The 67,365-nt window shown below is 53.7% G+C and overlaps 6 protein-coding genes and 1 pseudogene across 11 annotated transcripts in view; 2 read left to right on the forward strand and 5 right to left on the reverse strand.

The window, feature by feature from the left end:
• Positions 1-7,215, forward strand: part of EPS8L3 (EPS8 like 3) — a 12,289-nt gene extending 5,074 nt beyond the window's left edge. For 2 of the 4 annotated variants that reach the window (XM_057310390.1, XM_026484611.4), the window contains exons 7-19: positions 1-42; positions 130-245; positions 460-580; positions 671-732; positions 961-1,035; positions 1,377-1,525; positions 4,245-4,326; positions 4,582-4,616; positions 5,108-5,294; positions 5,513-5,641; positions 5,938-6,011; positions 6,511-6,643; positions 6,898-7,215. The exon at positions 1-42 is cut by the window's left edge. In XM_057310390.1, the coding sequence (XP_057166373.1) occupies positions 1-42; positions 130-245; positions 460-580; positions 671-732; positions 961-1,035; positions 1,377-1,525; positions 4,245-4,326; positions 4,582-4,616; positions 5,108-5,294; positions 5,513-5,641; positions 5,938-6,011; positions 6,511-6,643; positions 6,898-6,909 (1,217 nt within the window). In that variant the 3' untranslated portion in view covers positions 6,910-7,215. The other 2 variants (XM_057310388.1, XM_057310389.1) reach the window with 1 other exon arrangement.
• A 2,785-nt stretch (positions 7,216-10,000) lies between these two features.
• GSTM3 (glutathione S-transferase mu 3) lies at positions 10,001-13,076 on the forward strand. 2 transcript variants are annotated; one of them, XM_026484612.4, is made up of 8 exons: positions 10,001-10,089; positions 10,470-10,545; positions 10,915-10,979; positions 11,688-11,769; positions 11,865-11,965; positions 12,280-12,375; positions 12,462-12,572; positions 12,883-13,076. In XM_026484612.4, exons 1-8 carry the CDS (start codon positions 10,039-10,041, stop codon positions 12,979-12,981), a joined length of 681 nt encoding a protein of 226 aa, XP_026340397.1. In that variant the 5' UTR covers positions 10,001-10,038; the 3' UTR covers positions 12,982-13,076. The 2 variants fall into 2 exon arrangements, with proteins under 2 accessions (XP_026340397.1, XP_057166374.1); XM_057310391.1 differs by having other exon boundaries at positions 12,462-13,076.
• A 9,301-nt stretch (positions 13,077-22,377) lies between these two features.
• Positions 22,378-28,078, reverse strand: LOC113244886 (glutathione S-transferase Mu 1). Of its 2 annotated transcripts, none has more exons than XM_048220341.2 (8): positions 28,052-28,078; positions 27,043-27,118; positions 26,540-26,604; positions 26,177-26,258; positions 25,978-26,078; positions 25,071-25,166; positions 24,876-24,986; positions 22,378-22,853 (listed from the first exon to the last, which is right to left on the reverse strand). In XM_048220341.2, the coding sequence occupies exons 1-8, from the start codon at positions 28,061-28,063 to the stop codon at positions 22,764-22,766; spliced, it is 633 nt and encodes a 210-aa protein (XP_048076298.2). In that variant the 5' UTR covers positions 28,064-28,078; the 3' UTR covers positions 22,378-22,763. The 2 variants fall into 2 exon arrangements, with proteins under 2 accessions (XP_048076298.2, XP_048076299.2); XM_048220342.2 differs by lacking the exon at positions 28,052-28,078 and adding an exon at positions 27,420-27,538.
• A 1,951-nt stretch (positions 28,079-30,029) lies between these two features.
• On the reverse strand, positions 30,030-35,455 carry LOC130543419 (glutathione S-transferase Mu 1-like; annotated as a pseudogene).
• Positions 35,456-41,126: 5,671 nt separating this feature from the next.
• LOC125282883 (glutathione S-transferase Mu 1-like) lies at positions 41,127-46,525 on the reverse strand. The gene is made up of 8 exons (XM_048220339.2): positions 46,419-46,525; positions 46,036-46,111; positions 45,523-45,587; positions 45,160-45,241; positions 44,962-45,062; positions 44,070-44,165; positions 43,875-43,985; positions 41,127-41,648 (listed from the first exon to the last, which is right to left on the reverse strand). The coding sequence occupies exons 1-8, from the start codon at positions 46,452-46,454 to the stop codon at positions 41,559-41,561; spliced, it is 657 nt and encodes a 218-aa protein (XP_048076296.2). The 5' UTR covers positions 46,455-46,525; the 3' UTR covers positions 41,127-41,558.
• A 5,674-nt stretch (positions 46,526-52,199) lies between these two features.
• Positions 52,200-57,564, reverse strand: LOC130543420 (glutathione S-transferase Mu 1-like). Its single transcript, XM_057310393.1, has 8 exons — positions 57,491-57,564; positions 57,114-57,189; positions 56,601-56,665; positions 56,239-56,320; positions 56,041-56,141; positions 55,149-55,244; positions 54,953-55,063; positions 52,200-52,722 (listed from the first exon to the last, which is right to left on the reverse strand). The coding sequence occupies exons 1-8, from the start codon at positions 57,524-57,526 to the stop codon at positions 52,633-52,635; spliced, it is 657 nt and encodes a 218-aa protein (XP_057166376.1). The 5' UTR covers positions 57,527-57,564; the 3' UTR covers positions 52,200-52,632.
• A 5,683-nt stretch (positions 57,565-63,247) lies between these two features.
• Positions 63,248-67,365, reverse strand: part of LOC130543421 (glutathione S-transferase Mu 1-like) — a 5,436-nt gene continuing 1,318 nt past the window's right edge. The window contains exons 4-8 of the mRNA XM_057310394.1: positions 67,280-67,361; positions 67,082-67,182; positions 66,190-66,285; positions 65,994-66,104; positions 63,248-63,769 (exon numbers count right to left, since the gene is read on the reverse strand). Of these exons, the coding sequence (XP_057166377.1) occupies positions 63,680-63,769; positions 65,994-66,104; positions 66,190-66,285; positions 67,082-67,182; positions 67,280-67,361 (480 nt within the window). The 3' untranslated portion in view covers positions 63,248-63,679. The remainder of the gene's footprint in view (positions 63,770-65,993; positions 66,105-66,189; positions 66,286-67,081; positions 67,183-67,279; positions 67,362-67,365) is intronic.

Consider the following 67,365-nt stretch of genomic DNA (forward strand, 5'->3'; position numbering starts at 1 on the left):
GGCCCCCTCCAGAACAGCCCTACTGGATGAGCCCAGAGCACAGTAAGTGTGGGGCATGAGGGCAGGTGGAAAGGAAGGTTTGGATCAAAGATCAAAAAGGCTCTGGGCCATGGTCCCCTTCCACTGCAGGCACACCACCATCCCCAAGGCCCCTGCCACACAACTCCAGTTTCCGAGAACCAAGCACCTTCCCTCTGCCTCCTGCCAGGCGGCCCCCATCCCCAGAGAACCCAGAGAGGGATGAGGTAACTGTAGATTGTCTTGAGCTGGCTGGGGCTCTCAGCTTGGCCAGAGGATGGCCAAGGCTGGCCCGGGACTGAGGAGGGCCGGGGAGGCGAGATCAGACCCTGCACTGGGCCTGAGGCTCTGGTTGGAGGTGGGGAAGGGTCGGGGGCAGGGTTGGGAGTTCCAGGCTGGGCCCAACTGCCCACTCAAGGCCACGGGTTGTTTGGGGTCCAGGAGATACTAAGCCACGTCCTTAGGGACATCGAGCTGTTTGCGGGAAAGCTGAAGGAGGCCCAGGCAAGGACCAGTCATAAGAAGAAGAGACTGGGGAAGAAAAAGGGCAAGGATAAGTGGGGTGAGTGCTGAGGGCTGCAGGGGAGGAGCGAGAGGTGAGGGCGTGGTCTTGGGATGATCTACGACTCAACACCCTCCCCCTCCCCTGCAGAGCTGACCCAGGCCCAGTACGTTGATTGCCTGCAGAAGATCAAGTACAGCTTCAACCTTCTAGTATGTGACTCCTCACAAGGTCCTCAGCCCTCCCCTCCTCCCACCCCACCAACCACCCCAAGTCCTTCCCTTCTCTAGCTTCTCCCCCTGGAATCTCCCCTCCTCCTCTTGGGACTTTTGGAGAGTGCCAGGCTCCCAACCACGGCCCTGAACAATTATAGGGTCCTGGGGTCCTGGTGAAGGTGGGATGGATGAAGGGTGGCGGCACATAACGTGCTGTACCCCCAGGGGAAGCTGGCCCTCTGGCTGCAGGAGAAGAACGCCCCTGAGTTCGTGCACATCCTCTTCCAACTTCTAGACTCCGTGAGTTCGGGGACAATCGGGTGATGAAGAGGGGCAGGCTGAAGTTAAGATGGAGCCGAGGCGAGGGTGGAAGGCAGGGGGCAGAGGGAGGCTGCGGGGTCCGCACCTCGCTCACCACAATACAACCTCCTCTTTGACTCCGAGACACCATCCCTGCTGGGTCAGAACCCCTCAACAGGCGAGAGGGGCTGGGGTCGGTCGGAGGACACCAGGGATCCAGGGAGACAGGAAGGAGCAGCAGGCCTGAGGCAATGTGGCATCCAGGAATTCCGGGCCCCTTCCAGCTCCTGTTTGGCCCTCAGAGAGCCTAGGCTTCCTGACACCTTCCATTCCTCTCCTAGATCCTGGCCCACTGCCCTGAGCCTGGCCTAGCAACCCAAGTGATCTCACCCCTCCTCACCCCCAAAGCCATCGACCTGCTGCAGTCCTGCCTCAGCCCGGCTGAGACTGACTTCTGGAAGAGGCTGGGTGCGGCCTGGACCACCAGCCGGTGAGTGAGGACAACGCCGGAACCGAACTGGGGCAAGGGGCACGGGGGCATCGGGCAGGACATTGGAGACGGCAGGCTCTACGTTGTCACAAACCAGAAATAACTCAAAACAAATTCGGGGGCACTCTACATGGAGTTCCCAACTTTTTATTAGACTAAGTACAAACAATTAAAAAACAAAACAAAACACCACAAACCGGCCACTCACCATCACCCACACCACGGAAGGCAAAAAGAACAACTCTTAAATATTTTCTCATTTTGGTCAAGGACAAAGTGAAAACTTTGTCTCAATCCAGCCAGAATTTAGGGATTGCTGACGTAAGAGATGCCAGTGTAACATCAGTAAGACTTGGCAACCAACCGGCCAAGGGGTGGAGAGAGAAAGAGATATTCCACGGGTGTAGCCGCGGGATGGGCCTCAGCACAATCAGGCCTCGCTGACCGGGCTGCGGGGAGCAGGCGGGAGGTCGAGCCAGCTAGGGGTGCCCCGAGCTGGGGCGTCAGTGAAACATTCCCCAGATACAGACGGCCCGGAACTCAGGAGACAGGTCCCAGCTGGCCTGTGGGTTTGAGAACGGTCAGCACAGAAGTGCCATCTGGAGCCACCTAGAGGCAAACGCTCCAGAGGGAGCCCCAGGAACTCTCTTACACCAGCGAGGCCGGCTCCAGGCCCCTGGGAGAGGAAGGGACACTTCACATGTAGGTGGCAAAGGGGGGAAAGGGTCAAGGAGGCCAAGAGAAATTCCAGAGACTTAAAAGGAGAAACAAAAAAGGAGAGGCATGAAAACCAGGAGAGAAGAGGGTTTTGGAAAGAGACAGAGAGAGGAGTCGACCAGGAAATCAGCCAGTTGTGCTAGTGAGTCTCCTGCCTAATGGGCAGCCCTTCCCTGTGCGGCCTCGTTAAAAGAGATTTTGTCCAATCCATCTAAAGGGATGAATTACGATCCAATGTAATCTATTGATTTCATTGTGGTAGAACAGACGTAAGATAAGATTTACCAACTTAAAGCGTATAATTCGATAGTGTCAGGTACGTCCTCAGTGTTGTGCAACCGTCTCCACTATCTGTTTCCAGAACTTTTTAAATCATGCCAAACTGAAACCGTGTACCCATTAAACAATTAAACAGAACTCTGTACCCATTCCTCCCTCTCCCCAGTCCCTGGTAATTTCTCTTCTCTCTTCTGTCCCTGTTTATTATTTCAAATATAAAAGGAAGCCAAATGTGCCCTAAAATGTTTTCCGATTTCTTAAAATAACCAAAACTCAGTGGATGAATGAATTGAAAGACAAAACAGAAAAGAGACTAACCAAAAAAATGTAAAAACCCTCAAAAGAGTTGAGTCTTGGCAAATTCTATTCAGGTGACTTGCTTTTGGGCAAACTGACCAGAAGTTATAAAGAGCACTAAATGCTGTGGTAATCCAGAAGCATTTAGACCGTACAAGGCCATTGTATTTGGCAACCGGGAGATTATCAGGACTTTTGAAGAACAACTTTCTTTTTTTGTTTGTTTCTTTTTTAAAGATTTTATTTATTTGAAAGAGAGAGCATGAGAGACAGAGGGAGCACAAGAAGCGGGGAGGGGCAGAGGGAGAGGGAGAAGCAGACTCCCCGCTGGGCAGGGAGCCTGACATGGGACTCTGCGGGATTCGATCCCAGGACCCTGGGATCATGACCTGAGCCGACGGTAGACGCTTAACCGACTGAGCCACCCAGGCGCGCCAAGAACAAGTTTCAATAGAGTAATAGCAGAGGTAAAAATCAGGCTGCAAAAAATAAGGAAAGACCCGGAGGTAAGAAAAGGTAGGCAGAGCATTCTCAGAAAGGAGAAGGTCCTAAAATGACCGCCTAAAAGGAGTATTAACAGGGTCAAGGGAAGACTTGCGCATGTTTTTAGGGTAAAGAAAGGGAACTTATTAAAAAGATTCAGAAGACGGAATGATGTACTCGTTCCCGTTGCGTAGATACTACCTGCCTCCAGTGTACCAGCCACGGTACTCAGGACGCGCTCAAGGGGCTCCCTAGAGTAAGAAACGCAGACGCGGGGGGAGCATATGGGATACAGTGGGAGAGGAGCAGGAATCTGGGCTGTTCCAAGAGGAAATCCTCACCTCTGCCCTGGTGAGGAAGGGAGGGGACTTCCTCAAGGTGAGTGGGGATTCCCTGGGGACAGGCACGTGGAGAAGACTCCTGGCAGAACGAGCCTGGACGCCACAAACAGCACCGCCCTTCCTGCAGGGGGGGTGCAGTGGGGTGGGACTGGGAAGCAAGTAGCAGCCCCCACCCTGGACCGCAAGGTGGAGTTCCACCCACTCGTTAGCTAACGAGAAACAGAGCCGCCGCCATGAAACGAAAAACAGGTCAGAGAGGCCCTGCCTGAGCCCCCAAGGGGGTCTTCCAGGCCCGACGCTCTGTGGTTCCACCCCTTTGATCCAAACCCCCAGTCTGCGCGATAAAGTGCCAGCCTATTCGTACGGAGTTGATGTCTCTGCACTTCATGGGCAGAGGGGAGACCGGGCTGCAGGTGCCCACTTGGCGGGAGCCATGCGTGCTTCACCGTGAGGCCCTGTGTGGGTGTCTGGGGCCTTTCACCTGTGTTCACGGACCATGTCCTCCCTTCCCTGGAAGATCCTGAGGCTAGGCCCTGCCATCTCCTCCCTCTCGACTTCCAACAGCCTGGCACGGAGTGAACTCAGCTTTGTTCTCTCCCCAGGGCCGACTGGACAGGCATTGAGCCCCCGCCCTACCAACCCACATTCTATGATGGCTGGCAGCTTCCAGAGCCCTCCAACCAGGTAAGGGGAGTTTCGCAAAGAGCCCTGCTCAAAACCCTGGTTTCTGGCGGCTTCTGCCCTCTCAGGCCAAACCACAGTCACGTGACCACTAAGTGGTAGGTGGGTTCACGGAGGGACCCGGATCTGTGTGGTGGCCAGGCAGGGGAGGAGATATAAGGCCGTGTGTGCAAGTAGATCTGTGGTCTGATACCGCAGCTCCCCACCACCATGCTGGCTGACTCCCTGCTCTTGCTCTTTCTGTGTTTTTCCCTTCAGGCACCCTCAGGATACCAGAGCGCTCCCTCCCTCCGGTAAGCCCTGGGCTCAGTCGGGACTGTATGATTCTGGGGAGGGAGAGGAGGGACTGACCCTGCGGATCTGCGGATTCTACAACTCAGAGACCCTCTGGGCTCACTTTTAGCCAGTCACGTGCTCCCCTACCTTGGGTGAAAAAGCAGTGTTTTATCTTCCCAGACTCCAATCCTTCGTGTTATACGACCTGCACGTGTCTCTGATTTCCCAGAGGTCAGATATAAAGCACTCAGAGGAGAGCTCAGACATAGAAACGTCCACTGCTAGCAGAGTCTTCAGAAATCAGTGACATTTCAGGCCCCTCCTGACTGCAGGAGCCCCCACCCCAAGCCCCGCCTTACACTGACCTGACATTAAACTCTGTGGCAGCCAAACAGTCACCACCAGACTCCAGGCAGGAGACAGCTGGGTCTCTGGGGCTGGGACAGGGACTCAGTCTCTGAGGCTCCATTCTCCAGCCATCCTGACTCTGTGTGTGGTTGGGGGGAAGCCCTGGGTCAGGGAGCACCTCCTACTTTGCTCAAGAGGAGACACGCCGTGGCCCTCAGCCTGGGGACCCCAACCACGTGCCCTCCAGCCCCAGATCTGTCAAGCCAGCTCTGAAAATGCAAGTCCTATATGAGTTTGAGGCCAGGAACCCACAGGAACTGACTGTGGCCCAGGGAGAGGTGCTGGAGGTGAGACACGGGCTTGAGCCTAGAAAAGGAGGTGGTGGTTGGTGGGAGCAATAGGCAGCCTGGCGTTGGTGGTCTGGGTATGGGGCTGCTGGGAAGGATGGCCTAGATAGGGAGAAGAAGGCGGGTGGGAGAGCAGGAAGGAAGAAAGCCTTGTTGGCGGGGAGGGGCTGCCGGGTGTGGACAGAGGCTCGGGTGACTGTGGTAGTGACTCTTGGCAGGTCCTGGACCAGAGCAAGCGGTGGTGGCTGGTGCAGAATGAGAAGGGACAGAGCGGCTACATTCCCAGCAACATCCTAGAGCCCCTACAGTCGGGGGCCTCCAGGAGCCAGAGCCAGTCGCCTTCTCGGGTACCACTCAGCCTAGACTATCCAGAAGCTATAAGTCGGGGGTGGGAGCAGGAAGGATTCAATGACAAGTGGAGGAGACAGTCCTGGTTCAAGTTCATCGGTATGATCACGGGCTTACTGTGCGCCAAGTTTATCCTGGGGCCAGAGCAGAGAACAAGCCTTGTCCCCACCAGATAAGCAAACCATGCAGTGAGAGAAGAGATTTGACGGGAGCCCAGAGCGGAGGCCTGGATGAAGGGGGCTGTGGGTAGAAATGAGATGAGATGGCCTCTTACTCTCAGCTCCCCTGACTCTAGGCTCCAATGCTTCGACTTAGCTCGACGCCTGAGGAGGTCACAGCCTGGCTGCAGGCCGAGAACTTCTCCACCATGTAAGTGCCTACCCACAGAGGACATGTCTGGAGAACCTCTTTGAAGGACTCAGATAATAGCCAAGGAAAGCCAGAGACCCAGAACATACGGGGTACAGAAGAGACCCGCACCCCCTTCTGCTGAGTTAGAAAGAGCAGAAGAACGGGTGTGTCCATGCCCCTGCTGGAGCACTGAATGAGGAGCCTCTGCCTTGGGGAAGAGAACAGGCTCCCCGGGAACCTGGGAGGAACTTCAGCTGCCAGCCACCCCTTCCCACCACAAACTTCTCTTCCAGGGCATTTCTCTATTCAAACCCAGGAGTCCTGAAATTGGTTTACGCCAACATGCATATCTTACTCCTTCACCGCCAGAGCCCCTATTCCCTGAATTCTCCTGTAACCCCAGCCCCCAAGCCCCAACAACTCCTCATCCAATACTCCAGAATATACCAAGGCCCAGAGAGGCAGGCGCAAGTCCTTCCGCTCTCCCGCTGACCGCACCTGCTGTTTCCGTTCCCAGCACGGTGAAGAGCCTCAGATTCCTCACAGGGAGCCAGCTGCTTCACATGAGACCCGCGGAGCTACAGATGCTGTGTCCACAGGAGGCCCCACGGGTCCTGGCACGGTTAGAAGCCGTCAGAAGGATGCTGGGGGTGAGGACACCCTGGGGCCCTGACCCCCACAGGAAATGCAGGATGCTCCCCGGGTGGGAGGGAGAATGCCAGGTGGACAAGCCCGCAGGCCCAGCCCTGGGCTAGAACGGAGTGCGGCAGGTACAGGAGAGTCCCCCCAGAGGCTCGACTTCACGTGCTCGGGCAGGCCTGGAGGCTCCAAACAGACTGGTGGCACGAGCCCCGGGGATCCCTCGCCGGGCACCTGCCTCACCTCAATCCTTTTCTTCCCTCAGATGAGCCATTAGGCACCCACCCAGACACCTCTGAGACCAAGACCCTGTCACAACAAGCAAGATGGCAGATCTGATACTTTTGGGAGCCCTGAAAAATCCGCTCTTGTGTCCCCAGTTTGCAGCGAACCCCACACCCCAGCTCGCACAGCAAAGAGGATGAGCAAGCCCAGAGGTTGAGAGCCCTCCCGAGTTATCACCTATTTATTGTATCTCTTTCCTAAGCCTGGAGCACTTAGGCTAGATCTGTCAGGACTCCGTCCAGTCCCTCTCTTCCCGTCCAGTCCCTCTCTTCCCCAATAAAAGCAGCTTCGAGCTTGGTATGTGCCTCTTTGCAGCTTCTTCCAGGCCTGATGGGGGCCAAAGGCAGGGAGGCAGGAAGAGGGGGGGCCCTGGTCATGGAACAGCAGCCCCCCCCCCCCCGCCCACCCGTGGGCCAGGCTCTTGGAAAGTGAGCAGGGATTCCCACAGCAAAGCTGGAGCTGAGAGAATTAGAGAACTGAGGCCCAAGCTCTCCCTACTCTCTTAACAAACTCCCAAATGAGGCTCTGCCCGCCGTCTTTCTCCTTCTGGGCACACTGCTCCCGGTATGTCCCAAGGCACCCAGGACGGCTGAGGTACAAGTCTTCACGAGGAAAAGAGTACTCGGGCTGACAGCGGTTGGTTTGGATCACCCTGGCCGAGGAGCCAGAGAAGCACGAACAAACACGTCAGCTGCTCCAGGCTCGACTTGGCAACTTGCCTCTTCTACTACGACAGTGGTCCTCTCCTGTCGGGTGAGCCAACCCTGAGCTCCCTCCTCCCCCCAGCTTGTCTCTTTAGTGGCGGCGCATAGGGAACATTGGACTGCAAGTTGAAAGTCTACCAATCGGCTGTTTGAACTGTAGTAAAGTCACTTCACACTCTGGGTCCCTATTTTCCCAAAGTTAGTTAAGGGAAGACTTTGGACTGTTTGTGGCTTCTAATATTTAGTATACACAGTCTTTTTAAGTCTCATAACTGTCATGGACTCTCCTCCCTACAGAACAGAGGTTATACTTTTATTGATTTCAGCTACAGAGAAGGCTTGATGTGCCTGTGATCAATGCCCCCCCCCCAAGTGTTCTTAAGATGTTCCCCTAAGTCTCTCTTTTGTCTAGCTCCAGAATATCCTATTTTTGGACTGCCTGTGCCATTCCCTCAGATGCCTGGCTTCTGAAAATCCCCTCTCTTAGTTGGTCATACTGAATAGGAAAGCCAAAGCTTTCCTTCCCAAAAGAGAAAAAAGGTAAGACTCTTAGAGTCTGACCGTCAAGGGGCAAAGTTAACCCAGAAAAGTTAATTTCTTGGGATGAGGACAGGAGATATTAAGCCATCACCTTTTGGGGCTTCATAGAGCTGAAGGAATCCTAGACACAGGGAAAGACTTCAGGACCCGGAAAAAAAAAAAAGTGTTTTAGCACAGGGCTCCCCAGATTTTCCAGCAAAGACTGAAACGAGATGAGGGGCTGCCAGGACATCTGAGCTCAGTGGAACTGGCAGAGGTTATGCTATTAGACAGACCTAGATTTGAATCCCAGGCCACCCATGAGAACTGAAGCTTAGAAAAGCAACGTAACCTCTCCAGGCATCGCTTATCTTCACAAAATGGGCATAAAACCTATTTCACAAAATTGTTGTGAAGCTCGAGTTGAAATGTCAGCCAACCTATATGAAATCCTTAGGTTGTTGCTCGACCTAGCGTAGGTGTTCAAAACATATTCATCTTTGGGGGCGCCTGGGTGGCTCAGTCGGTTAAGTGTCTGACTTCAGCTCAGGTCATGATCCTGGAGGTCCTGGGATGGAGCCCCAAGTGGGCTCCCTGCTCAGAGGGGAGTCTGCCTCTCCCGTTCCCTCTGCCCCTCCCCCTGCTCGTGCTCTCTCCCTCCCCTTCTAAGTAAATAAAAATCTTAAAAAAAACAAAACATGTTCATCTTTTACCTCAGGTTAATTTGTGACTGGCTTTTTGTTATCTTGGAAGAGAAATCCAGGCATCTGAAGTCATACGGCCCTATGCGTTTGCACTTTTTTCCTTCTTCGTTTTAGTGAGGTGTCCTTGTAAAAAGTCCCAACCTGGCTTCAGCAAGCTAAGGGGGAAATGCGATTGCCCACACGCGGGCTAGGGGCTGGAGGCTCAGTGCCCTGAGTGGCCATGCCATGCCGTGGAGGCCAAGCGAAAACTCCTGAGCAGCTGCCTTCCCACCACCCTCGACAACAGCAATTTCCCGGTGGTCGAGAGTCCCAGCCCCTCTATCCACAGCAAAATGAACAAACCTTTCCGAACTGCAAAAGAAAAAAAAAAAGGAAGAGAGTTTTATTCGAGCCCAAGTGAGGACAGCTGCCGGGATACACAATCTTCACAAAGAAGCAAGTCCTCCCGAGAAGGAATGTTCACTACAGGGTTATATACGGGTTTTTGTTGCATCAAGAGTTAAAAATCATCATGATGAAGGACATTTCAGAAAAATCACAGACTTTAGCTTATGCTTTTAATATGTGCAAGGGTACAGGCTTCAGAGCTATGAGAACAGAACTTAGGGAGACGTTTACTCTTATCTTTAGTTTGAAATGTTTCTTTTAGGTTATTTGCTAACAGACGAACAATGTGTGCTCGGGGCAGAAATAGAGCCCATGCTCTGAAGTTCGGGAAGTCATTCTGACCTTGGTAACAGTAGAGCTTCTCTGGGAGCCCAGGAGCAGGGCCCACAAACATTGAAAGTTGAAATTTTCCTTTATCACCTGTTGGTGCTTGCCCATCTCCCCACCCCGCCCCCAACATAGTTACGACAGGAATCTCACCCTCCAGGGATTCACCAGGGCCCTCACTGCCTGGGTTGTTGGTGCTCCTCTTACCCTGACTGGCACTATTAACCACCAGAGCGCTGCTCCACCACTGGGGAGCGCAAAGCCCTAAACCAAGCGGCCTCTGCCGCCGCCCAGCCTCCAAGCCCGGAGGCTGCAGAAACTGCCCGGCGCCATTCCTGCGGACTCACGGAGGGAGAGGACGAAGATGGGTGGGGGCGGAGTCAGAGCGCTCGCGTTGGCCCCGCCTACTTACGTCGGGTATAAAGCCCCGCCCGTTCGCGGTTTATCCCCAGTGCTCGAAGGCACGGAAGCAGCATCATCATGTCGTTGTCCAAGTCGACCATGGTTCTGGGTTACTGGGATATTCGCGGGGTGAGTGCCGTCTCGACCGCCGAGCCGCAGGGTCAGGGAGACGGTCGCGGAGGCGACCGGGGGTTCAGGGTCAGCAGTCCCTGAGAACAGAGGCGATACTCCAGAGCCCGCCGTCCCTCGTCACGCCGCAGTCCGCCCCAGCCAAGCTCCCCAACCGCGGAGACCGACGCCGCCTGGCCTCTGGGATCCCCGCCGGGCCCGGGAGAGGGCCGAGGACAGCAAGCCACCGGGGCCGATCACGGGGGGAGGGGGGGCCGCTTAACGACCGCCTTGGCAGGATGCACGGTCTTGGCAGCCCCGGGCAGGGGGACGTTGGCGGGCGGGGGTTGGGGGCCGGTGGACGCTGCGCAGGCGCTGACGGCGGGTCTTTCCTCCCCCAGCTGGCGCACGCCATCCGCATGCTCCTAGAGTTCACGGATACATCCTATGAGGAGAAACAGTACACGTGCGGGGAAGGTAATGCGTCCCGTGTCCGTGATCCCATGTCCAGTGCTAAGCCCCCCGGCCCTCCAACTGTCCCTGTGGTCTTCTGCCCGAGGGAGGCATCACGCCTAAATCGGGTGGGACGTCTGCCCCAATCACCCGGGAGCTCCGTCCTGTGTCCCGTGTGGGGAGAGATGAATACATCCTTTATCTAGCTGGGGATCCTCCCTCTGCCTCCGTCCAACCACGTGTGAACCCTTTACTAAATAGGCCTGGAGAGTAAATGGTTAACCTTGGGGTCCTGGGAATGTGAGGTATTAGGATCTGGTTATTTCTTTAGATCTTTCCACTCTTCTCAGGCAGGATGTTAAGGAGGTTGGGTCCCACTTCATTCTGTTACAGCTCCGGACTATGATAGAAGCCAGTGGCTGGATGTGAAATTCACGCTTGACCTGGACTTTCCTAACGTAGGTGGCTGTAGGAGAAGAGGGGGCAGAAGGGAAGGCCATCAAGAATATCCGTGCTGCTTTCCTCTCTGGTCTAGGGGGACCTAGAATGTGGGCTCTTAACCTGGATAAAATAAAATTGAAGGGTGCCCGAACTTGAACAGAGTAAAAAAGTTATTCTCATTTCCACTAACGAAAAGTGAATGATTCCGTCCTTGTGATTATAGGTAATAAGTGACATTGGTTATTAGCCATGCCTGTGACCTTGTCACTAGTAGAAATTGGGTATTTTCATATTATATTACATGCGTGGCAGACCTTGTACATAAATATTAGTTAACGTGCATCATACTTCGATATTATGATAGTTGTTACACCTGCTTGTTATTTAACTCATTAATAGGCACCTATTACTCTATGATAATTTTGTTTCTTTAATGCTTTATAAATTGTGAAAATATATGTGATTTGCTTTATGCATTTAAAAATCTTATTCTGACAAAGGGTCCATAGCATGCACATACACATACACACACACAGAGACTAAGAACCCTGGTCTAGAACCAGGTGAGGACCCAGTCGCTCCTTTCTACTAATTTTCTTCTTCCTCCTAACACAGCATCTTCTCTCTACTGTTCACTTCCCTGCAAGTCTCAAATTCCCCAGGAGAGAGAGGCAGGGAGGCAAGAGAGAGCTGGTTGTTCATCTGACCTGTCCTTTTCCTTCCAGCTGCCCTACCTCATGGATGGTAAGAACAAGATCACCCAGAGCAATGCTATCTTGCGCTACATCGCCCGCAAGCACAATATGTGTGAGTGGGGCAGGGCCAGCGAGGGAGGCCAGGCTGGCCGTTCTCCGCAGGAGGTGGATAATTCCAAGGGTGATTTCTCATCCTTCGGCCTATAGGTGGCGAGACTGAAGAAGAAAAGATTCGAGTGGACATCATGGAGAACCAAATCATGGATTTCCGCATGCAGCTGATACGACTGTGCTACAGCCCTGACCTTGTGAGTCTCCTTAGCAGGCGGGCATCGAGGAGAAGGCACGTTTAGAAACCCCGGGGTTCATTCTGCTCCATTCTGCTACTTCTGCTTTCCCACCAACCCAGTCTGTCAGAAATGGGGGGGGGGGGTCCATTTGTCCTATAACTCTGGTGTTGGCCCCTCTTCCTTTCTGTCCTGCCACCCCTACTAAAGGCAGTAAGAGGGAGGCACATGGAGAAGGGGACCCCTAAGCATCCCTCACTGGCCCATGCCCTGACTAGCTCTGAAGATGGCGACAGCTGTTCTCTCTCTCCCTCTCTTTTTCCCCTCTCTCCCAGGAAAAACTGAAGCCTGAGTACTTGGAACAGCTACCTGGACAGCTGAAACAGTTCTCCTTGTTCCTGGGGAAATTCTCATGGTTTGCAGGAGAAAAGGTAGGAAGAAAGGAAAGGGGGAAGATGCCTTTCTGTCTCCCAGTATTCCTGAACTCTGCAGACCTGACCGTCTTATTGTTCCCTAGCTCACCTTTGTGGATTTCCTCACCTATGATGTCTTAGATCAGAACCGTATGTTTGAGCCCAAGTGCCTGGATGAATTTCCAAATCTGAAGGCTTTCATGTGCCGTTTTGAGGTGATGCTGCCTGCCCCTTTCCCTTACAGAAACACTCACAGGCTCCCCTGGTCCCCAAGGGACCCCACTGTGGTAGATTCTTTCTCAACACCAGCATTTGCATAAAGGGATCCATGGTTGGACACTTCTAAACCTTCAAGTCTTGGGAAGGTTCTGGCTTCTACACCCTAAAGGCACTGTCTACGTGAAACGATGGCCGGGGGAGGGAGGGATCGTATAGAGACAGGCAGCACGTCAATGTCCCCGGTTTGGGATGGGTCTGGTGGACTGAGTTAGAGTCTTTATCAGGTGTGGTGTGCTTGTCCTTCAGGCGTTGGAGAAGATCGCTAACTACATGCAGTCCGACCGCTTCCTAAAGATGCCCGTCAACAACAAGATGGCCCAGTGGGGCAACAAGAGAATCTGCTGAGCGGGAGGTGGACTCGCCCTGCTTGTTTTATTCCATCCTGTCCCTAGGGGGCGCGGACTCTCCTCTGCTCTTTTCAATAAACAGCATTCAGGCTACTGGGGTCCAGCTGCATTTATCTGTTTCACCCACCCGCCACCTTCCTTCTGGCAACCACCAGTTCTCTGTATTTAAGTCTGGTTGGGGGTTGTTTCATTTCTTTTGTTTTGGTTTTTAGATTCCACAAAATGTAAAATCTTTCTCTGTCTGACTTATCTCACCTAGTATAATACCCTCGAGGCCCATCCATGTTGTCACAAACGGCAAAATCTCTTCTTTTACGTGGATATATCATATTATGTATATTATATATTATATCCTATGCATTGTATATACATACCACATCTTCCTTATCCATTAATCTGTTGATGGACACTTGGGTTGCTTCCACATTTTATTGTAAATAATGCTGCTAGAAACAGGGGTGCATGTATCTTTTCAAATTAGTGGTTTTGTTTTCTTCTGGAAAATACCCAATAGTGGAATTATTGGATCATATGCATTTCTATTTTTTTAACTTTTCGAGGAAACTCCATACTGTTTTCCACAGTGGCTGCACCAGTTGACATTCCCACCAAGGGTGTGCAAAGATCCCCTTTTCTCCACATCCTCACCAACACTTGTTATTTCTTGTCTTTTTGAGTCTAGCCATTCTGACAAGTGTGAGGCATTTCCCTGATGATGAGTGATGTCAAGCACCTTTTCATGTGTCTTTCGGCCATCAGGATGTCTATTTTTTTTTTTTTTAGAGACGGAGGGGAGTGTATTCATATATTACTGTGTAAGAGAAACCAAGGAGAAGCGAACTCCTCTGGAGACTTAATGGGCACCATGCTCCATCTGCAAAGTCTCTAAGTAGTTTCCCGCCTTAGACAGTGAGCCGAGGGCCAGATTGCTGTCCCTGGTGGACCAGAAGACAAAAATCTCTCTCTGGAGGGAAAGAGGGCCTGAATGGCCAGGGGATGTCAGAAGGGCAGCCTCAGGAGGTGTGAGACACACAGTATTAAGTAGGTGGTTTCAACCCCTGCTGGCAGTAGTTAGGTATCTAGGGCCGTATCTTGGGTATGGAGAGCCATTGGCCAGGAGAGGTACAAAGGTGGAGTTTTCTCTGTGACCCATGAACTACTGATATGAATTTCTATAGTGTGAGTGGGTGAAGTGTGCCCTAAGGGAAGGGAAGACTTCGTGGATTTAGGAAAGGCCAGAGGAGTTGAGAATGCCTCTGTCACTAGATAGAGGATCTGACCAGAAGTCAGAAAGGGAATGAATGATTTATTGCTGTGTAACAATATTACCACCAATTTAGCGGCTGAAAACACACTATCTCACGGTTTCTGTGGGTGAGGAGTCCGGGCACATCTCTACAGGGTCCTCTGCTTCAAGGGGCTCATCTGAAAGCCGCAGTCGGTGTGTCAGCTGGGGCTATGACCCCCTCTCAAGGCTCAGCTGGAGGAGGATCTGCTTCTGAGACACGAGATCGCTGACAGAATTTGATTCCTTATGACGTGTTGGACAGAGAGAGGGCTTCGGGTTGTTGCTGACCGTCAGCTGCGGGCCACCCTCAGTTTCTCAGAAAGAGGCCTTCTTGCTTCATCCACACCAGTAAAAGGGAAAGTCTCCTGGGAAGACAATGCTACAGCCCTGTGTAATGTAATCATGGAAGCCACATCCCCTCCCCTTTGGGGTCCTCTAGTAGAAGCAGATCTCCGGTCCCACCCACAGGGTGGGGATTTCTCACAAGGGCGTGGGTACCAAAGGGTGGGATTATGGGGGACCGTCTGTTCACCACAGGGAAGAAGGCAAGAAAACAGGAAATTGGCCTTGCGGTCCTCTGAGAGGAGACTCCCGGGAAAGGTGACCGAAGACAGTGACAAGGCAGCGAGAAGGGCGAAGTTTAAAAAGCATAGGTCTGCGAGGAAACGGATTTCACGTGAATTCCAGGTAGATAATGGATGATTCACTGTTCCAACGGTGTTCCAACTTTCCCTAGTTATTATGTTTGTTAGTGAAAATCCACTCAACAGTTATGCAAAACCAGTGACCTTACTGGCCCAGAAAGCTGGGAAGGCCACTGAGAGGAAGAGATCCGTTCTAGGGTGTGTGGTTCCCACAGGCTCCAACCCACCACCAAGACTGACTCTAACACAGGCCAGGAAGAGACTACTGTCACCATGGTGGCCTCCAAGCCAGGAAGGGAAGTGGATGCCCTCTCAGCCCAGAGGCACAGAGTCCACACACACGTTGAGAAATTAGTCTGCCAGCGATGGGGTTGGGCAGGGAACCTTCATAAGAGCTTTCAAACAAAAACAAAAACTTGTGATGGGTGCCTTAAATGTGGTGGGGCAGTTCTCCCAAAGGAATTTGGGAAATTCATTTGCATTCATTGATGAAGGCTGAGCAACTGGCCTAAGGCACTCCCACTTCAGACAGAAATAGCTTATACGATTCAAGAAAAATGAGTTGTAGAGTTATTTCATTAATGGGATGAGTAGCCTAGGGGACACTGATGTGTGTGGATGGCTCTGGCTTGACAGCCAGCTCGAGGGCCTGTGAGAATGTCTGCACTTTTGCACAGAAATTACACATTCCTTGTCCTTCATCTGCAGGACAAGGTGGGTCATTGAGCCACACCAGCAAAAGGGATTTAGGGAGTTCAGATGGATGGTAGCGAGGAGAGAAGGAATGGACCGTTAGTGGTGATTTCTCTAATGTGCAAAGGTGCTCATGTCCCTCCCCTGCTTTAATTATCCTTCATAATCTGACCTCTGTTTCCTTTCCAGCTACGTCTCTGGGCTTGTTCCTGTCCCTGCCCCTGAGCACTGGGTGCCAGCCTTGCTGAATTCCCTAGGGAGAAGCAAGCCTCTAGAGTCTGGAGGCTGCCAGTTTAGAGATCCTGGCTCTGCCCCAGTAAACTCCGGCCTCCTGTGCCTCAGTGCTTTCTCCCATAAATGAACCCTCCCTCACTGGGTTGTTAGGAGAATGAAGCTGATATTTCTAGAGCACTCAGAACAGACCAATGTTTTATACTTTATGAATATAAAGTATATATAAAATATAATTTATATTTATGAATATGAATTATCCAAAAGTACCATGTTCTCTTTTATCTCCGCGCTTTTGTACTTGCAGTTCCCTCTGCCTAGAAGGCTTTTGCTCCAGCCCTGCCTGCCTAATGCCCATTCATTCATCTTCTACGGTAAGCTTAGAAGTCACTGCCTCTGGAGGCCACATCCGACATGAAGCATGAGTAAGAAATAAACATATATTAAACCCCTGATGGAGTGCTGGGTGGCTCAGTTGGTTAAGCATCTGCCTTCAGCTGAGGTCATGATCCTGGAGTCCTGGAATCGAGTCCCGCAGCAGGCTCCCTGCTCAGCAGGGAGTCTGCTTCTCCTTCTGCCCATTCCCCTGCTTGTGCGCTCACTCTCAAATATATACAATTTAAAAATCTTTAAAAAACAAAAACAAAAAACACTGAGGTTTGGTTGAAGACTGACAGTTGTCCACCTCCCCCAGGCAAATTTAAATGCACTTATTTTATTTCATTTTTTTTTAAAGATTTTATTTATTTATTCGACAGAGATAGAGACAGCCAGCGAGAGAGGGAACACAAGCAGGGGGAGTGGGAAAGGAAGAAGCAGGCTCATAGCAGAGGAGCCTGATGTGGGGCTCGATCCCATAACGCCGGGATCACGCCCTGAGCCAAAGGCAGACACTTAACCGCTGTGCCACCCAGGCGCCCCCTAAATGCACTTATTTTAAATATCTCTTCCCTTAGGATTTGATGTTTTCTTCCATCAACTTACCACACTGAACTCTAATTGCTTGTTCAAATGTCTGTCTCTGCCTCTAAACGATAAGTTGCCCGAGAGCAGGGACTGTGTCTTAAGCAAATTTTTATATTTAGGGCTTGTATGGAGCCCAACACAAAGCAGGCGCTCACAATGCCTTCATTCCACTCTGTCTTAATGAGAATCGGAAGGAGAAAGGGAGTTTGTTTCAAGTAAGTGCTTAATGCTCTCAAAAAACTTTTTCACATTCTCTTCTCTTCTGGAAACACGGAACGGCCTGTTCGTAAAAAAAGGGAGATAATGTCTGGGTAGAAGTGCTTAAAGTCAGGACAAAAGTTCAGGTTCAAGGAGATCCCAAGGATCAGCAAAGAGCTCCAAGCATGGAGAGTGGGTTTTATGATTTCAGAGTCCAGCTTGTTCCTTGCTTAGGCCAAATTGGAACGGAACAATTCTTTCTTTCTTTTTTTTTTTTTAAGATTTTTATTTATTTGTTTGAGAGAGAGAGAGAGAGCTCACAAGCGGCAGGGGGAGGGAGAAGCAGGCTCCCTGCTGTGGAGCTTAATACAGGGCTCCATCCCAAGACCCTGGGCTCGCGATCTGAGCCAAAAGCGGACGCTCAACCAACGGAGCCACCCGGGCATGCGTGGAATGGAACATTTCTGAAAGCCAGCAGGGATAGGCTGTCAGTGTTCTTTCGGCATTTTCAATGGAAATAATTACAGGTGGCGCATGTGGGATTTAATCCAGAAGAAAAGATTAAATGGATATGTGTATATTTGAATTTCAAGTAAATAAGGCAGAGGGAGAAGCACGCTCCCCGCTGAGCAAGGGGCCCAATGTGGGGCTCGATCTCAGGACCCTGGGACCATAACCTGAGCCGAAGGCAGACGCATAACCGAGTGAGCCACCCAGGAGCCCCTGTCTTCTGTATCTTTGAAACGTCCTTCCTACAGGTGGGGAATTTCTCATGTTTTAAGTCCCATCTCCTCACGGTAGAAGACTGCCAATTGACTCTTGAGATCCGTCTCCCCAGCTTCTGTTCTCAGACCCTCCATTTCTGCCGGCACATTACTTCTTAGGCGAAAGATGTCATTTCCAACCTGATGAAGTTCTGGCCAGTGAAGTATAAATGGAAGTGTTATACTTTACTTCCAGAAAGTTTCCTCAAGAGGTTGCTCAAGAGCAACCCCCATTCCTCTTCCTTCCCCCTGCTGTTTGGAATGCAGATGTGGTGGGGGCTCTAGCAGCCATTAGGGGCCATGAGGTGACATAAAGAATGGACACCCTATGCTGAGAATGATGGAGGATAAAGTTAAGCTAGGTCATCAAGGCTACGATGAAGCCAACATCACCAGTGTTCACCTGGCTACCTCCAGACCTTTTTTTTATTTTTTGCATGAGAAGTAAACCATTTAAGCCACTGTTATTATCTAGTTATATACAGCAGAACTTAATCCTAATTAATCCGATTGCTTTTCCAGCCCCTCCTTGTAGCTGTAGACCCAGGTTCTGTTAACTGCACACAGGGGTGCAGGGTTTCAGTTCTAAAGAAGCAGGTCCTGAGAATTTATTTTCTGGCAAGGATAGGCGTGGAGGGGTCAGGGTTTTAGAGGCAGCAGTGGTGAGACATTGGCCACATGTCAGGGGGTAGGAGCTCCTGTGTCTGCACCCAGCAATGGCTGTGAGGCTTTCTCTAGAACAATCTCACATGTGGTTAGGCACATTTCCCGGCTACCCAGCTTCCAAGGCCAACTCACTGGCCCTCTCAGGGAGTCAGTGAGCAACCTGATACCTCTAATAAATCATTTTCCTGTTTCAGCAACAAGGAACCCTAAGGGACATGGCACTCCCCTTAGGTTTAATCAAAAATCAAGATCTTGTGTTTCATATCTTAAACTCTATCCTACCTGTTTTAAACCACTGGCGGAAACCCAAGATTTCTCCTGGATTTGAATTTAACCTTTATCCTCACTTTTCTGGGTGTGGGAGTGACTATAGTTGGCCAACAAAATCCATTCTTCTGTCAAAATCGGGGTCTACCCTCACGACCAGGCATAGCCACGCAGCTGAAGCTCATGAGTGGAATGTGCATGGTTGTACCGCGTGCGATTTCTGCCTCCCTTGCGTAATGGGAACTTGCTTCCCTGGGTTTTCTCTTTTCCTTCCCCTGTCCATGATACAGCTACGCCACACCGTCAGGGAAGGCAGGGCCACAAAATGAAAGGTGCCTGAGTCCCTGGATAATTTCACAGAGCTGGGTTACCTCACCAGCCTGGCCCATTCCCCATGAAACGTGAAATGAGAATCAACTTCCATGTTCTAGAAGCGGCTGTCTTGGGGTCTCTACCAGCTTTATCTTTCTCTGCTGCCAAAATGATAATGGAGAAATACTAAGCAGGGAACTTGTAATTAACAGCAAGTGATTACAGATCCACGCTGAGCCACCCATGCAGGCAGCCGTGGGCTCAGAGTGTGTCTGGGTTCCCCATTCTAGAATGGGAAATGCCAAGGAATCCCAAGTCTTGGGGCCTCTGCTAGATCCTAGCCACAATAAAATAATCTTTTTTGGTTACCTCAGTTTGCAGTATATACATTCTACCACTTTAAAATGCACTGTTTTGGAGCGCCTGGGTGGCTCAGTCATTAAGCGTCTGCCTTCAGTTCAGGGCATGATCCCGGCGTTCTGGGATCGAGCCCCACATTAGGCTCCTCCACTGGGAGCCTGCTTCTTCCTCTCCCACTCCCCCTGCCTGTGTTCCCTCTCTCGCTGGCTGTCTCTCTCTGTCAAATAAATAAATAAAATCTTTAAAAAAATAAAAGAAAAAAAAAGAAAATGTACTGTTTTACCTTTTATGATTTTGACCATGTTTAGAAAATTGCTTTCATTTGCAACTCTCTTTGTTATCACATCTTCCCTCTTTTTAAAGGACTGAGTTATTCTGTTCTTTTCTTCAATAATCACCTTTTTCTTTCTTTTTCTCTTTCTTTCTTTCTTTCTTTCTCTTTTTTTTCTTTCTTTCTTTCTTTCTTTCTTTCTTTCTTTCTTTTTAAGTAAAGTCTACCCCCAAATGGGTCTTGGACTCATGACCCTGAGATCAAGAGTCACATTCTCTACCGACTGAGCCAGCCAGGTGCCCAGATAACCACCTTTTTTATTTCAAATGTTAACATTTAAGCTTTCATATAGCTATGCCCTTTTAATCTGAGTTTCTGGATCAGGAGTCGGGAAACTACAGCCACCTGTTTTTGAATTTGTGTTGGATTACATCCCTACCCATTCATTGATGTATTATCCATGGCTGCCTTCCCCCTAAGTTGGGGGTGGTCATCCAGGGGAGGTAACCGCTAGTTGACTCATGAGCTGGACCCCAGCAATCAGAAACTCCTCAGTCCCCATCCCTGGAAGGTGCCTCCCATTGCCTTCCCTGCTCCCAAAGGCTGCCCCAAGGACATAGTCTTCAGATAGTGATGTGATGTTGAGACCATCTGGATGGTACACAAGACTGAACCCAGTTAAGGCCTCTGTATCAACTTTTTTAAGGTCTGATAGCTGGGTGTGGAGATCTCCTGGTCACATGATAAGTTCCCATGCTTAGTAAATCTGCCACCTACCAAACTGGAATGACCTGCTTCTTCTGTCCGTGCTTGCCCTCCTAGTACTGGGGGCCGTCTCAAATTACATCTGGGAAGTTCCCAAGGAGCTTGCAAACTGAAAGACCACAGTGCTAGAGGTAACTGTAACCGAGACCACATGGCCCACAAAGCCAAAAACATGCATGATCTAGCCCTTTACAGAAAACGCCGGCCAACTCCTGTTCTAGGTCTGAATCTATTTTACTCTGTTTTAATAGTTTTGTTCTCTCTGCTTATCTTTTAACTTAATGTCACTCCTAATTTCTTTTTTTTTTTAAAGATTTTTTTTTTATTTATTTATTCGACAGAGAGACAGCCAGTGAGAGAGGGAACACAAGCAGGGGGAGTGGGAGAGGAAGAAGCAGGCTCATAGCGGAGGAGCCTGATGTGGGGCTCGATCCCATAACGCCGGGATCACGCCCTGAGCCGAAGGCAGACGCTTAACCGCTGTGCCACCCAGGCGCCCCATGTCACTTCTAATTTCTATTACTTCTTTCATTTTTATTCGTATCCCTTCTCATTCTATTGAGATATGTATGTTGACCAAGAGGCAGAGCTGAAATAAGACAAAAGCATGTGTTTGGGGTCTCAGAGTTTAATTGGGGGAGCACAGATGTGGGTAGCAACCCCAATTGTATTCCCCTGGGGGACAAAATTCAAAGGTTTTAAAAGACATTTGTAGGGGGGCGCCTGGATGGCTCAGTCGGTTAAGCATCGGGCTGGCTGCTGCTCAGGTCATGATCTCAGAGTGGTGAGATGGAGCCCAGTGTGGTCACGGCTGCCTCGCATGCTCAGTGGGGAGTCTGCTTCCCCTCTCCCTCCCCCTCTGCCCCTTCCCCCACTTGCACACACACACACACACACACACACACTCTCTCTCTCTCTCTCAAACGAATAAATAAATCTTTCAAAAAGAAGATATTTGTATGTGTTGTTTACAAAGAATTGTGATTGGTGTCGGTGGCAGAAAACTAATCTTGGCCGAATGTAATTGGTTTGCTAAGGCCATTACTGAGCAAGGTCTCTCTCTCTCTCTCTCTCTCAATTTCTCTCTCTTTTCCCCCCTCTGGCACCAGAGTTTAGGACTTTTAACTTGTCCCAAGTTGCTGAAGCAAAAATCATGATAAAACATTCTGCTTTCTTTTACATCCCCCAACACAAAAAAAGCAAAACCAGAACTATTTGTAGGAAAACAATGGTTTTGTACATGGGAAGAAACAACATAAATTCAAAACTTACGGATAAGGATTAGCTCTATCACTCATCTCTTTAAAAAGTTCATATATCCACTCAAAACCAGCAGGGTATCCCCCTTGAAGCGTTATCTATACGAATTTCCAAAGAAAGTTGCAGGCATTTGGGCGGGGTCCTTGGAATATTTGCAATGTGGCCCAGTTCAAAGTTCAAGGTTTCATTCATGAGGATGCACATAAGGTCCATCTCCTTAATAGCCTCCTGGCCACTTCTGAAAACCCCTTAACGTAAGCGATTCCATGTCCTTTCACCTTCCACAGTTGTGACGCGCGGAGGAAGGGTTTCCCAAGCAGGGAGAGCACCCAGGGAAGGGTGACCGTGTGTAGGCTGCCAGGACCCCACACTATCAGTGCACTGCCCAAGCCCTGAGAGCCCCCGGACCGCAGCACAGTACTTACTGCGAGCTTCCAGAAGGCACTCCAGGAATGCTGCGTTAAGGAGGGACCCAGGCACAGAAGGGCCTCTCTCTGTCTGTAGAGACCCCATGCTGAGGCACGGAAGTGTAGGAAGTAAATAGAAATAAGCAAGAATCCTTATAATCCTACGTGTCCCTTTTCTTGGCGCCATACAGACATCCTGATCCAACGAGCTGGCACAACAGACACCGGAAAAGGGAACTCCCATGTCCCCAGACACGCTCGGTCCCGAATCCAACGGACAGAAGGGAAAACACACAAGCCGGTCAGGGTAAGTAAAGGCTTTACTGGGGATCAGGCAGGGCTGCGCAGGGACCACCCTGGGGGAGCCGGGCCGGCACTCCAGGCCATATGGGGCTTCGGGGCAGCGCGGGGACGCTCGGGGCTGAGGCCGGGACTCCAGCCCAGCTCCTGCAGATAGAGCAACGACGGAGAGCAGAATGGTCCGGGTGGATTTAGGGCAGGAGGGATAACACCGGTGCTGACGACAAAGGGTCAGGATGAAGACAGGGTTGGGAGGGAGAAAGAGTGGCCCATAGGGGTTTCATGGGGACAAAGGAACGTCACAAAGGACAAAGAAGCAAGACAGCTGTTCGAGGACACACAGGAAGCCCAGCTCTGGCTCCTGGCTGGCATCTGCTCCGACACAGCCCTACTGGTTGCCCCACACGGCGATCTTTAGAAACAGAGGGCCGGGGAGGAAGCGACCGGACTTCATGTAGGCCGAGATCTTCTTCAGGCCCTGAGGGTGGGGAAAAAGATCAGATCTCCGGTCAGCTGCCCCCGGGAGGCAACCTGAGGTCTGGAGCCTTGCTTGTGAGGTCAATGTTGAGACACAGGACCGTCTCCCCGGGGTCCCCTGCTCTGGAACGTTGCCTCTTCCCGCTTCCAGTAACTAAGGGCACATCTGACTAAGATACAAAGACTACCGGTACAGGCGCTTGAGCTCCCCCAGAGATGCTCATACAGCTGGGGAACCCCACCAACCACCCTACAACACAGGCCCTACCACCACCATTCAGCAGAAGGGAAGCAGAGGCCCAACGGGCTTCAGCGGCCCCCTCAGGCTCCCAGGGCTGGCAGGTGGGAAGGGCTGGAGGGCAGCTGGCTCTCGTGCCAGGGCTGTGCTCTCCCTGCTACCCTCCCTCCTCCCACACCCTCCAGGAGGCCCGGTCCCTCCCTCTTTACAGAATCCCCCCTTTCCCAGAGGGAACATCCTAGCTTCTCAGGGTTTGCCACAGAGGGAACCCCAGCAGAACAGGGGTTCAGAATATGCCCACACAGCTAGCAGGAGAGGCCAGACCTCACCCATGACTCAGCAAGACCTGCATGAAGGGGGAGAGGCTGGGGAACATGAAAGCCAGGCCAGGCCAGACTCTAATTACTCCTCTTAAAGGAGAAGGTCCAACTGCTTGGCCTGGTACCTGAGGGCGATGTCATGGACACCAACTTCCTCCTGTCCGGTCCTGCCGCAGCCAAGGGGGCATATGGCTCTCAGGGGTATCTGAGCACCGAATTCCCAACACACGGAAAGGCCCAGTGAGTTCTAAAGACTTCAAAGATCCTGGAACTGCCTGTACCCAGCGGGCCACACACTGCAGCACACAGCTGTCCTCTGCTCTCCTGCCAGCCAGTCCCGGGAGCTCTGGCAGCAACCCCAAGGCCAGTCACCCAGACCCACCACCAGGGCTGATAAGAACCAGCTCCAAAAGCGCATCTCTTGATGACGAATGGAAAGAGACACAGACTGCAGGCTGGAATCCTGTAGCACAAGGGCCTCAAGCCCCACATCGCTCGCAAAGCTCACAGCGTGGTGCCCTCCAGCGAGGGACTGAAGGGGACCGGTGACATCAGGTGACATCCAGCCTGGGCTCCTCCAGCACCCACCTGGCCCCACCCACACCACACGGCTGGTGTTCCTCTCGCTCTCCAAGGGCTCTGAGCCCCAGGACGGCGGCTCCAGGGCCGGTCACCCTGGCATCCCCACGGTGCCCGACACAGTGCCTCACACCCGGGAGAAGATCCCTCGGCCAATAGGACTGAAAATAGATGGGCTGCCCCATCTCTGACTCAGAATCTCCAGTGATGGGAAAGAAGAAGGGCAGGGAGACAGGGAGGCAGGGAAGGAGCCCACCACAGAAGCCTCAAGACAGACTCACTCCACAGGGGCCCCACCTATGTGCTCACAGCCCAGGACCAACGACCTTCCTGGGGACCTCAGGGCGGCCCCAGATGGGAATCGGATTGCTGCCAAGCTGCCCGGGGATCCCCAGGAAATGCTGTCTGTGCTCTTCTTAGGGACTGTCATCCCTACCATGGCTCTGCTCTCCTAACGCCAGCTGCACACACATTCCTGAACCCCGCTACGTCCTTGGGGTACGGAGCTGCGTGTCCCAGACTAGTAAAGAATCTAACCTTCCTTCAGGCACAGGAAAAGGAGAGCCAAGGACTACTGCCCTCAGAAGCCATAGGCTGAATGGGAGCCCAACACACACTATATTGGCTCCGTGACCTTCAGCAAATGACTTACCCTTTCAGACTCAGTTTCCCTACCAGGAAAAATAGGTGATCATTCTTCTACCGTGTAGAAATGTTGTAAAGACTTAATTTGACACAAATATCTACGATCCACAGCACATGTCATGACATAGATGACCTCAGTCAATGCTACTTATTCTTCACTTCACGTGAATGAAAAGGAAACATCAAGCAAAAGGAGGGAACACAAAAGAGATACAAACAGTAAGGAGTAGGAGGAAATCACCTCAAAGCGGGCCATGAACTCCTTCAGGTTTGGGAAGGCCTCCAGGCACCTGGGCTCGAATATATGCAGTAGGTCAAGGAGGTCATAGGCCAGGAAATCCACGTAGGTCAGCTAAGGAGAGACAACAGAGGAGTGAGCACCTAACTCTGAACCTGGGGAAATGAGAGCTTCCCACCCCCAAAGCCTTCCCCTTACCTTCTCCCCTGCAAACCAAGGCCTCTTCCCCAGAAACTGTGAGTAAAGCTTCAGCTTGTCAGGGAGTTCCTCCAGGAGTCCGGGCCTCAGTTTCTCCTGAGACACAGAACAGCCGTCACCACCCTCAGACTCGGACTCCCTGGGCAGAGAGGCAGATCTCCCCCGGGCTCTGCATGACCCCCAGCTGCCAGGGGTCAGCAGCCATGTGCCCCACGGATGGGGTCATTGCCTAGGCGATGATTTATCCAAGCTCTGTTCAGCCCATCACACAGTCCATCTGTCAGAGGCTGTGGAAGCAGAGAACACCGCCTCGCTGGCCCTGAATCTGTCACCACACATCACCAAACGGCCTCCCAGAGGTCAGACCCAGGAGTGCTGAGGACCCGGCAGAGTTCTGGATGCAGATGTCAGGCAGAAGCAAAGAAGCACACAAGTGACATGGCCTGAGGGAAGAAGTCCTAAGTTCTACCTGGTGGGGACAGGTAGGAGCGGCCCTGGAGCAGTTCCTGGAAAGGTGTAGAATCAGAGAGACTGAGGGAAGGAGAGGCAGGTTCAGAGCCCTGGGTCGGCCCTGCGCGCTCTGCTGGGCAGATGTGCTCAGGCCTCGGGGGTGTCAGGAAGACCCTGCTGAGCAAACAAGGCAAACACGCTGTCCAGGAACTGAATTTCCACCTGGGGACCAGCCTCTCCCCGAGGGTTAGAAGGAAATGAATCAGAGTACTCATCCGGTCCAGGGAATTATGAGGGTCATGTTGGTGACAGTATAGACAATGGCTTGGAGAATCAGTCACTCCTTGGGGTTCAAATGACAGAGGAGACCCAGAGAAGAAAATACTAAAGCAAATGGCATGATTAAGTCACTGTAGATGGCACACAGAGTCCAGTCCACTCCCAGTGGGGGACTCACAAAGTCGGGGTTGTAGCACATTCTGGCAAAGTACAGGCGGGTGTCCATAACCTCATTCTCCAAAATGTCCACGCGAATCTTCTCCTCTTCTGTCTCCCCACCTACGGCCCACACAACAGAGACTCGCCCTCAGCATCCCACCGCAGGCAAGCCCAGGGGACCCACCACTGTTCCCCGCATCCCACCCTGCCCCACTCACATAGGTTATGTTTGCGAGCAATGTAGCGAAGGATGGCGTTGCTCTGGGTGACCTTGTGAGCCCCGTCAATTAAGTAGGGCAGCTGTAAGGCAAAAGGGCAGGTGGGTGGGCCACAGGCTCCCGGCACCCCCTCCCTTGAACAAGGGCGTTCCCTGTACCTGGCTCATGGTCGGCACTAAATCAAACCACTGTAAAATGGATGAATGAGCTGGAACACAGAGCGTGGGGGACAGGCAGGGACAAGAACCAGGAAGCAGAGAAGTTAGCAGGAGGCAGCAAATCCTGAAACCTCTGAGCTGGGAAAGCAGGGGGAGTAGACACCCCTCTCGCTTGTCCCCGGATCCCCCCACCCCCTGCACCTACATTGGGGAAGTCCAGGCCCAGCTTGAATTTTTCATTCAGCCACTGGCTTCTGTCATAGTCGGGAGCTGTGGTGGAGAAGATGGAGTGAAACAAACCTCCCCACAGCCCACTGTCACTGGGCCTGGGGAGGGGCAGGGTGGGGCACCCACCAAGGATCAGTGGTAAAGCTCCCCAAAAGGGGGATCTGGAATCTGGAACACTAAGTCTCACATTCCAGGTCTGGGGGCAAAGAACGCTTGGAAGGCTCTGGAACGTGTGTGAATAAGCTTACAAACCGTTTATGCAAGCCCTAAGGGAAGCCCATCCCAATGACTGATACAGGGGCTCCAGCAACCCCCCTCTCATGTCCTGCCTCCTAAGGCCAGCTGCACCTCAAAGGAGTCAGGGAAGCGCAGGCCCTGCTCCGACCAGTGGAGGGCGGCAGAGTGAGCAGCATGGGGCCAGAGCAAGGGTTGCTCAGTACCAAGAGGGTAAAAGTCAGAATGCGACATGGATGCCATTACCGTCCCCCATCGTGTACTTCTTTTCCTCATAGTGTGAGTCCGTGTACTCCAGGAGCAGGCGGATGGCGTGAGCCAGCTGGGAAGACGCCCAAGCCGGAGGTCAGAGATGAAGTCCTGCCTGGTGCCTTTCTCTGCAGCAGGTAACCGCAGAGACCCCAGGACCCCCACCCGCGGGCACACACACACACACACACACACACACACACACACACACACACACGGAGTCAGGAACGCACCCACGTGAGGACAAACTGCTAGAAAGGACTGAGCTGCAGACAGCCCTAAAGGGGAACTTCTAGTACGAACGGTCCCCAGGGCGCAGCATTTCCTGCCCCCGTGCGCCTCCATCCCCCCCAGCCGGCAGCCCCTTCGCTCACCCCGCGAATGTCCCAATAACCCAGGATCATGACCATGGTGATGGCTTTTGCGCTGAGCAGAAGGGCTTCCAAGAGCAGTGCTGGCAATTTATTCGGAGAACGGGTAGGAGGGGCCCAGAGAGCACAGCTTATCTTAGACCCGCCCCCACGAATTCCAAGAAGCCCAGCAACCCTGGCTAAGGCACAGCCCTAACAAGACTCCCCCATCTGTCCCCCAGCCTCTGGGGGTGGGGCCTGCCTTGTATGCAGAAGGCTCCTTGGCCTCTAGGGGTCCTGGTTCCCCTCCGCCCCCTGACTCACCATGCAATAGAGAGCTCTTTCTAGATAAGAATCAGACAGGACCCTTGGAGATGAACCTAAATCACAAAGTAAGAAGGCACATCTCCTCATCACTAGACATCGCTCCCCTTTGCCCCTGCACTGCCCTGATCACACCAACTGTAGGAGCCTCTGGCAAAGTTATGCCCAAAGAGCCCTGTCCCTCAAATCAGGAGTTTCAAGCAGCGCCTGTCCAGGGAGCCCAGGACTCAGGCCAGTCTGAAAATTCCTCCCAGGACAGCCTTGGAGAACAGATCATCGGTGGGTGGGAACTCCTGCGCAACAAGGGCCAGAAAAAGGAAACGTGGACTCACTGATTCCTTCATGGCCTGTGGAGGCCCCAGCCTTTTGGTCACAGGGCTGAGATTCCTTAGTTCAACTGGAAATGAATCAATGACCCTTAGCACCTAAGTTGTGAATCTAAATCCAGAACCAGTCCCAGCAAAGGGCAGGGTTACGACGTACGGTCCCAGAGATGTCCTGCCAGTCAGCTACATGTCCCCACGTGGCCAGGACAGTGACCAGGAGTGTGGTGATGTCACACACAGAATGTGACAGAAGAGAGAAGGGGAGTCCTCTGACTGGCCAGGCACCAGTTCTGCCACAGAGGGCAGCCAGAGGGATGGTCAGCAGGAGGGTGGAGGTCCCCCGCCAGGACCATAGTCAGGCTGGCCCCCAGCAGACCCTCGGCTGTCTAGTCCATGCATTCCAGCCCGACACTGGCTTCCCACTCACATGGGCTTTTCTGTAGCTCAGGGAGACTCAGGTGGCCTCTCAGGTTCTCCTGATATCTGTGATCTGTGACAACAACAACGTCCTGCCTGCCAACTTTCTTCTTTGAAGCCAGGAGACTATTTCAAACTAGGCGAGTGGGACAGAGCTTGGCCTGTGGCTCATTTCCCTTCGTATAAAGGGTATTGCCAGGCTTCGTGGATGTGTGAACACAGAAGAAGGGAACTTTGAAAAACAAACGTTCTTACAAGTTGCGACACAGATAAATAAGCTTCAAATTAGCTGACACTGTGTTAGGACAGCAAAGAGTGAGCCCAGTCTTGCGTGAGGATTTCCGAGCACTGGAATGGAGTATGCAGTGGGGAAAGAGGCTGCAGCCGATCGCTCGTCAATCTCAGAAGTCAGAGGTCTGTCCATCTGGGCCCTGCTGGGGAGCAGGGAGGGCGTGTCACCCGAGCCCAGCAGAGCTCTGTCCCTGCTGCCTGTGGTCCCCACGCGTCACCCCTGCCAATCCTCAGTGCTCTGGGTTCCCTGCCATGCCAGGGCTCCCAGGGACACTCACACACCTCAGGTTCGCAAAATGTGCAGGCAGATGGTGCCGCTTTAAAATCATAAGAAGGTGGCAGTGGTCAAGGAGACTACCACTGAGAAAGGATGGTATCTTCACTCCAACTCTTCTGCCAGCCTGTCCAGTCTAACTCAGCTGTGCTTCTACCTTTTATGTCTGTTTGGTGTGACCAGCACCTTCATTGAGAATCGTGATGACATTGTGTATTTTCTTGTTATATGATAAGAAGTCTGTAACAGAACCACAATTAAATAATTCTGTGCATTAAAAACGGTGCTGATGTATCGCATGGTGCACTGGGTGTTATACCCAACTAATGAATCATCAAACTTTACATAAAAAAAATGTAAATTTAAATTTAAAATTAAAAAAAAAAACGGTGCGGACGGCCACCCCCTCAGTGTTCACCGTGATCCAGGAATGGAATCAGTCGTGGGTCAAGATGGTCACAGAGAGCTCTCCACAGGGAGACCCACGGACAGGGACTCATCGGGCAGAAACACGCAGAGCCAATGAGCCATTAGCAAAACGTAAAGATGGAGGACCTCACGGGATTACTAGGATCATGGGACGCTCGCCTGAGATGACCTCGTGGAGCCAGGGCGCCCACGGTATTGACACAGACCCACTCGCCTCCCGGTGTGGCCGCACAATCAGACACTCTCCCCGTGGAACAACAGAAGAATCTGACGGAAGCATAACACTGCCCTACCCAGTTGCCGGCTAGTGTCTGCTGGGGGACCTACCCCAGTAACGTCAACAAACCAGAGGAATACGGTACATTCCAGAACATCAGACAGTGTTAAGAAATGCAAAAATTCAGAACAGGCCACAGGCTTCCTGCTCTGAAGCTGTCAGAGGAAGAAGAAGTGTGCAAACACCCACCTCCCACACAGGCCCCCACGGAGCAGCCACCGAGGGTCCCCGTCAGCCCTGGGGCCGCAGGGCCGGCAGAGAGACAGGTGCCCTGGAGGGAAGACAGGACACAGTGGTCAGGATGAAGGCTTTACTGACAATCAGGCAGGGCCGGGGAGGGACCCCGCTGCGGGAGCCAGGCCTGCACTCCCATCCTCACGCAGCGCTGGAGGAACTCAGGCAGAGCCCAAGGGCCAGGGAGACAGTCGGGCTCCGCAGTGTCCAACTACCGGTCAGAGAAGAAAGGTCTGGTTGGCTAGAATAAAGGAAGGATAATGGGAGGGGGGCCACGTAGGTGAAGAAAAGTGGGGAGTTGGACACCTGGAAAGGTCCTGGATGAATGTCACTGGACAAGGTAAAGGGGCCCAATGAGGCTGCGTGGGAGTTTCCAGAAAGAAAAGGAGGAGAAAGCAGCTGGTTCCAGGGAACAGGGAGGCCCAGCTATTCTCCAGGACCCCTGCACAAAACACAGCACTGGCTCCTTGCCCACATTTCCCCTCACGCAGGCCTACTTGTTGCCCCATACAGCCATCTTTGAATACACCGGCTGTGGGAGGAAGCGGCCGGACTTCATGTAGGCAGAGATCTTCTTCAGGCCCTGAGGGTGGAAAAAGAAGGTCCAACATCAGGGTTTGCTGCCTCACTGGGATTCACGCAGCCCCACCGAGGTGCACCAAGGTCGGGAGCCTTGCTTGTGAGGTCAGTGTTGAGACATGGCACCGTCTCCCTGGGGTCCCACGCTCTGGAATGTTGCTTCTTCCTGTTACCTGTAACTAAGGGCACATCTGACAAAGATACAAAGACTACCGGTACAGGCGCTTGAGCTCCCTCAGAAATGCTCATACAGCTGGGGAACCCCACCAACCACCCTACAACACAGGCCCTACCATCACCATTCAGCAGAAGGGAAGCAGAGGCCCAACGGGCTTCAGCGGCCCCCTCAGGCTCCCAGGGCTGGCAGGTGGGAAGGGCTGGAGGGCAGCTGGCTCTCGTGCCAGGGCTGTGCTCTCCCTGCTGGCCTCCCTCCTCCCACACCCTCCAGGAGGCCCGGTCCCTCCCTTTTTATAGACATCCTCCTTTTACAAAGGGAGCGTCCAGGTTTCTCAGGGTTTGCCACAGAGGGAACCCCAGCAGAACAGGGGTTCAGAATATGCCCACACAGCTAGCAGGAGAGGCCAGACCTCACCCAGTGACTCAGCAACACCTGCATGAAGGGGGAGAGGCTGGGGAACATGAAAGCCAGGCCAGGTCAGACTCTAATTACTCCTCTTAAAGGACAAGGTCCAACTGTTTGGCCTGGCGCCTGGGGCCGATGTCATGGACACCAACTTCCTCCTCTCCGGTCCTGCCAGAGCCAAGGGGGCATATGGCTCTCAGGGGTATCTGAGCACCATCTTCCCAACACATGGAAAGGCCCAGTGAGTTCTAAAGACTTCAAAGATCCTGGAACTGCCTGTACCCAGCGCACCACACACTGCAGCCCACAGCTGTCCTCTGCTCTCCTGCCAGCCAGTCCCGGGAGCTCTGGCAGCAACCCCAAGGCCAGTCACCCAGACCCACCACCAGGGCTGATAAGAACCAGCTCCAAAAGCGCATCTCTTGATGACGAATGGAAAGAGACACAGACTGCAGGCTGGAATCCTGTAGCACAAGGGCCTCAAGCCCCACATCGCTCGCAAAGCTCACAGCTTGGTGCCCTCCAGCGAGGGACTGAAGGGGACCGGTGACATCAGGTGACGTCCAGCCTGGGCTCCTCCAGCACCCACCTGGCCCCACCCACACCACACGGCTGCTGTTCCTCTCGCTCTCCAAGGGCTCTGAGCCCCAGGACGGCGGCTCCAGGGCCGGTCACCCTGGCATCCCCACGGTGCCCGACACAGTGCCTCACACCCGGGAGAAGATCCCTCGGCCAATAGGACTGAAAATAGATGGGCTGCCCCATCTCTGACTCAGAATCTCCAGTGATGGGAAAGAAGAAGGGCAGGGAGACAGGGAGGCAGGGAAGGAGCCCACCACAGAAGCCTCAAGACAGACTCGCTCCACAGGGGCCCCACCTATGTGCTCACAGCCCAGGACCAACGACATTCCTGGGGACCTCAGGGCGGCCCCAGATGGGAATCGGATTGCTGCCAAGCTGCCCGGGGATCCCCAGGAAATGCTGTCTGTGCTCTTCTTAGGGACTGTCATCCCTACCATGGCTCTGCTCTCCTAACGCCAGCTGCACACACATTCCTGAACCCCGCTACGTCCTTGGGGTCCTGAGCTGTGTGACCCAGACAGAAATGGATCCAAGGTGCACCTTCTGGTCCAGGAAAGGGAGAGCCGCTCCCTGGTGCCCACAGCAACCAGCCGCTGCCTGTGAGCGCAGGACAGCCGGCACTGCCCCTGTGACCAACACAAATGACTGACCCTTTCTGCCTCATTGCTCTAATCTGTAATATGCAGGCGATCACTCGTCTGCTGTGCAGGAATGCTGTCAAGATTTCATTTCACACACTGTATGTCAGATGTGCGCACAGATCCTGGCATTAAGAAACCTTCCATAAACTCTACTTAGTCTGGGACGCCCGGGAGGCTCCGTGTGTTAAGCGTCCAGCTCCTGGTCTCAGCTCAGGTCATTATCATAGGGTCCTGGGATCCAGCCCCCCCAGGCACTGTTCAGTGGGGAGTCTGCTTGAGACTCTCCTCTCCCTTGGCCCATCCACCCCTCCTTAAATCATCTTTTTTTAAAAAGCCTACTTATTCTTTGTTGTGGCTGTAAGGCTAGGAAAGTACTAGAGAAAGGAGACTAGACAGAAGACCTATAACGATTAAGCAGCCTCAGGGGAATCACCTCAAAGCGGGTCATGAACTCCTTCAGGTTTGGGAAGGCTTCCAGAGACTTCGGCTCAAATATGCGGTGCAGGTCAAGGAGGTCATAAGCCAGGAAATCCACGTAGGTCAGCTAAGGAAAAGCAAAGAAGGAATGAGCGCTTAAGTCTGAACGTGGGGGAAATGAGAGCTTCCCACCCCCAAAGCCTTCCCCTTACCTTCTCCCCTGCAAACCAAGGCCTCTTCCCCAGAAACTGTGAGTAGAGCTTCAGCTTGTCAGGGAGTCCCTCCAGGTACCCGGGCCTCAGTTTCTCCTGAGACACAGAACAGCCGTCACCACCCGCAGAATCGGACCTCCTGGACAGAGAGGCAGGTCTCCCCCGGGCTCTGCATGACCCCCAGCTGCCAGGGGTCAGCAGCCATGTGCCCCACGGATGGGGTCATTGCCTAGGCGATGATTTATCCAAGCTCTGTTCAGCCCATCACACAGTCCCATCTGTCAGAGGCTGTCAGAAGCCGAGAACACCGCCTCGCTGGCCCTGAATCTGTCACCACACATCACCAAACGGCCTCTCCAGAGGTCAGACCCAGGAGTGCTGAGGACCCGGCAGAGTTCTGGATGCAGATGTCAGGCAGAAGCAAAGAAGCACACAAGTGACATGGCCTGGGGGGAAGAAGTCCCTAAGTTCTACCTGGTGGGGACACGTAGGAGCGGGCCCTCGAGCAGTTCTTGGGAAGGTGTAGAATCAGAGACTGAGGGAAGGAGAGGCAGGTTCAGAAGCCCTGGGTCGGCCCTGCGCGCTCTGCTGGGCAGATGTGCTCAGGCCTCGGGGTGTCAGAAAGACCGTGCTGAGCCGAACAAGGCAAACACGCTGTCCAGGAACTGAATTTCCACCTGGGGACCAGCCTCTCCCCCGAGGGTTAGAAGGAACTGAGTCAGAGTACTCATCCAGTCCAGGGAATTATGAGGGTCAATCTGGTGAAAGTATAGGGAGTGGCTTGGAGAATAGTCACTCCTTCGGGTTCAAACAACAGAGGAGATCCAGCGTAGATGGCACATAAGAGTCCAGTCCGCCCTCAAAACCCTGTCCATCCCACCCCCGGGGAGGGGGACTCACAAAGTCGGGGTTGTAGCAGAGCATGGCGAAGGCCATTCGGGTGTCAGTAACCTCATTCTCCAAAATGTCCACGCGAATCTTCTCCTCTCTTCTGTCTCACCCCACCTACGGCCCACACAACAGAGACTCGCCCTCAGCATCCCACTCGCAGGCAAGCCAGGGGCCCACCACTGTTCCCCCGCATCCACCCTGCCCCACTCACATAGGTTGTGTTTGCGAGCAATGTAGCGAAGGATGGCGTTGCTCTGGGTGACCTTGTGAGCCCCCGTCAATTAAGTAGGGCAGCTGTAAGGCAAAAGGGCAGGTGGGTGGGCCACAGGCTCCCGGCACCCCTCCTCCCTTGAACAAGGAGCGTTCCCCGTGCCCCGGCTCATGGTTGGCACTAAATTAATCCAATCAACAATGGATGAATGAGCTGGAACATAGAGCATGGGGGACAGGCAGGGACAAGAAACCAGAAAGCAGAGACGCTAGCAGGAGGCAGCAAATCCTGAAACCTCTGAGCTGGGAAAGCAGGGGGAGTAGACACCCCCTCTCCGCTTGTCCCCCGGATCCCCCCACCCCCTGCACCTACATTGGGGAAGTCCAGGCCCCAGCTTGAATTTTTCATTCAGCCCACTGGCTTCTGTCATAGTCGGGAGCTGTGGTGGAGAAGATGGAGTGAAACAAACCTCCCCACAGCCCACTGTCACTGGGCCTGGGGAGGGGCAGGGTGGTGGCACCCACCAAGGATCAGTGGTAAAGCTCCCCAAAAGGGGGATCTGGAATCTGGAACACTAAGTCTCACATTCCAGGTCATGGGGGCAAAGAACGCTTGGAAGGCTCTGGAACGTGTGTGAATAAGCTTACAAACCGTTTATGCAAGCCCTAAGGGAAGCCCACCCCAATGACTGATACAGGGGCTCCAGCAACCCCCTCTCATGTCCTGCCTCTTAAGGCCAGCTGCACCTCAAAGGAGTTAGGGAAGCGCAGGCCCCTGCTCCAGCTGGTGGAGGGCAACTCGTGAGCAGCACTTGGCCAGGGCAAGGGTTGCCTGGTACCAGATCAACAGGGAATAGGGCAAAAGTCAGAATGCGACGTCGATGCCATTACCGTCCCCCATCGTGTACTTCTTTTCCTCATAGTGTGAGTCCGTGTACTCCAGGAGCAGGCGGATGGTGTGAGCCAGCTGGGGAAGACGCCCAAGCCGGAGGTCAGAGATGAAGTCCTGCCTCGAGCCTTTCTCTGCAGCAGGCAACCGCAGAGACCCCAGGACCCCCACCCGCGGACACGCGCGCGCGCGCACACACACACACACACGGAAACACAAGAGTCAGGAACGCACCCACGTGAGGACAAACTGCTAGAAAGGACTGAGCTGCAGACACCCCTGAAGGGGACCTTCTAGTACAAATGGTCCCCAGGGCGCAGCATTTTTTAACCCCCGTGCACCTCCATCCCACCCAGCACGGCAGCCCCTTCGCTCACCCCGCGAATGTCCCAGTAACCCAGGATCATGACCATCCTGCTGGCTTTTGTGCTGAGCAGAAGGGCTTCCCAGACCTGTGCTTGCAATTTATAGGCTGAGGAGGGGTGGGCAAGGGAAGGTGAGCTCTGCTCTCTTGGCCCCGCCCCCATGACCGCCAGAGGCGGAGCCACCCAGGCGAGGGCATAGCCCTAGGAAGACTCCCAGATCTGTCTGCCAGCCTCTGGTGGCTGGGGCCGCCTCTGTATGCAGAAGGTCCTAGGTCCTCTGGCGCTCCTGGTTCCCCGCCGCCCCCTGGCTCACCGTGCAATCCAGATCTCTCTTTCTAGATCTAGGACCAGACAGGGCTCTTGGAGATAGGCCTAAATGAAAAAAGAGCACACACTTCGCCCTCTCTTCCGCTAGACATCACTCTGCTTAGCCCTGCACTGCCCAGATCACACCAACTCTACGAGCCTCGGGCAAAGTTATGCCCAAAGAGCCCTATCCCTCAAATCTGGAGTTTCAAGCAGCGCCTGTCCCAGAAACCCCAGGACTCAGGCCAGTCTGAAAATTCCTCCCAGGACGAGCTCGGGAGAGCAGACTGTAGGTGGGTAGGAACTCCCGCACAACAAGGGCCAGAGGAAAAGAAACGTGGTCTCAGTGATTCCTTCATGGCCTGTGGAGGCCCCAGCCCTGCAGTCACGTGGCTGAGACCCCGAAACTCACATGGAAATGAGTCAATGACCCTTAGGACCTAAGTGGTGAATCTAAATCCAGAACCAGTCCCAGCTAGGGCAGGGTTACCAAGTACTGAAGTACAGTCCTAGAGATGTCCTGCCAGTCAGCTACATGTCCCCACGTGGCCAGCACAGTGACTGGGAGTGTGGTGATGTCACACACAGAATGTGACAGAAGAGGGAAGGTGAGGGGTGCCTGGGTGGCTCACTCGGTAAAGTGGCTGCCTTCGACTCAGGTCATGATCCCAGGGTCCTGGGATCAAGTCCCACATCGGGCTGCCTGCTCGGCAGGGAGTCTGCTTCTCCCTCTCTCTCTCCCCTTCCTCCTTGCTTCTTCTCTCTCTCTCTCTTGCTGTCAAATAAATAATAAATTTTTAAAAAAGAAGAAGAAGGAGAGAGAGGGGAGTCCTCTGACTGGCCAGGCACCTGTCCTGCCAGAGGGCAGCCAGAGGGATGGTCAGCAGGAGGGTGGAGGACCACCCCCGGGACCACAGTCAGTCTGGCCCCCAGCAGACCCTCGGCTGTCTAGTCCATGCATTCCAGCCTGACGCTGGCTTCCCACCCACGTGGGCTTTTCTGTAGCTCAGGGAGACTCAGGTGGCCTCTCAGGTTCTCCTGCGATCTGTGATCTGTGACAACAACAACGTCCTGCCTGCCAACTTTCTTCTTGCAGCCAGGAGACTATTTCAAACTAGGCGAGTGGGACAGAGCTTGGCCTGTGGCTCATTTCCCTTCGTATAAAGGGTATTGCCAGGCTTCGTGGATGTGTGAACACAGAAGAAGGGAACTTTGAAAAACAAACGTTCTTACAAGTTGCGACACAGATAAATAAGCTTCAAATTAGCTGACACTGTGTTAGGACAGCAAAGAGTGAGCCCAGTCTTGCGTGAGGATTTCCGAGCACTGGAATGGAGTGTGCAGTGGGGAAAGAGGCTGCAGCCGATCGCTTGTCAATCTCAGAAGTCAGAGGTCTGTCCATCTGGGCCCCGCTGGGGAGCAGGGAGGGCGTGTCACCCGAGCCCAGCAGAGCTCTGTCCCTGCTGCCTGTGGTCCCCACGCGTCACCCCTGCCAGTCCCCAGTGCTCCAGGTCTGGGTCCAGGCTCAAGACTTTGTGGTCAAGGTGAATTCCAGGTAGGTTTGGCCACAGGAAGGAGATGGGGGCCAAATGCAAACACACATGAGCCGAACTCTATGTGATTCCATTTTCATAATACATTGAGGAGTTGTCACTTTGACTTTTATACATCTTGAGGCTAGAACAGCAACATTACTAGATTTCCCTGAGAAATTATATTTTTGAAGCTAAACCATAAGCAGGATAAGAATATTTGAAATAGTGGAATAGACATTGTTCCGCTGGCACTCAGCCATGTGGTCGTTCCTGGATTGACAAAGAGTCACTGAGATGCTGTCGTACAGTAGGCACTGTGGAGAAGACAGTCCTGGCCGTGAACGACTGGAAGGCCCAGGGGAAGTGCCAGGGAAAGATGCTTTCAACTGTGGGACACATTTCCCCTGGAAACACTGAGAGGCAGTGAGAGGCAGGGAGGAGGAATACAGGGGGAAGAGGCGATGTCTGGCGGTGAAGGACACTGAGGAGACAGGAGATGGGCGCAGAGCTCCCATGTCCCCTTCAGAAGGAAGAGGACAGTTCTGCAAAAGGAGGAGGAGGTGGGCTTGCCTGGGTACATAGGGCCCAGAGAATCAGAGCAGTGGATGCTGTGGGTGGTACAAGACAATAGGGAGCGGTGGGGAGCAGGGAAGCTGGAGAGTGACCTGAAGGGAGGGAATGTGGCCAGTGGTCGCCTGGCAAAAGTCAGTCCCAGTGTTGCCAGGTCTTCTGGACATGTATGTGTTCTTTCCTGATTTTAAAGTATTGACAATTCGAATATGTTTAAGAACACGTCCAGTCTGGAAGTCTGGTCTCTGGTATGAGTTCTGAACAGCACTCCACAATTCCTTCCAGCTCCACTGTTGACATTTTGTCCTCTCAAGGTCAATGAGCAAAAGTCCTATATAAAATAGCCTCAGAATTCAAAACTACATATTAGAAATAAATGCCAAGTTAACTAGAATTTAAATAAAAATTTGGAAGGAAAAGGAAAAAAATCCAGAAGAAAAAAAACGTAGAAAGAAGTACCAAAGTAGAGTGAAAATACCCTACGTCATGGTAATATTGTTAAGTCATAAGTCTTGTATCCTGCAATCCAGGATACAAGAATATTACTTAACCTGAAAATGAGGTAATAAATAGAACCATTTACAAGATGCTGTCACATTGGAACTTAGATAGAAAATATTCCACAAGCTTATCTTGTTTTGTATAAGGAAAGACACGTAGGGTCTCCAAAATTTAGGAAAGGAGCAGCATTCAAGGTGAAACATTTAGAACGAGACCCGGAAGAAAAACACTGGGGTAGAAATCATTTCGCTCATGACATCTTTCGTTAATTCTCTGAAACTGTGGGACAAACCCAAATACATCAGACATGTAAAAAGGAAGAAAAATTCTGACTCAAGTAGTAAGAGCTTAAGGAAGAAAACTAATAACACAGAGGACACGTGGTCCTCAGGAATTCTCTGGAGAACTTTTCAAACTTTCACCGAGAACACGCGTTCCAGAACTTGTCATAAGCTACACTCAGGTATGGCATGAACACCCTCACCTGGAAAGCACACAGGTGAAGAAGCTTCTGAGTCACAGTCACAGTCACTTGGCGCCTACATTCTAACCCCAGTGATCACAGCTTAGAGAACAGAGTATGGAGTTTCTGTTACAAAGGCCTTCGAGCTCCTGCAGAGCTGACTGAGAAGAGGAAAGGGGAGGGAGAGGGGGAGGGAGGTGCGGGGAGAGGGATGAGGAAGCAAACGTGGAAAAGTTAAGATCTGGGGTACACAGGACTCCTTTGCACTATTTTTTCCGTTTTCTAAAAGTCTGATGTATCCATATTTAAAAACAATACATTGACCGCATGATCCAGGACATACAGAACTACATATATTCTTTTATTTCTTTCTTTTAAGATTTTATTCGTTTATTTGAGACAGAGAGATAGAGAAAGAGACAGAGCAGGAGCAGGAGAAGAGACAGAGGGAGAGGGAGAAACAGACACCCCGCTGAGCCAGAAGCTGGAGGAGGCGGGACTCGATCCCAGGACCCCGGGATCATGACCTGAGCTGAAGGCAGACTTTTAACCACCTGAGCCACCCAGGCGCCCCTGGACCTACATATATTGTTAATTGAAATGGAAGTCTCATCAAGGAAGACGTACCCTATCTACTTGCAGCACTCTGATGGCTTAAACTTCGATTTTTTTGGAATGCCAGTCTCCATCCCCTAATGACTTGTGTTCAACCTGGGAGGATTTGGCCCCTCGGGAGACATTTGGCAAGGTCTGTAGACACTGTTGATTGTCACGACCAGGATGAGCTCTGGCGGGTTAGGGGTTGGGGACGCTGCTAAACTCCGTGCTGTGCACAGGACACCGGCGTCAGGAATTCTGCACTCCAACGAGTCAGCAGTGTGGGGGCAAAGAAACCCTGGCTTGCTGATCCTGGGTCGAAAGCTGCAATTGCACAATCAGTGCCCCAGCAACGCCAGCAACAGAAAGGAGCCCAGCTGGCAGCGAGGGCCTTCTGCAAGGAGGACATGCAAACAATCTTGGCCTGGGCTCTGGGGTGGCAGGCCCCAGGCTGCAGATCGGGGACAGGAGGGTGACAGGTGCCCAGGGAAGACGGGGACTGCGCTGGGCAGTCTGGACGCAGGGTATGCAGGGCGTAGCTCTGGCTGTCGGACAGCGAGCACCTCCGAGCTCTCTGCACATTGTTCGGGGTCAGGCAGCTCTGAGTCCCGGGCCAGGACAGTAATTCCTCAGATCCGTTGGGGACACGGTGGGACATGAACCTGAATTTATATTTTAACTGCATTTACTGTGACTGAGAAGGCTGTACACACAGTTCTTACAAGTAACAGCCAGCTCACAATGTCTACACTGGCAACCTGTCTGATTGACACCCTGATGGCTTGGCCAAACGTTGAGTGCAGAAGCACCCTGACTGCCGCAGACATGGACATGCGGGAAGCAGTCCTCATACACACAGCTGTTCCTCCAGGTTCCCTGCCACACCAGGGCTCCCAGGGACACTCACGCCCCTCAGGTTGGCAAAATGTGCAGGCACATGGTGCCCCTTTAAAGCCGTAAAATGGTGACAACGGTCTGGGAGATGTAAGAGTGAGAAAGGATGGTGTCTTCACTCCAGCGCCCTCTCAGCCTGTCCACTCTAACAGAACAGCCCTCCTAATAGGACTAGGCTGTAGCTTTTTGTGTTCCTTCGGTGTGACCAGCACCTTCGGGACGATTATGATGACATTGTGTATTTCCTTGTTATACGATAAGAAGTCTGTAACAGAACCACCATTAAGTAATTCTGTGCATTAAAAACGGTGCGGACGGCCACCCCCTCAGTGTTCACCGTGATCCAGGAATGGAATCAGTCGTGGGTCAAGATGGTCACAGAGAGCGCTCCACAGGGAGACCCACGGACCGGGGCTCATCAGGCAGAAACACGCAGAGCCAATGAGCCATTAACAAAACGTAAAGATGGAGGACCTCATGGGATTACTAGGATCATGGGACGCTCGCCTGAGATGACCTCGTGGAGCCCCACGCCCGCGGGATTGGACACCGTCCCACTCGCCTCCCGACGGGGCCGCACAATCAGACACTCTCCCCGTGGAACAACAGAAGAATCTGACGGAAGCATAGAACTGCCCTTGCCTGTTGCCGGCTAGTGTCTGCTGGGGGACCTACCCCAGTAACGTCAACAAACCAGAGGAATACAGTACCTTCCAGAGCATCAGACAGTGATAAGAAATGCAAAAATTCAGAACAGGCCACAGGCTTCCTGCTCTGAAGCTGTCAGAGGAAGAAGAAGTCTGCAAACACCCACCTCCCACACAGGCCCCCACGGAGCAGCCACCAAGGGTCCCCAGTCAGCCCTGGGGCCGCAGGGCCGGCAGAGAGACAGGTGCCCGGGAGGGAAGAAGAAGGACACAGCGGTCAGGATGAAGGCTTTACTGAGGGTCAGGCAGGGCCAGGGAGGGACCCCGCTGGGGGAGCCAGGCCTGCACTCCCTTCCTCACGCAGCGCTGGAGGAACTCAGGCAGAGCCCAAGGGCCAGGGAGACAGTCGGGCTCCGCAGTGTCCAACCGCCGGTCAGAGAAGAAAGGTCTGGTTGCCTTGAGTGCAGGAAGGATAATGTCGGGGGGGGGCACATGGGTGAAGAAAAGTGGGGCGTTGGACACCTGGAAAGGTCCTGGATGAATGTCACTGGACAAGGTAAAGGGGCCCAATGAGGCTGCGTGGGAGTTTCCAGAAAGAAAAGGAGGAGAAAGCAGCTGGTTCCAGGGAACAGGGAGGCCCAGCTATTCTCCAGGACCCCTGCACAAAACACAGCACTGGCTCCTTGCAAACATTTCCCCTCACGCAGGCCTACTTGTTGCCCCATACAGCCATCTTTGAATACACCGGCTGTGGGAGGAAGCGGCCGGACTTCATGTAGGCAGAGATCTTCTTCAGGCCCTGAGGGTGGAAAAAGAAGGTCCAACATCAGGGTTTGCTGCCTCACTGGGATTCATGCAGCCCCACCGAGGTGCACCAAGGTCGGGAGCCCTTTGTTAAGGTCAGTGTTGAGACATGGCACCGTCTCCCCGGGGTCCCCCGCTCTGGAACGTTGCTTCTTCCCGTTTCCTGTAACTAAGGGCACATCTGACTAAGATACAAAGACTACCGGTACAGGCGCTTGAGCTCCCCCAGAGATGCTCATACAGCTGGGGAACCCCACCAACCACCCTACAACACAGGCCCTACCATCACCATTCAGCAGAAGGGAAGCAGAGGCCCAACGGGCTTCAGCGGCCCCCTCAGGCTCCCAGGGCTGGCAGGTGGGAAGGGCTGGAGGGCAGCTGGCTCTCTTGTCAGGGCTGTGCTCTCCCTGCTGCCCTCCCTCCTCCCACACCCTCCAGGAGGCCCTGTACCTCCCTCTTTACGAACGTCCCCCTTTCGCAGAAGAAACACCCTGGCTTCACAGGGTTTGCCACAGAGGGAACCCCAGCAGAACAGGGGTTCAGAATATGCCCACACAGCTTGCAGGAGAGGCCACACCGCACCCAGTGACTCAGCAAAACCTGCATGAAGGGGGAGAGGCTGGGGAGCATGAAAGCCAGGCCAGGCCAGACTCTAATTACTCCTCTTAAAGGACAAGGTCCAACTGTTTGGCCTGGCCCCTGGGGCCGATGTCATGGACACCAACTTCCTCCTGCCGAGTCCTGCCGCAGCCAAGGGCGCATATGGCTCTCAGGGGTACCTGAGCACCATCTTCCCAACACACGGAAAGGCCCACTGAGGTCTAAAGACTTCAAAGATCCTGGAACTGCCTGTACCCAGCGCGCCACACACTGCAGCCCACAGCTGTCCTCTGCTCTCCTGCCAGCCAGTCCCGGGAGCTCTGGCAGCAACCCCAAGGCCAGTCACCCAGACCCACCACCAGGGCTGATAAGAACCAGCTCCAAAAGCGCATCTCTTGATGACGAATGGAAAGAGACACAGACTGCAGGCTGGAATCCTGTAGCACAAGGGCCTCAAGCCCCACATCGCTCGCAAAGCTCACAGCGGGGTGCCCTCCAGCGAGGGACTGAGGGGGACCGGTGACATCAGGTGATGTCCAGCCTGGGCTCCTCCAGCACCCACCTGGCCCCACCCACACCACACGGCTGGTGTTCCTCTCGCTCTCCAAGGGCTCTGAGCCCCAGGACGGCGGCTCCAGGGCCGGTCACTCTGGCATCCCCACGGTGCCCGACACAGTGCCTGACACCCGGGAGAAGATCCCTCGGCCAATAGGACTGAAAATAGATGGGCTGCCCCATCTCTGACTCAGAATCTCCAGTGATGGGAAAGAAGAAGGGCGGGGAGACAGGGAGGCAGGGAAGGAGCCCACCACAGAAGCCTCAAGACAGACTCGCTCCACAGGGGCCCCACCTATGTGCTCACAGCCCAGGACCAACGACATTCCTGGGGACCTCAGGGCGGCCCCAGATGGGAATCGGATTGCTGCCAAGCTGCCCAGGGATCCCCAGGAAATGCTGTCTTCTTAGGGACGGTCATCCCTACCATGGCTCTGCTCTCCTAACGCCAGCTGCACACACATTCCTGAACCCCGCTACGTCCTTGGGGTCCTGAGCTGTGTGACCCAGACAGATATGGATCCAAGGTGCACCTTCTGGTCCAGGAAAGGGAGAGCCGCTCCCTGGTGCCCACAGCAACCAGCCGCTGCCTGTGAGCGCAGGACAGCCGGCACTGCCCCTGTGACCAACACAAATGACTGACCCTTTCTGCCTCATTGCTCTAATCTGTAATATGCAGGCGATCACTCGTCTGCTGTGCAGGAATGCTGTCAAGATTTCATTTCACACACTGTATGTCATATGTGCGCACAGATCCTGGCATTAAGAAACCTTCCATAAACTCTACTTAGTCTGGGACGCCCGGGAGGCTCCGTGTGTTAAGCGTCCAGCTCCTGGTCTCAGCTCAGGTCATTATCATAGGGTCCTGGGATCCAGCCCCCCAGGCACTGTTCAGTGGGGAGTCTGCTTGAGACTCTCCTCTCCCTTGGCCCATCCACCCCTCCTTAAATCATCTTTTTTTAAAAAGCCTACTTATTCTTTGTTGTGGCTGTAAGGCTAGGAAAGTACTAGAGAAAGGAGACTAGACAGAAGACCTATAACGATTAAGCAGCCTCAGGGGAATCACCTCAAAGCGGGTCATGAACTCCTTCAGGTTTGGGAAGGCTTCCAGAGACTTCGGCTCAAATATGCGGTGCAGGTCAAGGAGGTCATAAGCCAGGAAATCCACGTAGGTCAGCTAAGGAAAAGCAAAGAAGGAGTGAGCACTTAACTCTGAACGTGGGGAAATGAGAGCTTCCCACCCCCAAAGCCTTCCCCTTACCTTCTCCCCTGCAAACCAAGGCCTCTTCCCCAGAAACTCTGAGTAGAGCTTCAGCTTGTCAGGGAGTCCCTCCAGGTACCCGGGCCTCAGTTTCTCCTGAGACACAGAACAGCCGTCACCACCCGCAGAATCGGACCTCCTGGACAGAGAGGCAGGTCTCCCCCGGGCTCTGCATGACCCCCAGCTGCCAGGGGTCAGCAGCCATGTGCCCCACGGATGGGGTCATTGCCTAGGCGATGATTTATCCAAGCTCTGTTCAGCCCATCACACAGTCCATCTGTCAGAGGCTGTGGAAGCAGAGAACACCGCCTCGCTGGCCCTGAATCTGTCACCACACATCACCAAACGGCCTCCCAGAGGTCAGACCCAGGAGTGCTGAGGACCCGGCAGAGTTCTGGATGCAGATGTCAGGCAGAAGCAAAGAAGCACACAAGTGACATGGCCTGGGGGAAGAAGTCCTAAGTTCTACCTGGTGGGGACAGGTAGGAGCGGCCCTCGAGCAGTTCTTGGGAAGGTGTAGAATCAGAGAGACTGAGGGAAGGAGAGGCAGGTTCAGAGCCCTGGGTCGGCCCTGCGCGCTCTGCTGGGCAGATGTGCTCAGGCCTCGGGGTGTCAGGAAGACCGTGCTGAGCGAACAAGGCAAACACGCTGTCCAGGAACTGAATTTCCACCTGGGGACCAGCCTCTCCCCGAGGGTTAGAAGGAACTGAGTCAGAGTACTCATCCAGTCCAGGGAATTATGAGGGTCAATCTGGTGAAAGTGTAGGGAGTGGCTTGGAGAATAGTCACTCCTTCGGGTTCAAACAACAGAGGAGATCCAGCGTAGATGGCACACAAGAGTCCAGTCCGCCCTCAAAACCCTGTCCATCCCACCCCCGGGGAGGGGACTCACAAAGTCGGGGTTGTAGCAGAGCATGGCGAAGGCCATTCGGGTGTCAGTAACCTCATTCTCCAAAATGTCCACGCGAATCTTCTCCTCTTCTGTCTCCCCACCTACGGCCCACACAACAGAGACTCGCCCTCAGCATCCCACCGCAGGCAAGCCCAGGGGCCCACCACTGTTCCCCGCATCCCACCCTGCCCCACTCACATAGGTTGTGTTTGCGAGCAATGTAGCGAAGGATGGCGTTGCTCTGGGTGACCTTGTGAGCCCCGTCAATTAAGTAGGGCAGCTGTAAGGCAAAAGGGCAGGTGGGTGGGCCACAGGCCCCCGGCACCCCCTCCCTTGAACAAGGGCGTTCCCAGTGCCCGGCTCATGGTCGGCACTAAATCAATCCAATCAACAATGGATGAATGAGCTGGAACATAGAGCATGGGGGACAGGCAGGGACAAGAACCAGAAAGCAGAGACGCTAGCAGGAGGCAGCAAATCCTGAAACCTCTGAGCTGGGAAAGCAGGGGGAGTAGACACCCCTCTCGCTTGTCCCCGGATCCCCCCACCCCCTGCACCTACATTGGGGAAGTCCAGGCCCAGCTTGAATTTTTCATTCAGCCACTGGCTTCTGTCATAGTCGGGAGCTGTGGTGGAGAAGATGGAGTGAAACAAACCTCCCCACAGCCCACTGTCACTGGGCCTGGGGAGGGGCAGGGTGGGGCACCCACCAAGGATCAGTGGTAAAGCTCCCCAAAAGGGGGATCTGGAATCTGGAACACTAAGTCTCACATTCCAGGTCTGGGGGCAAAGAACGCTTGGAAGGCTCTGGAACGTGTGTGAATAAGCTTACAAACCGTTTCTGCAAGCCCTAAGGGAAGCCCATCCCAATGACTGATACAGGGGCTCCAGCAACCCCCTCTCATGTCCTGCCTCCTAAGGCCAGCTGCACCTCAAAGGAGTTAGGGAAGCGCAGGCCCTGCTCCAGCTGGTGGAGGGCAACTCCGTGAGCAGCACTTGGCCAGGGCAAGGGTTGCCTGGTACCAGATCAACAGGAATAGGGCAAAAGTCAGAATGCGACGTCGATGCCATTACCGTCCCCCATCGTGTACTTCTTTTCCTCATAGTGTGAGTCCGTGTACTCCAGGAGCAGGCGGATGGTGTGAGCCAGCTGGGAAGACGCCCAAGCCGGAGGTCAGAGATGAAGTCCTGCCTCGTGCCTTTCTCTGCAGCAGGTAACCGCACAGACCCCAGGACCCCCACCCGCGGACACGCGCGCGCGCGCGCGCACACACACACACACACACACACACGGAAACACAGAGTCAGGAACGCACCCACGTGAGGACAAACTGCTAGAAAGGACTGAGCTGCAGACACCCCTGAAGGGGACCTTCTAGTACAAATGGTCCCCAGGGCGCAGCATTTTTTACCCCGTGCGCCTCCATCCCACCCATCGCGGCAGCCCCTTCGCTCACCCCGCGAATGTCCCAGTAACCCAGGATCATGACCATCCTGCTGGCTTTTGTGCTGAGCAGAAGGGCTTCCCAGACCTGTGCTTGCAATTTATAGGCTGAGGAGGGGTGGGCAAGGGAAGGTGAGCTCTGCTCTCTCGGCCCCGCCCCCATGACCGCCAGAGGCGGAGCCACCCAGGCGAGGGTATAGCCCTAGGAAGACTCCCAGATCTGTCTGCCAGCCTCTGGTGGCTGGGGCCGCCTCTGTATGCAGAAGGTCCTAGGTCCTCTGGCGCTCCTGGTTCCCCGCCGCCCCCTGGCTCACCGTGCAATCCAGATCTCTCTTTCTAGATCTAGGACCAGACAGGGCTCTTGGAGATAGGCCTAAATGAAAAAAGAGCACACACTTCGCCCTCTCTTCCGCTAGACATCACTCTGCTTAGCCCTGCACTGCCCAGATCACACCAACTCTACGAGCCTCGGGCAAAGTTATGCCCAAAGAGCCCTATCCCTCAAATCTGGAGTTTCAAGCAGCGCCTGTCCCGGAAAGCCCAGGACTCAGGCCAGTCTGAAAATTCCTCCCAGGACGAGCTCGGGAGAGCAGACTGTAGGTGGGTAGGAACTCCCGCACAACAAGGGCCAGAGGAAAAGAAACGTGGTCTCAGTGATTCCTTCATGGCCTGTGGAGGCCCCAGCCCTGCAGTCACGTGGCTGAGACCCCGAAACTCACATGGAAATGAGTCAATGACCCTTAGGACCTAAGTGGTGAATCTAAATCCAGAACCAGTCCCAGCTAGGGCAGGGTTACCAAGTACTGAAGTACAGTCCTAGAGATGTCCTGCCAGTCAGCTACATGTCCCCACGTGGCCAGGACAGTGACTGGGAGTGTGGTGATGTCACACACAGAATGTGACAGAAGAGGGAAGGTGAGGGGTGCCTGGGTGGCTCACTCGGTAAAGTGGCTGCCTTCGACTCAGGTCATGATCCCAGGGTCCTGGGATCAAGTCCCACATCGGGCTGCCTGCTCGGCAGGGAGTCTGCTTCTCCCTCTCTCTCTCCCCTTCCTCCTTGCTTCTTCTCTCTCTCTCTCTTGCTGTCAAATAAATAATAAATTTTTAAAAAAGAAGAAGAAGGAGAGAGAGGGGAGTCCTCTGACTGGCCAGGCACCTGTCCTGCCAGAGGGCAGCCAGAGGGATGGTCAGCAGGAAGGTGGAGGACCACCCCTGGGACCACAGTCAGTCTGGCCCCCAGCAGACCCTCGGCTGTCTAGTCCATGCATTCCAGCCTGACGCTGGCTTCCCACCCACGTGGGCTTTTCTGTAGCTCAGGGAGACTCAGGTGGCCTCTCAGGTTCTCCTGCGATCTGTGATCTGTGACAACAACAACGTCCTGCCTGCCAACTTTCTTCTTTGAAGCCAGGAGACTATTTCAAACTAGGTGAGTGGGACAGAGCTTGGCCTGTGGCTCATTTCCCTTCGTATAAAGGGTATTGCCAGGCTTCGTGGATGTGTGAACACAGAAGAAGGGAACTTTGAAAAACAAACGTTCTTACAAGTTACGACACGGATAAATAAGCTTCAAATTAGCTGACGCTGTGTTAGGACAGCAAAGAGTGAGCCCAGTCTTGCGTGAGGATTTCCGAGCACTGGAATGGAGTGTGCAGTGGGGAAAGAGGCTGCAGCCGATCGCTCGTCAATCTCAGAAGTCAGAGGTCTGTCCATCTGGGCCCCGCTGGGGAGCAGGGAGGGCGTGTCACCCGAGCCCAGCAGAGCTCTGTCCCTGCTGCCTGTGGTCCCCACGCTTCACCCCTGCCAGTCCCCAGTGCTCCAGGTCTGGGTCCAGGCTCAAGACTTTGTGGTCAAGGTGAATTCCAGGTAGGTTTGGCCACAGGAAGGAGATGGGGGCCAAATGCAAACACACATGAGCCGAACTCTATGTGATTCCATTTTCATAATACATTGAGGAGTTGTCACTTTGACTTTTATACATCTTGAGGCTAGAACAGCAACATTACTAGATTTCCCTGAGAAATTATATTTTTGAAGCTAAACCATAAGCAGGATAAGAATATTTGAAATAGTGGAATAGACATTGTTCCGCTGGCACTCAGCCACGTGGTCGTTCCTGGATTGACAAAGAGTCACTGAGATGCTGTCGTACAGTAGGCACTGTGGAGAAGACAGTCCTGGCCGTGAACGACTGGAAGGCCCAGGGGAAGTGCCAGGGAAAGATGCTTTCAACTGTGGGACACATTTCCCCTGGAAACACTGAGAGGCAGTGAGAGGCAGGGAGGAGGAATACAGGGGGAAGAGGCGATGTCTGGCGGTGAAGGACACTGAGGAGACAGGAGATGGGCGCAGAGCTCCCATGTCCCCTTCAGAAGGAAGAGGACAGTTCTGCAAAAGGAGGAGGAGGTGGGCTTGCCTGGGTACATAGGGCCCAGAGAATCAGAGCAGTGGATGCTGTGGGTGGTACAAGACAATAGGGAGCGGTGGGGAGCAGGGAAGCTGGAGAGTGACCTGAAGGGAGGGAATGTGGCCAGTGGTCGCCTGGCAAAAGTCAGTCCCAGTGTTGCCAGGTCTTCTGGACATGTATGTGTTCTTTCCTGATTTTAAAGTATTGACAATTCGAATATGTTTAAGAACACGTCCAGTCTGGAAGTCTGGTCTCTGGTATGAGTTCTGAACAGCACTCCACAATTCCTTCCAGCTCCACTGTTGACATTTTGTCCTCTCAAGGTCAATGAGCAAAAGTCCTATATAAAATAGCCTCAGAATTCAAAACTACATATTAGAAATAAATGCCAAGTTAACTAGAATTTAAATAAAAATTTGGAAGGAAAAGGAAAAAAATCCAGAAGAAAAAAAACGTAGAAAGAAGTACCAAAGTAGAGTGAAAATACCCTACGTCATGGTAATATTGTTAAGTCATAAGTCTTGTATCCTGCAATCCAGGATACAAGAATATTACTTAACCTGAAAATGAGGTAATAAATAGAACCATTTACAAGATGCTGTCACATTGGAACTTAGATAGAAAATATTCCACAAGCTTATCTTGTTTTGTATAAGGAAAGACACGTAGGGTCTCCAAAATTTAGGAAAGGAGCAGCATTCAAGGTGAAACATTTAGAACGAGACCCGGAAGAAAAACACTGGGGTAGAAATCATTTCGCTCATGACATCTTTCGTTAATTCTCTGAAACTGTGGGACAAACCCAAATACATCAGACATGTAAAAAGGAAGAAAAATTCTGACTCAAGTAGTAAGAGCTTAAGGAAGAAAACTAATAACACAGAGGACACGTGGTCATCAGGAATTTTCTGGAGAACTTTTCAAACTTTCACCGAGAACACGCGTTCCAGAACTTGTCATAAGCTACACTCAGGTATGGCATGAACACCCTCACCTGGAAAGCACACAGGTGAAGAAGCTTCTGAGTCACAGCCACAGTCTCTTGGCGCCTACATTCTAACCCCAGTGATCACAGTTTAGAGAACAGAGTATGGAGTTTCTGTTACAAAGGCCTTCGAGCTCCTGCAGAGCTGACTGAGAAGAGGAAAGGGGAGGGAGAGGGGGAGGGAGGTGCGGGGAGAGGGATGAGGAAGCAAACGTGGAAAAGTTAAGATCTGGGGTACACAGGACTCCTTTGCACTATTTTTTCCGTTTTCTAAAAGTCTGATGTATCCATATTTAAAAACAATACATTGACCGCATGATCCAGGACATACAGAACTACATATATTCTTTTATTTCTTTCTTTTAAGATTTTATTCGTTTATTTGAGACAGAGAGATAGAGAAAGAGAGAGAGCAGGAGCAGGAGAAGAGACAGAGGGAGAGGGAGAAACAGACACCCCGCTGAGCCAGAAGCTGGAGGAGGCGGGACTCGATCCCAGGACCCCGGGATCATGACCTGAGCTGAAGGCAGACTTTTAACCGCCTGAGCCACCCAGGCGCCCCTGGACCTACATATATTGTTAATTGAAATGGAAGTCTCATCAAGGAAGACGTACCCTATCTACTTGCAGCACTCTGATGGCTTAAACTTCGATTTTTTTGGAATGCCAGTCTCCATCCCCTAATGACTTGTGTTCAACCTGGGAGGATTTGGCCCCTCGGGAGACATTTGGAAAGATCTGTAGACACTGTTGATTGTCACGACCAGGATGAGCTCTGGCGGGTTAGGGGTTGGGGACGCTGCTAAACTCCGTGCTGTGCACAGGACACCGGCGTCAGGAATTCTGCACTCCAACGAGTCAGCAGTGTGGGGGCAAAGAAACCCTGGCTTGCTGATCCTGGGTTGAAAGCTGCAATTGCACAATCAGTGCCCCAGCAACGCCAGCAACAGAAAGGAGCCCAGCTGGCAGCGAGGGCCTTCTGCAAGGAGGACATGCAAACAATCTTGGCCTGGGCGCTGGGGTGGCAGGCCCCAGGCTGCAGATCGGGGACAGGAGGGTGACAGGTGCCCAGGGAAGACGGGGACTGCGCTGGGCAGTCTGGACGCAGGGTATGCAGGGCGTAGCTCTGGCTGTCGGACAGCGAGCACCTCCGAGCTCTCTGCACATTGTTCGGGGTCAGGCAGCTCTGAGTCCCGGGCCAGGACAGTAATTCCTCAGATCCGTTGGGGACACGGTGGGACATGAACCTGAATTTATATTTTAACTGCATTTACTGTGACTGAGAAGGCTGTACACACTGTACTTACAAGTAACAGCCAGCTCGCAATGTCTACACTGGCACCCTGTCTGATTGACACCCTGATGGCTTGGCCAAACGTTGAGTGCAGAAGCACCCTGACTGCTGCAGACATGGACATGTGGGAAGCAGTCCTCATACACACAGCTGTTCCTCCAGGTTCCCTGCCACACCAGGGCTCCCAGGGACACTCACGCCCCTCAGGTTGGCAAAATGTGCAGGCACATGGTGCCCCTTTAAAGCAGTAAAATGGTGACAACGGTCTGGGAGATGTAAGAGTGAGAAAGGATGGTGTCTTCACTCCAGCGCCCTCTCAGCCTGTCCACTCTAACAGAACAGCCCTCCTAATAGGACTAGGCTGTAGCTTTTTGTGTTCCTTCGGTGTGACCAGCACCTTCGGGACGATTATGATGACATTGTGTATTTCCTTGTTATACGATAAGAAGTCTGTAACAGAACCACCATTAAGTAATTCTGTGCATTAAAAACGGTGCGGACGGCCACCCCCTCAGTGTTCACCGTGATCCAGGAATGGAATCAGTCGTGGGTCAAGATGGTCACAGAGAGCGCTCCACAGGGAGACCCACGGACCGGGGCTCATCAGGCAGAAACACGCAGAGCCAATGAGCCATTAGCAAAACGTAAAGATGGAGGACCTCACGGGATTACTAGGATCATGGGACGCTCTCCTGAGATGACCTCGTGGAGCCCTACGCTTGCAGGATAGGACACCGTCCCACTCGCCTCCTGACGGGGCCACACAATCAGACACTCTCCCCGTGGAACAACAGAAGAATCTGACGGAAGTATAACACTGCCCTTGCCTGTTGCCGGCTAGTGTCTGCTGGGGACCTACCCCAGTAACGTCAACAAACCAGAGGAATACAGTACCTTCCAGAGCATCAGACAGTGATAAGAAATGCAAAAATTCAGAACAGGCCACAGGCTTCCTGCTCTGAAGCTGTCAGAGGAAGAAGAAGTCTGCAAACACCAACCTCCCACACAGGCCCCCACGGAGCAGCCACCGAGGGTCCCCAGTCAGTCCTGGGGCCGCAGGGCGGGCAGAGAGACAGGTGCCCGGGAGGGAAGAAGACAGGACACAGCGGTCAGGATGAAGGCTTTACTGGGGGTCAGGCAGGGCCGGGGAGGGACCCTGCTGGGGGAGCCAGGCCTGCACTCCCGTCCTCACGCAGCGCTGGAGGAACTCAGGCAGAGCCCAAGGGCCAGGGAGACAGTCGGGCTCCGCAGTGTCCAACCGCCGGTCAGAGAAGAAAGGTCTGGTTGCCTTGAGTGCAGGAAGGATAATGTCGGGGGGGGGGGGGGACATGGGTGAAGAAAAGTGGGGCGTTGGACACCTGGAAAGGTCCTGGATGAATGTCACTGGACAAGGTAAAGGGGCCCAATGAGGCTGCGTGGGAGTTTCCAGAAAGAAAAGAGGAGAAAGCAGCTGGTTCCAGGGAACAGGGAGGCCCAGCTATTCTCCAGGACCCCTGCACAAAACACAGCACTGGCTCCTTGCCCACATTTCCCCTCACGCAGGCCTACTTGTTGCCCCATACAGCCATCTTTGAATACACCGGCTGTGGGAGGAAGCGGCCGGACTTCATGTAGGCAGAGATCTTCTTCAGGCCCTGAGGGTGGAAAAAGAAGGTCCAACATCAGGGTTTGCTGCCTCACTGGGATTCACGCAGCCCCACCGAGGTGCACCAAGGTCAGGAGCCCTCTGGTAAGGTCAGTGTTGAGACATGGCACCGTCTCCCCGGGGTCCCCCGCTCTGGGACGTTGCTTCTTCCCGTTTCCTGTAACTAAGGGCATATCTGACTGCTATGGAGACTACCAGTACAGGCGCTTGAGCTCCCCCAGAGATGCTCATACAGCTGGGGAACCCCACCAACCACCCTACAACACAGGCCCTACCATCACCATTCAGCAGAAGGGAAGCAGAGGCCCAACGGGCTTCAGCGGCCCCCTCAGGCTCCCAGGGCTGGCAGGTGGGAAGGGCTGGAGGGCAGCTGGCTCTCTTGTCAGGGCTGTGCTCTCCCTGCTGCCCTCCCTCCTCCCACACCCTCCAGGAGGCCCTGTACCTCCCTCTTTACGAACATCGCCTTTCGCAGAAGAAACACCCTGGCTTCACAGGGTTTGCCACAGAGGGAACCCCAGCAGAACAGGGGTTCAGAATATGCCCACACAGCTTGCAGGAGAGGCCACACCGCACCCAGTGACTCAGCAAAACCTGCATGAAGGGGGAGAGGCTGGGGAACATGAAAGCCAGGCCAGGCCAGACTCTAATTACTCCTCTTAAAGGACAAGGTCCAACTGTTTGGCCTGGCCCCTGGGGCCGATGTCATGGACACCAACTTCCTCCTGTCCGTTCCTGCCAGAGCCAAGGGGGCATATGGCTCTCAGGGGTATCTGAGCACCATCTTCCCAACACACGGAAAGGCCCAGTGAGTTCTAAAGACTTCAAAGATCCTGGAACTGCCTGTACCCAGCGCGCCACACACTGCAGCCCACAGCTGTCCTCTGCTCTCCTGCCAGCCAGTCCCGGGAGCTCTGGCAGCAACCCCAAGGCCAGTCACCCAGACCCACCACCAGGGCTGATAAGAACCAGCTCCAAAAGCGCATCTCTTGATGACGAATGGAAAGAGACACAGACTGCAGGCTGGAATCCTGTAGCACAAGGGCCTCAAGCCCCACATCGCTCGCAAAGCTCACAGTGTGGTGCCCTCCAGCGAGGGACTGAAGGGGACCGGTGACATCAGGTGACGTCCAGCCTGGGCTCCTCCAGCACCCACCTGGCCCCACCCACACCACATGGCTGGTGTTCCTCTCGCTCTCCAAGGGCTCTGAGCCCCAGGACGGCGGCTCCAGGGCCGGTCACCCTGGCATCCCCACGGTGCCCGACACAGTGCCTCACACCCGGGAGAAGATCCCTCGGCCAATAGGACTGAAAATAGATGGGCTGCCCCATCTCTGACACAGAATCTCCAGTGATGGGAAAGAAGAAGGGCGGGGAGACAGGGAGGCAGGGAAGGAGCCCACCACAGAAGCCTCAAGACAGACTCGCTCCACAGGGGCCCCACCTATGTGCTCACAGCCCAGGACCAACGACATTCATGGGGACCTCAGGGCGGCCCCAGATGGGAATCGGATTGCTGCCAAGCTGCCCGGGGATCCCCAGGAAATGCTGTCTGTGCTCTTCTTAGGGACTGTCATCCCTACCATGGCTCTGCTCTCCTAACGCCAGCTGCACACACATTCCTGAACCCCGCTACGTCCTTGGCGTCCTGAGCTGTGTGACCCAGACAGAAATGGATCCAAGGTGCACCTTCTGGTCCAGGAAAGGGAGAGCCGCTCCCTGGTGCCCACAGCAACCAGCCGCTGCCTGTGAGCGCAGGACAGCCGGCACTGCCCCTGTGACCAACACAAATGACTGACCCTTTCTGCCTCATTGCTCTAATCTGTAATATGCAGGCGATCACTCATCTGCTGTGCAGGAATGCTGTCAAGATTTCATTTCACACACTGTATGTCAGATGTGCGCACAGATCCTGGCATTAAGAAACCTTCCATAAACTCTACTTAGTCTGGGACGCCCGGGAGGCTCCGTGTGTTAAGCGTCCAGCTCCTGGTCTCAGCTCAGGTCATTATCATAGGGTCCTGGGATCCAGCCCCCCAGGCACTGTTCAGTGGGGAGTCTGCTTGAGACTCTCCTCTCCCTTGGCCCATCCACCCCTCCTTAAATCATCTTTTTTTAAAAAGCCTACTTATTCTTTGTTGTGGCTGTAAGGCTAGGAAAGTACTAGAGAAAGGAGACTAGACAGAAGACCTATAACAATTAAGCAGCCTCAGGGGAATCACCTCAAAGCGGGTCATGAACTCCTTCAGGTTTGGGAAGGCTTCCAGAGACTTCGGCTCAAATATGCGGTGCAGGTCAAGGAGGTCATAAGCCAGGAAATCCACATAGGTCAGCTAAGGAAAAGCAAAGAAGGAGTGAGCACTTAACTCTGAACGTGGGGGAAATGAGAGCTTCCCACCCCCAAAGCCTTCCCCTTACCTTCTCCCCTGCAAACCAAGGCCTCTTCCCCAGAAACTCTGAGTAGAGCTTCAGCTTGTCAGGGAGTCCCTCCAGGTACCCGGGCCTCAGTTTCTCCTGAGACACAGAACAGCCGTCACCACCCGCAGAATCGGACCTCCTGGACAGAGAGGCAGGTCTCCCCCGGGCTCTGCATGACCCCGAGCTGCCAGGGGTCAGCAGCCATGTGCCCCACGGATGGGGTCATTGCCTAGGCAATGATTTATCCAAGCTCTGTTCAGCCCATCACACAGTCCATCTGTCAGAGGCTGTGGAAGCAGAGAACACCGCCTCGCTGGCCCTGAATCTGTCATCACACATCACCAAACGGCCTCCCAGAGGTCAGACCCAGGAGTGCTGAGGACCCGGCAGAGTTCTGGATGCAGATGTCAGGCAGAAGCAAAGAAGCACACAAGTGACATGGCCTGGGGGAAGAAGTCCTAAGTTCTACCTGGTGGGGACAGGTAGGAGCGGCCCTCGAGCAGGTCTTGGGAAGGTGTAGAATCAGAGAGACTGAGGGAAGGAGAGGCAGGTTCAGAGCCCTGGGTCGGCCCTGCGCGCTCTGCTGGGCAGATGTGCTCAGGCCTCGGGGTGTCAGGAAGACCGTGCTGAGCAAACAAGGCAAACACGCTGTCCAGGAACTGAATTTCCACCTGGGGACCAGCCTCTCCCCGAGGGTTAGAAGGGACTGAGTCAGAGTACTCATCCAGTCCAGGGAATTATGAGGGTCAATCTGGTGAAAGTATAGGGAGTGGCTTGGAGAATAGTCACTCCTTCGGGTTCAAACAACAGAGGAGATCCAGCGTAGATGGCACACAAGAGTCCAGTCCGCCCTCAAAAGCCTGTCCATCCCACCCCCGGGGAGGGGACTCACAAAGTCGGGGTTGTAGCAGAGCATGGCGAAGGCCATTCGGGTGTCAGTAACCTCATTCTCCAAAATGTCCACGCGAATCTTCTCTTCTTCTGTCTCCCCACCTACGGCCCACACAACAGAGACTCGCCCTCAGCATCCCACCGCAGGCAAGCCCAGGGGCCCACCACTGTTCCGCGCATCCCGCCCTGCTCCACTCACATAGGTTGTGTTTGCGAGCAATGTAGCGAAGGATGGCGTTGCTCTGGGTGACCTTGTGAGCCCCGTCAATTAAGTAGGGCAGCTGTAAGGCAAAAGGGCAGGTGGGTGGGCCACAGGCCCCCGACACCCCTCCCTTGAACAAGGGCGTTCCCAGTGCCCGGCTCATGGTCGGCACTAAATCAATCCAATCAACAATGGATGAATGAGCTGGAACATAGAGCATGGGGGACAGGCAGGGACAAGAACCAGAAAGCAGAGACGCTAGCAGGAGGCAGCAAATCCTGAAACCTCTGAGCTGGGAAAGCAGGGGGAGTAGACACCCCTCTCGCTTGTCCCCGGATCCCCCCACCCCCTGCACCTACATTGGGGAAGTCCAGGCCCAGCTTGAATTTTTCATTCAGCCACTGGCTTCTGTCATAGTCGGGAGCTGTGGTGGAGAAGATGGAGTGAAACAAACCTCCCCACAGCCCACTGTCACTGGGCCTGGGGAGGGGCAGGGTGGGGCACCCACCAAGGATCAGTGGTAAAGCTCCCCAAAAGGGGGATCTGGAATCTGGAACACTAAGTCTCACATTCTAGGTCTGGGGGCAAAGAACGCTTGGAAGGCTCTGGAACGTGTGTGAATAAGCTTACAAACCGTTTCTGCAAGCCCTAAGGGAAGCCCATCCCAATGACTGATACAGGGGCTCCAGCAACCCCCTCTCATGTCCTGCCTCCTGAGGCCAGCTGCACCTCAAAGGAGTTAGGGAAGCGCAGGCCCTGCTCCAGCTGGTGGAGGGCAACTCCATGAGCAGCACTTGGCCAGGGCAAGGGTTGCCTGGTACCAGATCAACAGGAATAGGGCAAAAGTCAGAATGCGACGTGGATGCCATTACCGTCCCCCATCGTGTACTTCTTTTCCTCATAGTGTGAGTCCGTGTACTCCAGGAGCAGGCAGATGGTGTGAGCCAGCTGGGAAGACGCCCAAGCCAGAGGTCAGAGATGAAGTCCTGCCTCGTGCCTTTCTCTGCAGCAGGTAACCGCACAGACCCCAGGACCCCCACCCGCGGACACGCGCGCGCGCACACACACACACACACACACACACGGAAACACAGAGTCAGGAACGCACCCACGTGAGGACAAACTGCTAGAAAGGACTGAGCTGCAGACACCCCTGAAGGGGACCTTGTAGTACAAATGGTCCCCAGCGCGCAGCATTTTTTACCCCGTGCGCCTCCATCCCACCCAGCGCGGCAGCCCCTTCGCTCACCCCGCGAATGTCCCAGTAACCCAGGATCATAACCATCCTGCTGGCTTTTGTGCTGAGCAGAAGGGCTTCCCAGACCTGTGCTTGCAATTTATAGGCTGAGGAGGGGTGGGCAAGGGAAGGTGAGCTCTGCTCTCTCGGCCCCGCCCCCATGACCGCCAGAGGCGGAGCCACCCAGGCGAGGGTATAGCCCTAGGAAGACTCCCAGATCTGTCTGCCAGCCTCTGGTGGCTGGGGCCGCCTCTGTATGCAGAAGGTCCTAGGTCCTCTGGCGCTCCTGGTTCCCCGCCGCCCCCTGGCTCACCGTGCAATCCAGATCTCTCTTTCTAGATCTAGGACCAGACAGGGCTCTTGGAGATAGGCCTAAATGAAAAAAGAGCACACACTTCGCCCTCTCTTCCGCTAGACATCACTCTGCTTAGCCCTGCACTGCCCAGATCACACCAACTCTACGAGCCTCGGGCAAAGTTATGCCCAAAGAGCCCTATCCCTCAAATCTGGAGTTTCAAGCAGCGCCTGTCCCGGAAAGCCCAGGACTCAGGCCAGTCTGAAAATTCCTCCCAGGACGAGCTCGGGAGAGCAGACTGTAGGTGGGTAGGAACTCCCGCACAACAAGGGCCAGAGGAAAAGAAACGTGGTCTCAGTGATTCCTTCATGGCCTGTGGAGGCCCCAGCCCTGCAGTCACGTGGCTGAGACCCCGAAACTCACATGGAAATGAGTCAATGACCCTTAGGACCTAAGTGGTGAATCTAAATCCAGAACCAGTCCCAGCTAGGGCAGGGTTACCAAGTACTGAAGTACAGTCCCAGAGATGTCCTGCCAGTCAGCTACATGTCCCCACGTGGCCAGGACAGTGACTGGGAGTGTGGTGATGTCACACACAGAATGTGACAGAAGAGGGAAGGTGAGGGGTGCCTGGGTGGCTCACTCGGTAAAGTGGCTGCCTTCGACTCAGGTCATGATCCCAGGGTCCTGGGATCAAGTCCCACATCGGGCTGCCTGCTCGGCAGGGAGTCTGCTTCTCCCTCTCTCTCTACCCTTCCTCCTTGCTTCTTCTCTCTCTCTCTTGCTGTCAAATAAATAATAAATTTTAAAAAAAGAAGAAGAAGGAGAGAGAGGGGAGTCCTCTGACTGGCCAGGCACCTGTCCTGCCAGAGGGCAGCCAGAGGGATGGTCAGCAGGAGGGTGGAGGACCACCCCCGGGACCACAGTCAGTCTGGCCCCCAGCAGACCCTCGGCTGTCTAGTCCATGCATTCCAGCCTGACGCTGGCTTCCCACCCACGTGGGCTTTTCTGTAGCTCAGGGAGACTCAGGTGGCCTCTCAGGTTCTCCTGCGATCTGTGATCTGTGACAACAACAACGTCCTGCCTGCCAACTTTCTTCTTTGAAGCCAGGAGACTATTTCAAACTAGGCGAGTGGGACAGAGCTTGGCCTGTGGCTCATTTCCCTTCGTATAAAGGGTATTGCCAGGCTTCGTGGATGTGTGAACACAGAAGAAGGGAACTTTGAAAAACAAACGTTCTTACAAGTTGCGACACAGATAAATAAGCTTCAAATTAGCTGACACTGTGTTAGGACAGCAAAGAGTGAGCCCAGTCTTGCGTGAGGATTTCCGAGCACTGGAATGGAGTGTGCAGTGGGGAAAGAGGCTGCAGCCGATCGCTCGTCAATCTCAGAAGTCAGAGGTCTGTCCATCTGGGCCCCGCTGGGGAGCAGGGAGGGCGTGTCACCCGAGCCCAGCAGAGCTCTGTCCCTGCTGCCTGTGGTCCCCACGCTTCACCCCTGCCAGTCCCCAGTGCTCCAGGTCTGGGTCCAGGCTCAAGACTTTGTGGTCAAGGTGAATTCCAGGTAGGTTTGGCCACAGGAAGGAGATGGGGGCCAAATGCAAACACACATGAGCCGAACTCTATGTGATTCCATTTTCATAATACATTGAGGAGTTGTCACTTTGACTTTTATACATCTTGAGGCTAGAACAGCAACATTACTAGATTTCCCTGAGAAATTATATTTTTGAAGCTAAACCATAAGCAGGATAAGAATATTTGAAATAGTGGAATAGACATTGTTCCGCTGGCACTCAGCCACGTGGTCGTTCCTGGATTGACAAAGAGTCACTGAGATGCTGTCGTACAGTAGGCACTGTGGAGAAGACAGTCCTGGCCGTGAACGACTGGAAGGCCCAGGGGAAGTGCCAGGGAAAGATGCTTTCAACTGTGGGACACATTTCCCCTGGAAACACTGAGAGGCAGTGAGAGGCAGGGAGGAGGAATACAGGGGGAAGAGGCGATGTCTGGCGGTGAAGGACACTGAGGAGACAGGAGATGGGCGCAGAGCTCCCATGTCCCCTTCAGAAGGAAGAGGACAGTTCTGCAAAAGGAGGAGGAGGTGGGCTTGCCTGGGTACATAGGGCCCAGAGAATCAGAGCAGTGGATGCTGTGGGTGGTACAAGACAATAGGGAGCGGTGGGGAGCAGGGAAGCTGGAGAGTGACCTGAAGGGAGGGAATGTGGCCAGTGGTCGCCTGGCAAAAGTCAGTCCCAGTGTTGCCAGGTCTTCTGGACATGTATGTGCTCTTTCCTGATTTTAAAGTATTGACAATTCGAATATGTTTAAGAACACGTCCAGTCTGGAAGTCTGGTCTCTGGTATGACTTCTGAACAGCACTCCACAATTCCTTCCAGCTCCACTGTTGACATTTTGTCCTCTCAAGGTCAATGAGCAAAAGTCCTATATAAAATAGCCTCAGAATTCAAAACTACATATTAGAAATAAATGCCAAGTTAACTAGAATTTAAATAAAAATTTGGAAGAAAAAGGAAAAAAATCCAGAAGAAAAAAAACGTAGAAAGAAGTACCAAAGTAGAGTGAAAATACCCTACGTCATGGTAATATTGTTAAGTCATAAGTCTTGTATCCTGCAATCCAGGATACAAGAATATTACTTAACCTGAAAATGAGGTAATAAATAGAACCATTTACAAGATGCTGTCACATTGGAACTTAGATAGAAAATATTCCACAAGCTTATCTTGTTTTGTATAAGGAAAGACACGTAGGGTCTCCAAAATTTAGGAAAGGAGCAGCATTCAAGGTGAAACATTTAGAACGAAACCCGGAAGAAAAACACTGGGGTAGAAATCATTTCGCTCATGACATCTTTCGTTAATTCTCTGAAACTGTGGGACAAACCCAAATACATCAGACATGTAAAAAGGAAGAAAAATTCTGACTCAAGTAGTAAGAGCTTAAGGAAGAAAACTAATAACACAGAGGACACGTGGTCCTCAGGAATTTTCTGGAGAACTTTTCAAACTTTCACCGAGAACACGCGTTCCAGAACTTGTCATAAGCTACACTCAGGTATGGCATGAACACCCTCACCTGGAAAGCACACAGGTGAAGAAGCTTCTGAGTCACAGTCACTTGGCGCCTACATTCTAACCCCAGTGATCACAGCTTAGAGAACAGAGTATGGAGTTTCTGTTACAAAGGCCTTCGTGCTCCGTGCTCCGGCAGAGCTGACTGAGAAGAGAGGGGAGGTGCGGGGAGACGGATGAGGAAGCAAACGTGGAAAAGTTAAGATCTGGGGTACACAGGACTCCTTTGCACTATTTTTTCCGTTTTCTAAAAGTCTGATGTATCCATATTTAAAAACAATACATTGACCGCATGATCCAGGACATACAGAACTACATATATTCTTTTATTTCTTTCTTTTAAGATTTTATTCGTTTATTTGAGACAGAGAGATAGAGAAAGAGGAGAGCAGGAGCAGGAGAAGAGACAGAGGGAGAGGGAGAAACAGACACCCCGCTGAGCCAGAAGCTGGAGGAGGCGGGACTCGATCCCAGGACCCCGGGATCATGACCTGAGCTGAAGGCAGACTTTTAACCGCCTGAGCCACCCAGGCGCCCCTGGACCTACATATATTGTTAATTGAAATGGAAGTCTCATCAAGGAAGACGTACCCTATCTACTTGCAGCACTCTGATGGCTTAAACTTCGATTTTTTTGGAATGCCAGTCTCCATCCCCTAATGACTTGTGTTCAACCTGGGAGGATTTGGCCCCTCGGGAGACATTTGGAAAGGTCTGTAGACACTGTTGATTGTCACGACCAGGATGAGCTCTGGCGGGTTAGGGGTTGGGGACGCTGCTAAACTCCGTGCTGTGCACAGGACACCGGCGTCAGGAATTCTGCACTCCAACGAGTCAGCAGTGTGGGGGCAAAGAAACCCTGGCTTGCTGATCCTGGGTCGAAAGCTGCAATTGCACAATCAGTGCCCCAGCAACGCCAGCAACAGAAAGGAGCCCAGCTGGCAGCGAGGGCCTTCTGCAAGGAGGACATGCAAACAATCTTGGCCTGGGCGCTGGGGTGGCAGGCCCCAGGCTGCAGATCGGGGACAGGAGGGTGACAGGTGCCCAGGGAAGACGGGGACTGCGCTGGGCAGTCTGGACGCAGGGTATGCAGGGCGTAGCTCTGGCTGTCGGACAGCGAGCACCTCCGAGCTCTCTGCACATTGTTCGGGGTCAGGCAGCTCTGAGTCCCGGGCCAGGACAGTAATTCCTCAGATCCGTTGGGGACACGGTGGGACATGAACCTGAATTTATATTTTAACTGCGTTTACTGTGACTGAGAAGGCTGTACACACAGTTCTTACAAGTAGCAGCCAGCTCGCAATGTCTACACTGGCACCCTGTCCGATTGACACCCTGATGGCTTGGCCAAACGTTGAGTGCAGAAGCACCCTGACTGCCGCAGACATGGACATGCGGGAAGCAGTCCTCATACACACAGCTGTTCCTCCAGGTTCCCTGCCACACCAGGGCTCCCAGGGACACTCACGCCCCTCAGGTTGGCAAAATGTGCAGGCACATGGTGCCCCTTTAAAGCAGTAAAATGGGGACAACGGTCTGGGAGATGTAAGAGTGAGAAAGGATGGTGTCTTCACTCCAGCGCCCTCTCAGCCTGTCCACTCTAACAGAACAGCCCTCCTAATAGGACTAGGCTGTAGCTTTTTGTGTTCCTTCGGTGTGACCAGCACCTTCGGGACGATTATGATGACATTGTGTATTTCCTTGTTATACGATAAGAAGTCTGTAACAGAACCACCATTAAGTAATTCTGTGCATTAAAAACGGTGCGGACGGCCACCCCCTCAGTGTTCACCGTGATCCAGGAATGGACTCAGTCGTGGGTCAAGATGGTCACAGAGAGCGCTCCACAGGGAGACCCACGGACCGGGGCTCATCGGGCAGAAACACGCAGAGCCAATGAGCCATTAGCAAAACGTAAAGATGGAGGACCTCACGGGATTACTAGGATCATGGGACGCTCTCCTGAGATGACCTCCTGGAGCCCCATGCCCGCGGGATTGGACACCGTCCCACTCGCCTCCCGACGGGGCCGCACAATCAGACACTCTCCCCGTGGAACAACAGAAGAATCTGACGGAAGTATAACACTGCCCTTGCCTGTTGCCGGCTAGTGTCTGCTGGGGACCCACCCCAGTAACGTCAACAAACCAGAGGAATACAGTACCTTCCAGAGCATCAGACAGTGTCAAGAAATGCAAAAATTCAGAACAGGCCACAGGCTTCCTGCTCTGAAGCTGTCAGAGGAAGAAGAAGTCTGCAAACACCCACCTCCCACACAGGCCCCCACGGAGCAGCCACCGAGGGTCCCCAGTCAGTCCTGGGGCCGCAGGGCCGGCAGAGAGACAGGTGCCCGGGAGGGAAGAAGAAGGACACAGCGGTCAGGATGAAGGCTTTACTGGGGGTCAGGCAGGGCCGGGGAGGGACCCCGCTGGGGGAGCCAGGCCTGCACTCCCATCCTCACGCAGCGCTGGAGGAACTCAGGCAGAGCCCAAGGGCCAGGGAGACAGTCGGGCTCCGCAGTGTCCAACCGCCGGTCAGAGAAGAAAGGTCTGGTTGCCTTGAGTGCAGGAAGGATAATGTCGGGGGGGGGGCACATGGGTGAAGAAAAGTGGGGCGTTGGACACCTGGAAAGGTCCTGGATGAATGTCACTGGACAAGGTAAAGGGGCCCAATGAGGCTGCGTGGGAGTTTCCAGAGAGAAAAGAGGAGAAAGCAGCTGGTTCCAGGGAACAGGGAGGTCCAGCTATTCTCCAGGACCCCTGCACAAAACACAGCACTGGCTCCTTGCCCACATTTCCCCTCACGCAGGCCTACTTGTTGCCCCATACAGCCATCTTTGAATACACCGGCTGTGGGAGGAAGCGGCCGGACTTCATGTAGGCAGAGATCTTCTTCAGGCCCTGAGGGTGGAAAAAGAAGGTCCAACATCAGGGTTTGCTGCCTCACTGGGATTCACGCAGCCCCACCGAGGTGCACCAAGGTCGGGAGCCCTCTGGTAAGGTCAGTGTTGAGACATGGCACCGTCTCCCTGGGGTCCCCCGCTCTGGAACGTTGCTTCTTCCCGTTTCCTGTAACTAAGGGCATATCTGACTGCTATGGAGACTACCAGTACAGGCGCTTGAGCTCCCCCAGAGATGCTCATACAGCTGGGGAACCCCACCAACCACCCTACAACACAGGCCCTACCATCACCATTCAGCAGAAGGGAAGCAGAGGCCCAACGGGCTTCAGCAGCCCCCTCAGGCTCCCAGGGCTGGCAGGTGGGAAGGGCTGGAGGGCAGCTGGCTCTCTTGTCAGGGCTGTGCTCTCCCTGCTGCCCTCCCTCCTCCCACACCCTCCAGGAGGCCCTGTACCTCCCTCTTTACAAACATCCCCCTTTCGCAGAAGAAACACCCTGGCTTCACAGGGTTTGCCACAGAGGGAACCCCAGCAGAACAGGGGTTCAGAATATGCCCACACAGCTTGCAGGAGAGGCCACACCGCACCCAGTGACTCAGCAAAACCTGCATGAAGGGGGAGAGGCTGGGGAGCATGAAAGCCAGGCCAGGCCAGACTCTAATTACTCCTCTTAAAGGACAAGGTCCAACTGTTTGGCCTGGCGCCTGGGGCCGATGTCATGGACACCAACTTCCTCCTGCCGAGTCCTGCCGCAGCCAAGGGGGCATATGGCTCTCAGGGGTACCTGAGCACCATCTTCCCAACACACGGAAAGGCCCAGTGAGTTCTAAAGACTTCAAAGATCCTGGAACTGCCTGTACCCAGCGCGCCACACACTGCAGCCCACAGCTGTCCTCTGCTCTCCTGCCAGCCAGTCCCGGGAGCTCTGGCAGCAACCCCAAGGCCAGTCACCCAGACCCACCACCAGGGCTGATAAGAACCAGCTCCAAAAGTGCATCTCTTGATGACGAATGGAAAGAGACACAGACTGCAGGCTGGAATCCTGTAGCACAAGGGCCTCAAGCCCCACATCGCTCGCAAAGCTCACAGCGGGGTGCCCTCCAGCGAGGGACTGAGGGGGACTGGTGACATCAGGTGACATCCAGCCTGGGCTCCTCCAGCACCCACCTGGCCCCACCCACACCACACGGCTGGTGTTCCTCTCGCTCTCCAAGGGCTCTGAGCCCCAGGACGGCGGCTCCAGGGCCGGTCACCCTGGCATCCCCACGGTGCCCGACACAGTGCCTCACACCCGGGAGAAGATCCCTCGGCCAATAGGACTGAAAATAGATGGGCTGCCCCATCTCTGGCTCAGAATCTCCAGTGATGGGAAAGAAGAAGGGCGGGGAGACAGGGAGGCAGGGAAGGAGCCCACCACAGAAGCCTCAAGACAGACTTGCTCCACAGGGGCCCCACCTATGTGCTCACAGCCCAGGACCAACGACATTCCTGGGGACCTCAGGGCGGCCCCAGATGGGAATCGGATTGCTGCCAAGCTGCCCGGGGATCCCCAGGAAATGCTGTCTTCTTAGGGACTGTCATCCCTACCATGGCTCTGCTCTCCTAACGCCAGCTGCACACACATTCCTGAACCCCGCTACGTCCTTGGCGTCCTGAGCTGTGTGACCCAGACAGAAATGGATCCAAGGTGCACCTTCTGGTCCAGGAAAGGGAGAGCCGCTCCCTGGTGCCCACAGCAACCAGCCGCTGCCTGTGAGCGCAGGACAGCCGGCACTGCCCCTGTGACCAACACAAATGACTGACCCTTTCTGCCTCATTGCTCTAATCTGTAATATGCAGGCGATCACTCGTCTGCTGTGCAGGAATGCTGTCAAGATTTCATTTCACACACTGTATGTCATATGTGCGCACAGATCCTGGCATTAAGAAACCTTCCATAAACTCTGCTTAGTCTGGGACGCCCGGGAGGCTCCGTGTGTTAAGCGTCCAGCTCCTGGTCTCAGCTCAGGTCATTATCATAGGGTCCTGGGATCCAGCCCCCCAGGCACTGTTCAGTGGGGAGTCTGCTTGAGACTCTCCTCTCCCTTGGCCCATCCACCCCTCCTTAAATCATCTTTTTTTAAAAAGCCTACTTATTCTTTGTTGTGGCTGTAAGGCTAGGAAAGTACTAGAGAAAGGAGACTAGACAGAAGACCTATAACGATTAAGCAGCCTCAGGGGAATCACCTCAAAGCGGGTCATGAACTCCTTCAGGTTTGGGAAGGCTTCCAGAGACTTCGGCTCAAATATGCGGTGCAGGTCAAGGAGGTCATAAGCCAGGAAATCCACATAGGTCAGCTAAGGAAAAGCAAAGAAGGAGTGAGCACTTAACTCTGAACGTGGGGGAAATGAGAGCTTCCCACCCCCAAAGCCTTCCCCTTACCTTCTCCCCTGCAAACCAAGGTCTCTTCCCCAGAAACTCTGAGTAGAGCTTCAGCTTGTCAGGGAGTCCCTCCAGGTACCCGGGCCTCAGTTTCTCCTGAGACACAGAACAGCCGTCACCACCCGCAGAATCGGACCTCCTGGACAGAGAGGCAGGTCTCCCCCGGGCTCTGCATGACCCCCAGCTGCCAGGGGTCAGCAGCCATGTGCCCCACGGATGGGGTCATTGCCTAGGCGATGATTTATCCAAGTTCTGTTCAGCCCATCACACAGTCCATCTGTCAGAGGCTGTGGAAGCAGAGAACACCGCCTCGCTGGCCCTGAATCTGTCACCACACATCACCAAACGGCCTCCCAGAGGTCAGACCCAGGAGTGCTGAGGACCCGGCAGAGTTCTGGATGCAGATGTCAGGCAGAAGCAAAGAAGCACACAAGTGACATGGCCTGGGGGAAGAAGTCCTAAGTTCTACCTGGTGGGGACAGGTAGGAGCGGCCCTCGAGCAGTTCTTGGGAAGGTGTAGAATCAGAGAGACTGAGGGAAGGAGAGGCAGGTTCAGAGCCCTGGGTCGGCCCTGCGCGCTCTGCTGGGCAAATGTGCTCAGGCCTCGGGGTGTCAGGAAGACCGTGCTGAGCAAACAAGGCAAACACGCTGTCCAGGAACTGAATTTCCACCTGGGGACCAGCCTCTCCCCGAGGGTTAGAAGGAACTGAGTCAGAGTACTCATCCAGTCCAGGGAATTATGAGGGTCAATCTGGTGAAAGTATAGGGAGTGGCTTGGAGAATAGTCACTCCTTCGGGTTCAAACAACAGAGGAGATCCAGCGTAGATGGCACACAAGAGTCCAGTCCGCCCTCAAAACCCTGTCCATCCCACCCCCGGGGAGGGGACTCACAAAGTCGGGGTTGTAGCAGAGCATGGCGAAGGCCATTCGGGTGTCAGTAACCTCATTCTCCAAAATGTCCACGCGAATCTTCTCCTCTTCTGTCTCCCCACCTACGGCCCACACAACAGAGACTCGCCCTCAGCATCCCACCGCAGACAAGCCCAGGGGCCCACCACTGTTCCCCGCATCCCGCCCTGCCCCACTCACATAGGTTGTGTTTGCGAGCAATGTAGCGAAGGATGGCGTTGCTCTGGGTGACCTTGTGAGCCCCGTCAATTAAGTAGGGCAGCTGT

This window comes from Ursus arctos, unplaced genomic scaffold (assembly GCF_023065955.2).
Source record: "Ursus arctos isolate Adak ecotype North America unplaced genomic scaffold, UrsArc2.0 scaffold_12, whole genome shotgun sequence".
NCBI classification, from domain to species: Eukaryota; Metazoa; Chordata; class Mammalia; order Carnivora; family Ursidae; genus Ursus; species Ursus arctos.

Bases quoted from the DNA above. Each gene is read 5' to 3' on its own strand.
- GSTM3 (XM_057310391.1), top strand. From the start codon at position 10,039: ATGTCGTTGTCCAAGTCGACCATGGTTCTGGGTTACTGGGATATTCGC. The intron at 10,090-10,469 runs GTGAGTGCCGTC...TTCCTCCCCCAG, and splicing joins GTTACTGGGATATTCGCGGG to CTGGCGCACGCCATCCGCAT. The intron at 12,376-12,461 runs GTAGGAAGAAAG...ATTGTTCCCTAG, and splicing joins CATGGTTTGCAGGAGAAAAG to CTCACCTTTGTGGATTTCCT.
- LOC125282883 (XM_048220339.2), bottom strand. From the start codon at position 46,454: ATGGTCATGATCCTGGGTTACTGGGACATTCGCGGG. The intron at 45,588-46,035 runs GTAATGGCATCG...TCTCCACCACAG, and splicing joins GAAGTACACGATGGGGGACG to CTCCCGACTATGACAGAAGC. The intron at 45,242-45,522 runs GTAGGTGCAGGG...TTTGCCTTACAG, and splicing joins TGGGCCTGGACTTCCCCAAT to CTGCCCTACTTAATTGACGG.
- LOC113244886 (XM_048220342.2), bottom strand. From the start codon at position 27,455: ATGGTCATGATCCTGGGTTATTGGGACATTCGCGGG. The intron at 26,259-26,539 runs GTAGGTGCAGGG...TTTGCCTTACAG, and splicing joins TGGGCCTGGACTTCCCCAAT to CTGCCCTACTTAATTGACGG. The intron at 22,854-24,875 runs GTGATTTCCTCC...CCCCACCCTCAG, and splicing joins AGTTCATGGCCCGCTTTGAG to GGCCTGAAGAAGATCTCGGC.
- LOC130543420 (XM_057310393.1), bottom strand. From the start codon at position 57,526: ATGGTTATGATCCTGGGTTACTGGGACATTCGCGGG. The intron at 57,190-57,490 runs GTGAGCGAAGGG...GCGTCTTCCCAG, and splicing joins GTTACTGGGACATTCGCGGG to CTGGCTCACACCATCTGCCT. The intron at 55,245-56,040 runs GTGAGTCCCCTC...TCTGTGTCTCAG, and splicing joins TCTGCTACAACCCCGACTTT to GAGAAACTGAGGCCCGGGTA.